The 72,089-nt window shown below is 41.6% G+C and overlaps 1 protein-coding gene across 2 annotated transcripts; it reads left to right on the forward strand.

Annotated features, from left to right (window-relative positions):
- The first annotated feature begins 1,122 nt into the window (after positions 1-1,122).
- Rab21 (RAB21, member RAS oncogene family) lies at positions 1,123-43,572 on the forward strand. 2 transcript variants are annotated; one of them, XM_059245297.1, is made up of 7 exons: positions 1,123-1,426; positions 25,593-25,652; positions 27,757-27,864; positions 28,939-29,002; positions 37,046-37,100; positions 37,788-37,876; positions 41,421-43,572. In XM_059245297.1, exons 1-7 carry the CDS (start codon positions 1,352-1,354, stop codon positions 41,561-41,563), a joined length of 594 nt encoding a protein of 197 aa, XP_059101280.1. In that variant the 5' UTR covers positions 1,123-1,351; the 3' UTR covers positions 41,564-43,572. The 2 variants fall into 2 exon arrangements, with proteins under 2 accessions (XP_059101280.1, XP_059101279.1); XM_059245296.1 differs by lacking the exon at positions 1,123-1,426 and adding an exon at positions 11,637-11,792.
- The last annotated feature ends 28,517 nt before the right edge of the window (positions 43,573-72,089 follow it).

The raw sequence follows: 72,089 nt of genomic DNA on the forward strand, positions 1-72,089 counted from the left end.
GTTAAATTCCTTCTTTGAGAAGAATACTTTAAATTTCTCGAACCGGGGTTGGGGATTTAGCTCAGTGGTAGAGTGCTTGCCTAGCAAGCGCAAGGCCCTGGGTTCGGTCCTCAGCTCTGGGAAAAAAAAAAAAAAAAAAAGAAAACAAATTTCTCGAACCATTTGTAGTGAACATCTTAGAGGTAAACGGCTTATGAACTATACTTTCTTCCTTCTTCTATGCCTATGTCTCTTAGAATATTCTTATTTCTAAAACTCAGAGGAAAATCTTTGGTGGTTTCCTTAATTTTACTGTTGAAGAACCGCGGAAGTGAGAACGTAGAATTCACGCTAACCTGGTAAATTTCATTGAGCTGCTGGTGCCCTCTTGTGGTCAGTCCTCACACTTGCAGCTTAATTATGTTGCTAGTTAAGCTGTGGTGGAAAAGGTCTCAGGTGGAGGAATTGAGGCTTTTGAAAGCCAGGAAGACCTTCAGGGAAGTGAAGGAAAAAAGAGACCTCTGCCTTGAAGTCAGTACAAGTAAAATATTGAATTCTGTAGAGTTCACATTCATCCACAACTATTATTGTCAATTGTTACTCTTTGTTTGTTTGTTTCGTTTTGTTTTTGTTTTTCAAGACAGGGTTTCTATGTGTAGCTTTGCTCCTTTCCTGGATCTCATTCTGTAGACCAGGCTGGCCTCGAACTCACAGAGATCCGCCTGCCTCTGCTTCCCGAGTGCTGGGATTAAAGGCGTGTGCCACCACTGCCCGGCATCAGTTGTCACTCTTTGAGAAGATTTTATGTCAAAACCCCATATGCCCAAGCCTGTTTCTGAAATTTCATGTCCAATACAGGGTCTTTTATAGACTGAGCGTTCATTCATTTGCTTCAATTAATCCACACTAATAGAGCCCTACATTACAGGACTCAAGGATGCAAATATTTGATAGACACAGTGCTAACACTGATTCGTAGCTATTTCCTCTTAAAATCCCTGCTAGGTGTGACGGTACATGCTTTTCATCCCAGCACTCAGGAGGCAAAGCAGGTGGACTGCGATGATTCTGAAGCCAGTGTGGTCGACGCAGATAGTTCCAGGCCAGCCAGGACCATACAATGAGAGCCTGTCACAAAGATAGGAAGAAAATTCTCTTTTGGAGGTGCGCCTCGTAAGACTGGGGCAGCCAATAAAAATTATGAAGTTTAGGAAACTTACAGGACACAGACTGTTCAGAAAGTTCCAAGAGCCATGAGGTCTCTTGAGCAGTTATATAAGCAATGAGTAATTGATGGAGTACATTTCACGGACCTGCTAACGACGAACTGGGAGAAAGCTTCAGGAATGCAGCTTCCACAAGGCCTCAGTCCATGCTGGAACCCATCAGGGATCCGTCTGCCTGTCAAATCACCACCCTCCTGCAAGTAACCCTCATCCATGCTGCCGTAAGTAACCACAGTAACCTCAGTGGCTCCCCAGCTAGACTTTGGTAGTAGACTCATTTCTTTAGTCTGCTGTTAGTGCCCTATATGGGGTGGAAAGACGTTTTTCATGGCTCCTGAGAAGTTATACAAGTTCTTAAAGGAAGATAAATTGGTTTATAGTCAGATTCCCTGCCTTTTTGGTAACCACTAAACTTCAGCGCCCCCTTCGGCAGTTGTAGGAATTGTTTTTTTTTTTTTTCAGGTTCCTTTTTCTCTTAATGTACTCCTGTTTTAATATTCCACTGTATTTCCTACTATTCAGTTTATTATTTTCCAAGTGGTTGCATATTACAGTTTGTTAGCCCAAACTTCTTGAATTTGTAGAAAACCTCCACAGAAACGGGGCATCTGTAAGTACTCTCTCTCTTAAGGAATTACAGAAAGGTTTTGAATTCTCCTGTGTTCCCTTAGGAAAAAGCCTAATTAGGATAAAATGTTTTTCCTGTAACATTGCTGAAAGGAACCAGTGTTCCATGGAGGATTAAAAATGCCATGAGAGGAGACTGAAATGGCAGACACAGATCCTGCGTGGGTCTGCTCCAGGTCCTCCGCGTATATGTTCTGGCTGTTAGCTGGGTGTTTTTGTGGGACTCCTGACAGTGGAAGCAGCTGTTTCTCTGACCCTTTTGCCTGCTCTTGGGACTCTTTTCCTCCTGTTGGGTTGCCTCGTCCAGCCTCGATTGAGGGCTTTGCCTTGTCTTACTGTATCTTGTTTTGTCGTGTTGGGCTGCCTTTGGAGGCCTGCTCTGTTCTGAAGAGGAAATGGGGGGGGGTGGATCTGGGGGAGGCAAGGGGTGGGTTGTGGTGCTAGGAGGAAGGGAAACTGTAGTCAAAATGTATAGTATGAGAGAAGAATCTATTTTCAATTTAAAAAAAATGCATGTGAGTAGAGGATGGTCCTACACAGAGAAAGAGAGCTGAGAAAGCATCCAGTACATGCACAAAAATTAACGCCAAAGTTGTAACTAGAGCCTTAAATTCTTGAATTCCCCATTCTCTCTACTATTTGTAGAATGGTAGAGTAGAATCTACTCTCTTCTGCTTGTCTCTAATATTTCCATGAGGTTTATAACTGTGTATGAACTGGGAAACATGCACACTTCATACTTCCTTGGGTAGAAGCAAGGGTTCTTTTTTAAAGATTTCTTATTTTTAATTGTAGGGGGGAGGAGGTATGTTCTCTTGAGTGCAGGTACCAGGAGAAGGTATCAGATCCTCTGGAGCTGAAGTTACAGGAGGCTGTGAGCTGCCCACATGGGTGCTGGGAACTGAACTCCAGTCCTCTGAAAGAGCAGTGCACCCTCTTAACCACTGAGCCTTCTCTGCAGCTGGAAGCAGGGTTTCTTAGGCTTGTCATCAACATTTTGGATTGGGTTGTTTGCTGGTTTGTGTTTTTGTTGTTGTTGTTGTTTTGTTGTTTTTGTTTTTGTTTTTTTTAATTCAGGAGTTAGAGGGACAGAGCGTCACTATGTAGCCTGGAACTTGTTATATAGACCAGATTGGGATCTTCACAGAGATCCGCCTGCTTTTACCTCCTGAGTGCTAGGATTAAAGGCATGTGCCACCATGCCTGGCTTTCCTTTTTCTATTCCTTGACACTAAATGCTAGTGGCCATGTCAGAGGAGCAGTAGATAGCAATTGACTTCAGGGGATCGGCCCATCAGGAAGCAAAGCTCTGATGGATGAATCTGAGATAGGCAAAGCTCCCTGAGAGCTTCGGGCCCAGGATGTCTCTTGCTACTGCTGTTTTTGCATGTTGGCTGCTGCCCCTTTTCTCTGTTATCTGACATGTGTGAATGGGTGTGGGGAGATCCCCACTGCCCTTATGCAGTATGATTATCTCACGGAAATATCCTGTTCTACTGGGCATTTTACCTGTGGATTATTATGAAGATGATTTCCTCCTATACTGCACTGTTTAACTGAAGCAATGATTTTATACAATAATAGTGTTAGCTTAAATAGGATTTTTATGCTTGAGGGTTTTTAAGAAATATAGTAAGGAATTATGATAGAGGTAAATTTAATGGAAAATTAACATAGGTAAAGGTAGGATAAAATGTTGCCCTTTACTGATACAGCAGAGGCTGTAGAGGATAAAAAATAAAACAAGAAAGTATCACACAGCTAGAACACACGGGTTTCTATAGAGAAGCGGTATGGACTGTGGCTTACATTAGTGATTAAGAGAAAGAACTAAGTCCCAGAAGCTAAGTTAGCTCAGGTTCTTTTCATCTTAATGTTGGGAGATGTGTTCACAGGTTTCGGTGTGCATCATAGCTAAAACAAAGCTTTAAATAATGGCTAGCCGGGCGGTGGTGGTGCATGCCCTTAATCCCAGCACTCAGGAGGCAGAGGCAGGTGGATCTCTGTGAGTTCAAGGACAGCCTGGGGTACAGAGTGAGTTCCAGGATAGGCACCAAAACTATGCAGAGAAACCCTATCTCGAAAAACAAAACAAAACAAACAAAAAAAATGGCTTAAGGTTAGATTAAGATGTTTTTGTTAATAACCTTAAGGTGAAAAACCCAAGGAAACCATCTAAAGTTTTAGAAAGTCACATAGTTGAGTGAGGGACTCGTTAAGGTGAGGGAACAAGAACAAAGCAATCTAATTATTACTAGCTGACATGCCTGTCTTGCTAGAATTGTTTGATGATCAAAGATGATGATTAATTCCTTGAACCCATTTCTGCCCTCAGCTTTCTGATATTAAAAAACGAAAAACTGTTGATGAGTGGGTATGCACCCTGAGGATTTAAAATGGAGCTGACTGGTTCTCTTTCATACATAAAAGTTTAGATTTGTGATTCTTCTACGATTTCTTTTAAGATTACCTTTTGAGATAAATAATAAAATGATTGGTCCTTTCTTTGTAACAGCAAAGTTCAGCCTGCCAGTAAAAGAACTGTCTAAGAAAAATACTTTGCTTGTGAGCCCTGCTGTGGTAGTGCATGGCTTTAATCCCAGCACTCGGGAGGCAGTGTGAATACAAGGCCAGCATAGTCTACGAATTGAGTTCCAAGACAGCTAAGAATGTTACACAGAGAAACCCTGTCTCGAAAAACAAAAACAAACAAAAAAACTAACACCTTGCTTGCTTACACTCTGTTAATCTATAACAAGTTGCTTGGGTATGAATGTACAAGGGTTCTTGGGAATAATTTGTTTTTCATCTGTAATACACAAAATGTTTAATCATGTAAGAGATATGGAAAACATGCTGTTTTTTACTTACTTGTATTCATTGTAATCATTGACTTGAAAAATAGAATGTAAAAAATGTTTTAAAAATTTAAAAAAAGAAAAATAAAGAGTGTAACCACGTTCTAATTTTTATGTCGCTTGAAAGATTGTCCTGGGATATATAAGCTATAAGGGAAAAAAAGAAAATCATGAGAAAAGGAAACACCAGGAAAGATGTAGAAGGGGATACATCTGGATAGAGGTGTGTGCGTGTGTCTTCCCCTTTTCCAGTGGCCCCAGAGAGTTAAATTTTACTCACTCACTCGCATAGAAAAGTCAAGTTGATTGATAGCCCCCCCCCCCACTCCGTAGACTCCCCCTCAACCCCTGAGCTGCTGGAGGCTGGTCCTCATGGCAGCAATAACTAACTTCTAGTTTTCCTTTGATCAGCATGGGCCCTTCTTCACAGCTCCTCGTCCTCTGCCTATTTCTAAAAGGTCCATGTTTTCAAGGGCCCTATCCTAGGCCCCTCTGAACCCCTCCCTTACAATACCATCTCTGTGTGACCACATCTCTTTTCTTTCCCCATGTTCCTGCGTGGTGGGCAGGGATGTCAGGAACCGTTCTCCATTGCTCCTCTACCTTATTCATTGAGGCAGGGTCCCTCAGTCAACCCCAGAGCTCACAGATACGGCTCGTTTGGCTAGCCAGCTTGTTCTGAGGAATCTTGTCTCTACCTTCCTATGCCGGGATTATAGGCAGGCCACTATCCCCACCAAAGCATTGACAAGGGATTCTGGGAATCTAAACTCCAATCCTCACACTTGGGAAACATGCACCTAAACTACTGAGCCATCTCCAAGCTTATCTCATCTGTTCTCTCTTTCTCCCTCCCTCCCTTCCTGCATTACAAATTGTTTCTGTAACTCTAAGAATATGAATTCAAGTGTTTCTTTTTTTTATTTCTATAGTAGAGAAAGGTAAAGCAGGAGAGGTTGACATGTTTGGACAACATACAGTACTTGCCATAGGGGTTGGCACTTAAGTACAGTCATATCAAAGTTTCTTAGCATGTGCAAACCTTGGTTTGATCTCTCAAACAAAAAGACATTGGCTGCATTTTATCTTTCATAAATGCACATACGATGGAACTATTACTAAGTTAAGAAAAGCCATGGGAGGAACAGCATTTAGAAATCTGAAGGTGCATTTTAAACATACATTTGAAATGTCTACTCAATATCTGGCCAGTGACTGACATCCATCCAGTGCTTAAGAGTGACATCAGGGGTAATGCATAAATGTGGACGTTGTTAACCTACAAGAGAGTATGTGAAGCCATGGGAGTGAACTGAATCACCAGGGAAAGTTACTTATTTGGAGACCTGAAACCTGAGTCTCAACAGTTAGGGGTTGACAATGGAGGAGAAATCAGAAGGGTTGAAAAGGAAGCTCAGGAAGCTGGAGAGAAGAACACGATGTTGATGGCTTGGAAGTCAGTAGACCATGTGACGAGCCTACGCTGCTGAAATGGTAAGAAGATTGGGAATAAAGAAGTGTATTCATTTTATCTGATGTATGTTTTCCTGGGATGGCTCCCATGATGTTTTAGACTTCCCATGTATGTGCTCTATGGTCTCATTTACCCAACTTTATTGTAACTATTTAATCACCTGTTATTATTTTTCTTTATTATTGTGGCTGCCTTTTAAGCCATGGCTGTCCTAATCAGCAACTGCAACTCTTCTACCAGCCGTGGTTTGGCCGCAAGGGCAGCAGCCTGAGGGAATTCTGTTTCCATGGGCACCGACTTTTTCAAAGCTACTAAGGGAACTTATCTAAATCTCTATCCCTCTAAAGAACTCAAGATTCAAAGGTTCAAACTGAATTATTCTTGCTCAGAGAGGCTGAATAGAAAGTAGCTGACTTTCTCCCTTTGCTGGCCTCTTCCAAAGAACCCTGAGTCCTTCTCTCAGTCCCCACTTAAAAGCCCTTTCCCCACCTGGTTCCTCCCCACTACTTCAGGTCAGCTGGTTGCTGACTCAGCCTCCTGACTGCAGGTTAATTTTATTTATTTATTTATTAAAAATATTTATTATGTATACAGTGCTCTGTCCGCATATATGCCTGCACACCAGGTGAGAGCACGTCGATCTCATTACAGATGGTTGTGAGCCACCATGTGGTTGCTGGGAATTGAACTCAGGACCTCTGGAAGAGCAATGAGTGCCCTTAACTGCTGAGCCATCTCTCCAGCCCCAGGTTAATTTTATTTAATCAAACAAATGTAACACACCTTTGTATCATTAAAGGTTAATGATGTAAAGACATCATTAATAAAAACAAATGCAACACATCAAGATAATATTCTACAACAATCTGTAGTTACCATTTATTGAGCTCCATGATGACAAAGACCGTATCTACTTGAGTCCCATTCATAGTACCGTCATTGGCAGAGAGTAACATCCAGATAAATATTTTTGAAATGGTGAATGAATGAACCAAAGATGTACAAAAGCCATTGGCAACCCTCCTTCCCCAAAGAAGAAACAGTAGTTATCTGACTCCTCAGCTCTAGCATTTCATCAAATTTCAACAGTCAAGGTCCTTGGACAGTCATGACAGAGACAAGTTTGGTCTTAATACATGAGAATAATGTATGTACAAGGAAAAAATAAGACAATTTAAAAAGCAGGGCTCGCCAGGCGGTGGTGGCGCTCGCCTTTAATCCCAGCACTCAGGAGGCAGAGCCAGGCGGATCTCTGTGAGTTCAAGGCCAGGCTGGTCTACAGAGCGAGATCCAGGACAGGCTGTCTCAAAAAAAAAAACAAAAACAAAACAAACAAACAAAAAAAGTGGTCCATAAACTCAGTCTTATTATCATCAGTTCTTCCCATGACAGAAACTATTGGAGCTGTATATTATCCATCTGTGGCAATTTTCTCGATTTGATATATTATGTTTGCCCAAACTTCTCTCCTCTTCCTACCCACCCTGTCCCTCTCCTTCCCTCCCTCTCCTTATTTCTGTGTGTGGGAAGAGCATCATTTGGTACAGAAGAGCTGCATGCATCTGTGCACTATTATGCCGCAACCCTCTCTAGTCAGGAATCCATTCCCAGTTATTATGGAGGAGCACTCACAGTTTTGCAGCTCTTCTTATTTAGGGGAGAGCTGGAGTTTCAATTCTTTATGGCATTCCTTACCAAGTTTATGTAGACCAATCATAGCTGACACCAAGGATGACTTAAATTCTTTACAGCACCCTGTTACAGATTTGTCTTGAATTTCTCTCATTGCTTGGACTAATGGAGGTTACTGATTTTCTCCAGTATTCTTTTTTTTTTTTTTTTTTTTTTTTTTGGTTTTTCAGAGACAGGGTTTCTCTGTATAGCTTTGCGCCTTTCCTGGAACTCACTTGGTAGCCCAGGCTAGCCTCGAACTCACAGAGATCCGTCTGCCTCTGCCTCCCGAGTGCTGGGATTAAAGGTGTGTGCCACCACTGCCTGGCTTCTCCAGTATTCTTATGTATTAGTGTTACAGCTCTGTAACGAATTATAAACATGGTAGCTTGAAGCAACATACATTAATTCTCTCCCAATCTAAAGATCAGGAGTCCCAAATCAGTTTGTTGGCAGGGCTGCACTCGCACGCAGGATCTAGGGTTAGACATGTCTTTTCCGGCTCTTGGTGGCTGTCAGCATTTTTAGTTTGTGGTGCTATTACTCCAATGTCTGTCTCTGGGGTCACATTGCCTTTCCTTCTGGGTGCATAGAATCTGCCTCTTATATTCCTGATTGTGTGTAGGCCCACTGCAAATACCAGGCAACCTCCCCAGTCAATGTCTTTAATTAACTCTAAAGAGGCTCTCACAGGCCCTAGGAACTAGGGTCTAATATCTTTGAGGTCAGTACCAAACAACAGCAGTTCACATCTATACTTGCCAGTGTGAATTCCAAAGTATGACAACCTACTTGTTGAAGTCCATGAAAATTTATACGCACTCCTTAAGACACACTGAAGCTAAATCAGAATGATTATCTTGACATTAAATTTTATTTTACAGTAGTGTTTAAATAATTTTGATGTGTTGGCAAATGCAAAGCGCTACATATGAAGTTTTAGGAAGTCCACACTGTTAAACCATCTGGGATACCTGACATTTGAATGGCTGTCCAAAGGAAGAGAGAAGAGAATGCTTCAAGAAAGATTATGTAGCTGGGCACTCGGGAGGCAGAGGCAGGTAGATCTCTGTGAGTTCGAGGCCAGCCTGGGCTACCAAGTGAGTTCCAGGAAAGCCAGGGTTACACAGAGAAACCCTGTCTGAAAAAAAAAAAAAAAAAAAAAAAGGAAAGAAAGTTCATGTAGCTTTCCTCATATGTATAAAGATGTGTCACAGAGAGTAGGGATTAAATGCATGCTGTATAACTTGACTCTAGAACAACAAATTGTAGGCTGAGAAATACAAATTTCAACACATTATGAGGAATAATTCAGAATGGACGGCAGAAGGGTCTCTTCCCAAAGAAAGGTTTGGTTGTTGTTTTTTTTTTTCTCCTAATTCTGGAAATGACTGTGGAAAGACCTAGTGGGAGGTAAGTAAAGGAGTGTCCTAGTCAGGGTTTCAGTTGCTGTGACGAAACACCATGACCACAAAGTAAGTTGGAGAGGAAAGGGTTTGACTCATACTTCCATATCGCTGTTCATCATCAAAGGAAGTCAGGACAGGAACTCAAACAGGGCAGGAACCTGGAGGCAGGAGCTGATGCAGAGGTCACGGAGGAGTGCTCCTTACTGGCTTGTTTGACATGGTTTGTTTATCCTGCTTTCTTATAGCACCCAGGACCACCAGCCCAGGGATGGCACTACCCACAATGGGCTGGTCCCTCCCCCATCAATCACTAATAAAGAAAATGCTGTACAGACCGGTCTTACGGAGGCCTTTTCTCAATTAAGGTTCCCTCCTTTCAGATGACTCTAGTGTGTGTGTCTGGTTGACATAGCCAGCACAAGAAGTAAGGTAGATAATATACTCTCAGATACAGCTATGAAAATAATTTACAAGACAATCTTGTAAATGGTTGGCTCTAGATAAATAATAAGTAATAATAAGTAATCCACTTTCCTAATTATAGCCAGAGTAATTTGTAAAAAGAAAGACCTGGTAACATTTTGCACCCGATGAAAGGCTGTTTTTGAATTGTCCCCTCAATTCCTTGGGTGTTTCATCCTAAGTTCTTTTCCTGATATTATTTTCATCATCCTCATCCTCATCCTCATTATTGAAACGGGATTTTGCTATGTAGCTCCAACTAGCTTGGAACTCACAATGCAAAACAGGCTGGCCTTGAACTTAAGGTGATGTTCCTGACTGTGGTTTCTTGTCTGATTTCTGGCTCAACGTTAGATGCTTCTTCCTTCTTCCCGCCTTTCTTTTTTGCCTAAGATATTCCTAACAAAAGGCAGCTTTCTCCAGGAAGCTTTTCTAGTATGTTAATTCAGCTAGCTTCCCATGTATATTTGCAAAATATTCTGAACTGCTTCAAGTTAGAAGTATTCACTGTATAATTGTCTTATTTCCTTGGGTAAAAAGCTGAAGACGGAAACATTGTATCTCATGCGACACAGAATGGCAAGTAGTAGCTGTATTCACATACTCCTTCAATGAATGAATAAAAAGGCTAATCTGCCTTTTATTTATTTATTTTTTTCGAGACAGGATTTCACTGTGTAACAGCCTCGGCTGTCTTAGAACTAGCTCTGTAGGCCAGGCTGGCCTCGAACTCAGTGATCCTTCTGCCTCTGCTTCACAAGTGTTGAGATTAAAGGCTTGCGCCACCACCTCCCGACCTGCCTTTTATTTTTTTTTAAGTGGAAGTGTAAAATAAGTCTGATGAAATAAAACAAATTTCTCTTCAATGACACCAAATTACAAAATTTCAGAAATACCAGGTTGCTTTCATGTAATAAAGTGGAGACACATGAAATAAAATAAGCAATCGTCAAATAGAAACCAGACCCATCAAAGTGGACTCAGCATAGAAGACAAAAATACTGGGGAGGCAGGACTTAATCCCTTAGGAAACATCATTCATTCTTAGCCTGGCTTTTACAGCTGGGAATAGAGGGAGGCTAAGTCTTCCGCAATCCTTGCCCTTAAACCTCCAGCCTAATCGGAATTCCACCGAGTGTGTGGTAAGCGCCGATAAAGAAGGCACACCATTGTTAGGAAATATCTTAGTGGGGAAGTTAAGTAGGAGGGATGGAAGGATGTGGGAAGGTCTGGGTGGTCAGGGAAGCCTTTCCGGTTTAAGCCGAGACCTGCAAGATGAGCAGAAGCAGCCTGGCCGTGTGGACAACTGAAACAAACGTGCAATAGCCCGGATCTGAGATCCCGGAGAGGAAAAAAAAAAAAAAAAAGGAGACTCAAGGGCACCTTGGCTGGACGTGGCTCGGGATGACCCCTGCTGGGAAGGAGGACCCCTGCTTGGTGAACCTTCCTCGGGGCGAGGCGCCCACGTCCTCCTCTCGCCTTCCATCCCACCGGAGTCGGGTCTGCTTCCAAAGATCAGCTCCTCCCCGCCGCCGCCGCCGCCGGCTTCCCCGGAGGAGCCCCGAACCCGCCTCGGTGGCGACGGACACCGGAACAAGGCCCCAGGCTGGACCCGCCGCCGCCGCCGCCGCCGCCGCCGGCCGGCCCGGCCCCGCCCCTCCGCGGTCACGTGACGCAGGGCGTGACGTAGGAGGAAGGAGACGCCATTAGAGGGAGGAGAGGGCTCGCTCCCGTAGCCTCGGGTGCCCGACGTGGTCGCCGGGGCCCATCATTGCTGGGACTTTTCTCCTCTCGGGCCTCTGAGGTCGGGGACGCGGGGGGCGGGGGACGCGGCGGGTCCCGGGCTCGGCGAAAGGGGGCGTGAAGAGCCGGGCCCCGGGCGGAGCGGGCGCCGCGGCGGTGCGGGGCTCGGCGGCGGGGCAGCGGCGGGATGGCTGCGGCCGGCGGCGGCGGCGGCGGGGCGGCGGCAGGGCGAGCCTACTCCTTCAAGGTGGTGCTGCTCGGGGAAGGCTGCGTGGGGAAGACGTCGCTGGTGCTGCGCTACTGCGAGAACAAGTTCAACGACAAGCACATCACCACCCTGCAGGTGCAGACCCCCGGGGGATGCCCGGCTTGGGGACCTGCGCCCGCTCCTCTGCCTTCTGGCCTGTCACCCCGCTTTCTCCCCCCCCTCCCCACCATGGCCTTCCCCCTCCTTCCCTCCCCCCCCCCCCGATTGCCTTGGGGAGGAGGCGGACAACGCGGGGTCCCGGCCGCCTGTAGATGTCAAGACCGACAGTGGGAAGGAGAAGGGAGGGAGGGGAAGGACCCGGAAAAGTCCCCCCCAGTTCCCGGTGGAGGCTGTGCAGGTCGGGGAGTTCCCGTCTGTGGGCTCGTTTTTCCCCTTCGAGTCGCTTCCGTTGGGGTACCAGGTGTTTTCACTCTCTGGTCTTGAGTGTCAGCTCCTTTTTTTTTTTTTTTTTTCTTTTCTTCTTTCCTTGAGAAGTAGGAACTTAGCTGCGGATTAGAATTTGCGAACGAGGTGGTTTGTAACTTCAGAGCGTCCTGATGACTAAGTGTTTATGCAAGTTCCATTTTGTCCTGTTTTCAAGCAAATGGAGTGGTTTAAAAAAAAACAACAAAGCAAAACACTGGTCTCTGGAAAGGGTTTTTGGAACGACCGCTTGCTGGTGCGGGTTACGCAGTTTCATGGCAGCCTTCTTGAGTCTGACCTGTGGGTCGCTTATTCTGTGAGGTTCATCTACCCACGTTGAAACATCATGTTGTATATTGGCCAGCGATTAGTCTTCAAACTAAAACCTGAAGGACTGCTGCTACACATTTTCTTTACGGTCATAAAAGGCTGGCTTTCTTTTACAGTTACATTGGAAGAGTGTTACAATGTAATTCAGAGTGAAACCAGGCGGTAGAAAGAGCTGCGGTCTCCCTGTTCTCTTAAAAAAAAAAAAAAAAAAAAAAAAAAAAAATCACCAGTTTGCACGTGTGAGAGGAAATTAATCTATCAATCTGGTTTGATCAGATTGTCCAGAGGCTGAAAAAGCTAGTGGACTTGAGTTTGGTCATCTGGATTCACATCCTCCCTCCATTTATTTCTATAACCAGACTGTGATCTTGGGTAAATTGCTTCACCTGTGTATCCCTAGGTTTCTCCTGCTACAGTAGCCATACTGATTATATCTAGCACACAGGGTTGTCAAGGTAGATATGGAGAAGCACTTAGGACCTGAAATGGGGTAAACACTCTTATTACTGCTCCAGTGTGTACAATAGATCTTAATTAGTAATTGTGAAGAACACGGATGCTACTGGAATGCATAATCTAATGGGTGTGACATTTGATGTTGGGTGCTATTATTAAACTACTGAGTGTAGAGTTCACAAAGATGCCCTGGTTCTGATCCATGTCTTATTTTTACTCTTCTGTTTTCAAGTCTATATAAAGCAAAACATCTGAAGAAGGGAATGTCAGGTGATAATGCCCAAGCTAGTGATTCAGTGGAGCCCTTGCACAGGCCTGACTTTAGATTTTGAGCAGTTGTGCACTGCCTCTGGAGATCCATAAACATTTTATTCTACACTTTCCTTTTTTCTCAATGTAAGAGAAAATGATCACAGTTGAAATCTTAAATGAAAAATTAATTTAGCTCTTCAACCTAAAAATTGCACTTTGGAGTCCAGTGTTGTGACACACTTCTTTAATCCCAGCACTGAGGAAGCAGAGCAAGCAAGTCTTTTCAAGTTGCAGGCCTGTTAGAGCTACCCAGTGAGACCTTGTCTCAAACGGATAAACAAGAAGTTGCACTTAGATTATGTATTTCTAAGATAGCTCAGAACTAGCAGTGATGAAAGATTTCTACATTGTGAAAGAAGCCACTGTGAGCTACACAGGAAAGGTGAAGCTGTGGTGGACCTCAGTACCAATAGCATCCCAGCTTAGATTTTTATGTAACTCATTGGAAACCGCGTCTGGACTTCATTACAGAATTGAAGGGCTTGTTGTGTGTATTAATGCAAGGAAACACCATTCTCATCCCTTCCTTCTGGGTAGCAATTCAACTCATCTTTCTCAATACTCTGTCCCAGAGAAGTTTGCCTTGTATCATCTGTAAAACACAACCTTGTGTTGTTTTAATTTCCAAATGGAGGAGATTATGCATAAGAAGGTAGGAGAGGAGTAACGTCACAAACTACTTATCCTCTTAAAGTACTTTGTGTTTAAAGTATAGTGTTTAAAGTATTCTTCAAAGTACTTCGTTTTCAAAACACTTTTGAAACATGTACAAGAAACATTAAAAAAAATTGCAAGACTGACAGGAACCATAGATAGTTGGTGGTTCACTGTTCAGTCATTTGTTGATCTGCACCCCCATCCCCGTTACAGACATCTTGAAGGTCACAGGCTGGGCAAACAACTGAGTGGTAGAGTGTTTGCTTAACACGCCCAAGGCCCTGGGTTCACTTGGAGGTAAAATGAACTGATACCATTGAAAACAGAAAGCTTACTATGCTTGGAGGTGTTCCATGCCCTTTTATGTCTCATGTCAAACAAGTTTTTCTCTCTGGAGAGCCAGAGTCTGTTTTGGTCTCAGTTCTGCCCCCTGAATCTTGGTCTCATATGACATTCCTTGAGGTAGTTAGAGATGGATGTCATGACCTCTTGCGTCTTGTCTAGTAAACAGCTCTAGTCCTTTAATTGGATTTCGAGTGGCATTTAAAATCCACCCTTCCCTATTGTGGCATCAATGCACTCTTCTTTTCCTTTCTTTCTTTCCCACTCCTCTTCCATTGTTGCTTAAGCTGACCTGAAACTCGTGATCCTCCTGCCTCAGTCTCCAGAGTAGCTGGGAGTACAGATGTCCGCCCTGGTGCCCGGTGATGTCCTCCTCTCCTTTGAGATGATTTGAGCTGTAGAAAACGGTTGTGCTTCCAGGCTGGCTTGGACTGAACAGAGAGGTAGGGACAGCTTGTCACTTCCCCTTCTTTTTCTAACGCCAGAGTCCACAGATTCTGTGAGTGAGTGGGGTAGTTCTGACATTGATAACACTGCGTTTGCGGTCAGCTAAGTATCTATCTTATGTCTCAAGAAAAGTGTATGTCCTTCAGATTCTCTATTCATTGACTTTATAATAAAGGTTTTTTTTCCCCCAATGTGCTTGGCCTGTTAAAAGTTGGCTTGGATTTGTACCAGTCCTTAAAGCTTGTCAGTTTTCATTTTATTTCACTGTTTTTTAAGGATGGAAAAGTTTCAGTTCATAGTTTGGTGGTATAGTTATGGCAGGGAGAATGGTGACGGGAACGTGCAGAAGCAGCTGCTCACATTGCACCTACGGTCAGGAAACAGACAGACGTGTTGTTAATGTCTATCCTTTTGGTCTTGATTTATCCCCCCCCCCCCCCCAACACCACCACCACGCACATTATTTTAAGCCAGTGTTCTGGACTGGGTTCTGCAAAGAAGAATAGAATGTAGAACCTACTGTCTAGATTAGCTGCTTTTTAAATTTTCTAACCTGGGGATTTGGTAAGATTACCTTCAGTGAGCCGGGCAGTGGTGGCGCGCCTTTAATCCCAGCGTTTGGGAGGCAGAGGCAGGTGGATCTCTGTGAGATCGAGGCCAACCTGGTCTACAGAGTGAGTTCCAGGACAGCCAGGACTATATAGAAAAAGCCTGTCTCAAAACAAACAAGCAAGCAGACAAACAAAAAATCCGTTCAATGTTCTCTTCAGTTCATAGAGTGAGGGGCACATGCAAAGCTTGGTAGCTAGCTCCAGTACACTCTGGTGATGCATGGCCAGAGAGGGGTTTTTCTTTAGCCATGCAGTGTCTTAGGATTGGATTTTTTTCCCCCCATAACATCCATGATCTTCCCTCCTCTTCTCCTTGAGTGGGAATGAGTTGTTAATGGAGTTTTCCTTTATGGGCTACTACATACAGTAGACTCACGTCCTTTAGTGAAGTTTCAACAGTTACTTCAGCACTGATGCTCTAACTTTTCGCCCTCCCTATGTTAGCCTTGCCCACAAGGCTTGTCACGGGATCTTTGTCAGATGTAGATAACAAAATAACAGTGTTTGAGCAGCACCCAGTTCTATCAGGGAGTCGTGTGATACAATGGAAAGAAATAATAGGACTTTGAAGTTAGACTGAATTATACAATGGTTGTGGCAATAAACTGTCCCACCTATAAAATGGGGATGCTTCCTTCGTAGGTCCTTTAACATGGATTACATGGCACACAGCCATCTCATATGGAGCTCTTAACACAGTGTCTTAAACACTGTTTGGTTCTGGGCTCAGTCCAGGGCTGTACTAGGCGGTTACTGAGTTACAGCCCCATCCCTGGTGCATGTTTGTTTAATAAATGTTGAATGTTACGTGCTGTTGAATGAATACCACAGTATTCATTCAGAATACCACTTAATCTCTGTTGCTTTAATGATAGTCAGAAAAGGTAATGGGAATCATTGGACTTGGATTATGTTGAGAACCCATATTGTCTTTGAGCAGTCACTACATTTATAGGGTCTGGGAAGGGGGTGTTAGTCAGGCATGAGTTCCTGAGTTTGGATCCTAACACCCTCCTGGCGCATGCCTATAATCCCAGTGCTGGGGAGTCAGACACAGGGGGGTCTCTGGGGCTTGTTGGACAGCTAGTCTAGCTAAATTGGTAATCTCCAGGCTCAGCGCGAGATCCTGCCTCAAAAAGTAAGGTAAAGGAGGCTAAAGAGATAGCTCAGGAGTTATGAGCACTTCCTGGCCTTGGAGAGGGTGGAGTTCAGTACACAGCATCCATGTTGGGTATCTCACAACTGCTTGTAACCCCAGCTCTAAGAGATCTGACACCCTTTTCTGGTCTTTTCCCTCTCTCTCTCTCTCTCTCTCTCTCTCTCTCTCTCTCTCTCTCTCACACACACACACACACACACACACACACACACACACACAGGTTAGGGTTATAGTTCAGCTGGTGTAAACTGATTGCTTTGCACACACAAGTTCCTGGGTTTCATCCCCACATAAACCAGACATATGCCACAGGGCTGTAATCCCAGCACTGGGAAGGGTGGAGATCAGAAATTCAAGACAATCCTCAACTGCATAGAGTTATTGAGGCCAACCTGGACTATAGACTGTTTCTCAACAACAACAATAATTGAAATTATTTGAATTCAAATAATTCAAATTAATTGAAAAGTTTATATATATATATTTAAACATATTTAAATATATATATTTAAATTTTAAATTATACCCTGTCTAAATTTTGGCTGGAATTGACATACTTAGAATTCATGGGTTTTTGTTTTTAATCATGGTATTTGCTGTGCTTTAGCGTTTTAGTACTGCTCTTTCCAGAGCTGCTCCTTGGTTACTTGTAGTTGTAGAGTAATTATATAGGTAAGTTCTCTGATCCAGCACTAGAGAGAGAGAGAGAGAGAGAGAGAGAGAGAGAGAGAGAGTTAGTTAATTGATTTGAATCAGGAAAGAAACTGGGTGAGAAAGTTAGAATTGTTTTCTATGGAGCATATTAAGATAATGCTATTGACTCTAAAGAATTAAATTCAAGCATTTACGTGTGTGTGTGTGTGTGTGTGTGTGCGCGCGCGCGCGCGCTTGCACATGTGTGTGGACATGCCTGTGCCCTTCTGGAGGTCAGAGCACAGCTTTCAGGAATCAGTTTCTCCTTCTACAGTGGGTTCTGGGAATCAAACTCAGGCCATCAGACTGGGCAGCACGTGCCTTTACCTTCTGAACCATCATGTCAGCTCAAGATATTCTTATTTGTACCTACTGTGTGTTAAACACTGTACTAGCTGGAGATAGATGAGAAGGTGCTGTACCATCAGGCAGCTTTCCCGCCATTGAAAGGATTTCGCCATTTCTGTGGTGATTACCCATCTCCGTGGTTATTACTTCTGCCTTTGTGTGGTCTTTGTATCTGCGCTCCTTGGTGACCATTTCCTTTCTTTAGCTGTGCCCTGTGTGTCCTCACTGAAGGTACTTATCAAAGGTTATGCACTGCAATTTAAGTGACTTCGATGGCTTTTAACTAATCTCTTTAAGAGGAGCAGTGTTTGTGTTTATAATCAGAGCCATCATCTTTCCTTTGGGGTGTGACTGTGGAAGGCCACCTGTCTACCCCTGCAGCCTGGGTTAGGTTCCTGGCTTTTGACTAGTAAGTTAATGCTGGTGGGTTGGCTGGTCAGAGACTGATCCTGGCAGTTCAGCACCTAAGACAACTAAGATTTAATTCGATTTCCAGTGTCCCACAAAGAGAAAACATGGTGTGCCACTTTTGTTAAGCCAAAGCTTGTTTCTCAATTGTATCTTCAGTAAACTGGCATTCAGGTTCTGCAGTTTTCTGCTTTGTATCATAGTCTCTCTTCTAAGAATCTTGCTTTTCTTGTTTCTGAGATTGTTTTGAATCCATGGAAGTTATTAAGTAGCTCTGAATACCATGTGGCTGTTTAGCCGATCTGTTGTATCTACACAATAGCTACAGTATTTAAAGTCATTACTTCCTTACTAGTTTACTACTAGCTCCAGGAAGGCCAGAGAAGATTGGGTGGGCATTCATTCATTTATTCATTTGTGAGGCACTGTCTCAAATAGTAACCCATAGAAGCCTCTGACTCGTGGTTGTCCTGGTTTGGCCTCCTGAATGCTGGGATTAAATGTGTGTGACCATGCTCAGGTTGATTTTTGTTTGTTTTCTTTTTAAAGAAAATAATTTCTAGAGCTAGAGAGATTAGAGCACTGGCTGCTGTTCAGAGTACTCTGCTTCGGTTCCCAGCACCCACACGATGGCTCACAACCATCCATAACGCATTCCAGGCTCTGACAGTCTCCAAGGCCACCACACACAAATGGAGTATGTGCATGTGTGCAGGCAAAACCTTCATACACATAAAGTGAAATATCTGTTTTTAAAAAGTTTCTTCTGACCTTTGGTCAGAAATTTGAAGCATGAAAGGGTTTCATATCTGTCATTTTCTTCTTGGTGCTTTAATCTGCTTCTTAGATGTTACTTTTTTTTTTTAAGTTGTTTTTAGATTCTTCTGTTGTTTTGAAACAGTCTTGCTGTGTAGTCAAGGCCCACCTCAGATGTGCAGACCTGCTTCAGCTTCCTCAGTGCTGGAGTTAGAGGCGTGTACCGTGATATCCCGCAGAAATGACCGACGTTCCCTGTGAAAGCCTGCTTGGTACTCTTAATTTGCTATATGTGATTTGTCCTGGGTTTCTGAAACCTAACAGGTACCAAAATCTCAATCACTATCCATTTCTCTCTCTCTCTGGAAAAAAAAAAAAAAGACTGTAAAAATACTAAAGAGCCCAGGTCACTTTTCTGATAAGTAATTTTTATCCTCTTGCTACAGAAGGGTAATTATATAAATTATAAAATTATATAAATTGAATTCTGTTCTGTCTCAAGTCTGGAAGTGGTAATAGATAGTTTATACTGAGGTCTACAGCTGTATTAGGGATTAGCAAAATAATGTGACTAGTTCTGTGTCTAGCATAGTCAGCAGATAGAAACAGGGTTGTGCTGGTTCGTAATTTAGTACCATGTTTTCACAGACTGTGTATGCTTACTGCAGGGCTCTCCAGAAGCCAGTGAACCTAGTAACGAACCGAACATTGATTGACAAGTCATAGAAAGATTTTCACTGGGCATTTTATTTGTTCTTCACTGCCCCCTCCCACCGCCAACCCCCCACACCCCCTACCACCCAACCCCTGCAATAGTCCATGTTTTTTTCTTCATTCACTAGGTTTTGGATAAGATGTGGGGTAATAGGCACCAGGTAAAAGTAGGCACCGAGCTAATAATAAGATTGTTAATTTTTAGTACTCCTAAAGTTTGGAAGATGAAATAGTTGGAACTAGAAGAGACTTGGAATATGGAGGAAGAGAGTGGAAAATATGCCGTTACTTTGGTCTTTGCTATGTTTTTCCTACCCTGAGAGGATTTGGGGAGGTGAATTGGTGTCCAGGAACATTACTGTCCAAATGGAGGACTGCCAGGTTAAGAGATGTATGTTTTCTTGGCTAGACAGCTTTGTGCAATGGGAAAGGCTGTGGAGTCAGACAGGGTTCCGCCTACTGCCTCATCCACCTTAATGATCTGACCTTGGCTGAGTCACTGTATTTCTGTAAATCTCCGATTTATAACTGTGAAATAGGCCTCATTATCTGCCTCCCAGGGTTGCTGCAAGCATTAATGAGAACTTGAACGTGCATAGCTTTATGCGTAGTCTGGAAGCCCCACCCCCAGGCTTGGAGCCTTCTGAATTACTACTGTTGACTGCTCCTCCCCATGCTGGTGCTGGCCGACGGTGCTGGACGGTGCTGCTGGCTCTGTGAGGAGGAGTTGCCAGTCATGTGTAATCCCCTGGAAATGTTGAAACTGTTTTCAGCATAGGCATGATTCTTAGATCCACGATTGTTGCCTCTTACCTTTCTTACCGTATAACAGAAGTAGGAAATATGCTGCCCCAGTATTTTACAGCCACAAAGGGTAGTTTAATAATCTGGCCAAATTAAGTGTATGCTTTTGTGGGGCTGATTTAAACAGACAAATGTCAGGCCTTTGATTATTTGCTGCTATTTTGATGTTACAGTAAGCCTATAATTGTATTTTAAAAAGTGTTTGCTCTTAAAAATACATATAAAATATTGAAAACTGAGAATGTGGTAAAATGAGATGACTTATATTACAGAAGGAATCTTTCCACAAATGAGGGCTAACCTGAAGGGAAAAAGGTTACTTTGGTAATATGCTTTACAAGTGCATCTCCTATTTGAAGTAAGATAATTTAGTTCATGGGTCAGTGAGGTGACTCAGAAGCTAAAGGCACTTGCTATACAAGCCTGGCAACCTGAATTTGATCCGAGAACCCTGAGGCCTTTATAGGAGGACCGTTTAAAGGTACTGAGGCCTGGCATGCCTGCCCACACACGTACATCATGTATACACACAGTAAAAATAAATTACAAAAAAACTTTTGAATTTGCCAGGCATGGTGGTCCATGTCTTAATCCCAGCACTTGGGAGGCAGAGGCAAGCAGATCTCTGTGAGTTTGAGGCCAGCCTGGGTTACAGAGCAAGTTCCAGGACATCTAGGACCACACAGAGAAACTCTGTCTCAAAAAATACAAAAATAACCAAAAGTTTTAAATTTTAAAAAAAACTTTAAATTTTGGTTTATAAAGAAACTTTTAGGAACACATTTCTTGTGTACATTGTGGTCTAGCTCCTCCAGTTTTCTGGGCATGTTTGCAGAGGTGTTTATCTCCGAGTGTGTGTTAAGAGCAGGGGTTAGATGTCTCCCTCCAACCATTGTACTGGAGCAGTGTCAGTTCAGATGGCAGCCCAGGAGGACCAAGGTCCGGGGGTTGTACGTCGTTCTTAGACTTCTGGACTATAGCTCCTACTTGGTACTTGTTGTGTGACCTTGGGCGAGACACTCTCCTTAAGTCTTAATTTCCATGTCTGTAATATTTGGGTAGTAATTATCTATGACTCACGGCGTGTTTTGAGAATTAAATAAGGTAATAATTTGGAGCACTATTAAAATGTTGCCTATTTTATTTTAGTCTAAAAAGACTGAATTGCTGTGGATATCGTTCTGTATAAATAAAACACTGATTGGCCAGTGGCCAGGCAGGAAGTAGGCGGGACAAGGAGAGAGGAGAATTCTGGGAAGCGGAAGGCTGAGTCAGGGAGACACTGCCAGCTGCCACCATGACAAACAGCATGTAAAGATGCTGGTAAGCCACAAGCCACGTGGCAAGGTATAGATTTAAAGAAATGGTTAATTTAAGATGTAAGAACTAGATAGCTAGAAGCCTGAGCCATTAGGCCATACAGTTTTTAAATAGTATAAGCGTCTGTGTCTTTATTTTTTTTTTTTTATTTTTTTATTTTTTTATTTTTTTTTGGTTTTTCGAGACAGTGTTTCTCTGTGTAGCTTTGTGCCTTTCCTGGGACTCACTTGGTAGCCCAGGCTGGCCTCGAACTCACAGAGATCCGCCTGCCTCTGCCTCCCGAGTGCTGGGATTAAAGACGTGCGCCACCACCGCCCGGCTGTGTCTTTATTTTATAAGTGGGCTGTCAGACTGCCGGAGCTTGGTGGGACCCGGAGAGAAAACTCTCCAGCTACACTGAATAAAAGATGTAACCTAGCTAGTAGAACTCTTATATCATAGAGATAAGTTGTGGTGCAAGACACTCTATTCCACGTGTCACAACTTAGGTTCCCAGAAAGTACAGAATAGAAGAATCCACTGTGAAATACGTGAATCATAAATGGAGACATGGGGAAGATAATTTTACATGCAGGGTAGTATCAGGTTATAAGGGGAGACCAAAGGACTTACTATGAGGCCAAGGTATCATAGAACTCCACAGAAAATAGGAAGACTAGACTTGAGAAGTTTGGGGGAGGGATATTGACTGGAAGGAAGATGATTCTAAGATTCTAAACCTTAGAGATAGCTAGGCACAGTGGTGTGAGCTTGTAGTCACTGCCTCTAAGGAAACTAAGGAGGAGCAGATAATGTCAGAACTAAGAACTAAGGATAATGTCAGAAATCAATACCAACCTGTGCAGTAGAGTAAGACCCTATCTTCAGACTTACACACATGTGTACTGGGGCTGGGTGCTGGGGAATTAGCCTTAGTGACTTGGAAAATGTGATCAAAATATTGAAGTTGGAAAGCCAAGTTTGCAGGGAAGATCAATTAATTTAGTTTTAGATATATTTGAAAACGAATAACAGAATTTGTCTAGAATTCAGAGTTGACATTTCTTCTACAAGGCACTGATAATTTAAACCATATTGGGAAGGATTGAATTCAAGTAAATTATATCGCTGGTAAGGAGCAAAGTGAGATTTAAAAAAAGTCATTTTCTTAGCATCTCTACTACAAAATGGGAGAAATCTTTTATTTGTTTTATTTTAATTTATGGTCTTCTCATGTTCCAAGTTTTGCTATTTTGCCATTTAAGTTATTTTTTTTTATTATTTTCAGTATAATCTCTGTTTCACTTAAACTCTCTGCAGTACCACAGCTTGTCTCTTGGAGGCAGCTATTCCTGTTTACCTCAGCTCTGCCATTTATCCTATCTGTGGACACACCAGTCACTGAATTCAAAGGCTTTTCTGCGTTCTGATCTTCCTCGGTGGGCCACAGCATACTTGGAATACATGTTTCTTCTTGCCAGAAATTTGCCGTGCTCCCCTGTTTGGCCTTCTGCATTTTCTTCTCTGTAGATAAACTTGCTTGTGATTGCTTTGCCACAGCTCTGAACACCGGTCTCTTCCCTTTATAAACATTTAATTGGACTCTGGGTATATTTCCTGTTTGAGACAGGCTCTCACTGACTGACTTTGAATCTATCCTCCTGCCTCAGCCTTGTCAAGAACCAAGGTTACAGGCCTGTGCTCCCACACCCTGTTCTTCATCATTTCTTCTTGATTCTGTCCTGTGCCTTCATTGTCTGAGTTCTGCTTGGTTTTGTCTTTAACTTTGTAGTAGAGTTCTGTTTTCCAGTCTGGTCCCATCCTTAATCCAACCTCCAATCGCACAGTCATTCTCTGAAAAGATAAATGTGTTTCCCAGGTCTTACATTCTTTAGTGGTTCTCCATGCGTTCGGGACTCTGTCTTAACAGGTGCTTCTTAGGATCGGTAGATACTTCCTAGGGAAGAAGATGTTTAGTTCTCTATAGAAGAAACTCGAGTGAGAGAAAGCCATTGACTTAGGGGAATGCTCGTGTGAATGCAGCCAGCCAGCCTTCCTTTTGACAGAATTGTAATATGCTCGTGTATATCAGGACTATTCAGAAAGCATTATGTACCATTTTCCAAATGTACCTGACGTGTGTGTGTTGGGGGGAGGTCTAGTATTTTGGGGACAGGTTTTACTAAGACCTACAAGGGGAGTTAGGATGTGGTTCATTTGGTAGAGTGCTTGACACCTGAGGTTTCATAATCAGCACTGCCTAAGCCAGGGTGATGGTTGCGTACATGTAATCTCAACACATGGGAGATAGAGGCGGGAGGATCAGGAGTTCACGGTCGTTCTTGTCTACATAGTGAGTTTGAGGCTAGCTTGCAATATGTGAGACTTTGTCTCAAAAGAGAAAAAGTGAAGGTTTACTAGGTAAAGTTCATACTCAGGATACTTAAAAAGTTTTTTTTTTTTTTTTTTTTTTAGATTTATTTATGTGTTTGGGTGTTTTACTCATATATGTATGTACCACATGCAATCCTGGTGCCCATGGAGGTCGGAAGAGGGTGTCATATCCCTTAGAATGGGAGTCACAGATGATTTTGAGCCACCATGTGGATGCTGGGAATTGAACTCAGGTCCTCTGCAAGAACAAAGTGCTCTTAACCACTAGCCATCTCTCCAGCCCCTTCATAGGTTCTTAAAAAAAAACTAACATGTGGTCTTGGAGATTGAATCAGGTTGTCCTTTGTTACTTTGATTTGCTGAGACTGCTCTGAGCCACGAGCCTAAGGTCTTTTGATTTAGCCCTTGTTCATGTATGTGGTCACACTCTGGCATTAACCATACCAACTTGAAGCTCCCCCAAGGGTGACTTCATTCGTTTTAGGTTTCAGTGGCTTTGTTTATGGTTAGGAAAAAATCTAACTACACCTAATGGAATGATCATTCATTACCTTAACTCTTCCAGGCAAGCACTGAACGTCCTTTCTCAGCATGCCCCTTAGAGTGTATTTACAGGATCCTCTGTTTCAGTCAGTATGACAAAAACTGTATGCTCTGTACATTCATTTCCTAGTAGACTAAGCTCCCCTGGAAAGCTTGGGGCCATGTCCTTTCATTTCTGTGACAGAGATGCATGTTAAACAGTTGAATTATAGGCACAGAACCATTTTGAGCAATGTTGAGTATCTCAGATATCTTCTAGATACTCTTTTTAATCAGTAAATAAGGAAGACTGCATTAAATTTAATGCTCTAGGAAAGATTGGTTGCATATATAGAAAGGAAAAAGCTTAAGGAAAAGCAGGCACCATTTTCTTGGTGTGTTTATGGGTGTTTTATTATTTTGTAAAATGTGTGTGTGTGTCTGGGTATGGTGGGTATGCCTTAAATTCAAGCATTTGAGAGGGAGAGGCAGGAGGATCTCTGTGAGTTAAAGGCTAGCCTGGTCCACATAGTGAGTTCTAGGTCAGCTAGGGCTATCCAACGAGATGCTATTTCAATTTTTTTTTTTTTTTTAGAATATGTGTTTGTTGTGTGCATGCATGTGTGTGTAGCACAATGTATGTGTGGAAGTCAGAGGACAAACTTAGACAAACTTGTCAGTCCTTGACTTCACCTGATTTTGAAATAGTATTTGTCAGTATTTACTGTGTAGGCCAGACCAGCTACACAGAGAAGCTGGGGTTTTCCTGTAGGTGCAGCCCGTCTTACCTTAGTGTGGTGCCTTGATTGTAGATCTGCATCTGCTGCTTGTGCATGCGTTTAAGTGGGTTCTGGGAAGGAGAATCCAGGTCATCATGCCAGGTTCTCACATTTGCATGAGAAGTGCTTTACCCACTGAGCCATCTCCCGGTGATTTTTACTGTTCATCTATCACCAGGCTACATCCTCAGCGTTTCTTATGGTCTCTTACAGTTTTAATAACTTGTGTTCATAAAACAAAATATGTTTTTCTTAGAATATGAATAATATTTTGTCTTTAATAGCAATAATAATTGGCCATAAATTAAAAATTCAGAAATTGTCTTTTTTTTTTCAACAACCTAACTTTGACATGAAGATGATTCCTTCATTCATGTGTGGTTAGAGTGAGGGGCATTATTTTATACGAAACACTATTTAACATGTACTTCTCTTATTTTAGGCATCTTTCTTAACAAAGAAGTTAAATATTGGTGGGAAAAGAGTAAACCTTGCCATATGGGTAAGTATTCAGAAATGTATGTTTGTTTGTTTGGAGACAGGGTCTCACTATGCAGCTCTGTCTGTCCTGAATTCACTCTGTAGACCAGGCTGGCCTCAAACTCACAGAAATCTATCTACCTCTGCCTCGAGAGTGCTGGGATTAAAAGTATGCACCACTATGCCTGGCTTCAGAATTAACTGACTAGAGGAATAGGAATTTGGACTTCAGAATTTGTTTTTTAGAAGTTACTGCCGCCTTGTGGGCCAGCCTCCAGCAGCACAGAGTCAGTGTGTACTAGACTTTTCTATCTGAAGGAGTTAGGGAAAAAGACACTCACACTCTCTCTTAATGGTTTCCTTCTTTATTCTTTACTTTTTCTTGTTCTTCTGTATTTTTTCTGTGTTTTTTTTTTTTTTTTTTTTTCTACTGTATACTTTTTTTCTACAGCTTACATACCCCAACAAAATTTTTCAGGCAATATAGGAATTGCAATGCAATGAAAAATATTTATTTATCAAATGGATGATTATAATGAGTACAGGTAAAAATATGGTTTTTTTTTAATCTCCATTATGTGATTAAAAACAAAGTCACCCTGATAACCCACATACATTTACATCTAAGTAACTTGTTACAGATTAACAGAACATGAGCAAGCAGAAAGTATTTTTTCCTAGCCAACTCTTTTGTTGGCAGGCTGCATATTGCAGTTACAAAGAAAGAATCATTTTATTATTTATCTTGAAAGATAATCTTATAAGGAAGCTTAAAGGAATCACAAACCTAAACTTTTTATACATAAAAACAGTCAGTCAGCTGTACTTTAAATCTTTATGGTGTATACCTACTCTTCAGTAGTTTCTTATATCAGGTGATTGAGGGCAGGAATGGGTACAAGGAATTAATCATCACCTTTGATCATCAACCAACCCTAGCAAGAAAGTATGTCAGCTAGTAACAGTTGGGCTGCTTCATACTTTAGACCTTGGCTTTGTGTCCTTGTAAGCTTTGATTGTTTTCTGGGGTTTTTCATCTTAAAGGTATTATCAAAGCATCTGATCTAACCTGAAGTTTTTTAAAGCTTTGTTTCAGCTAATGATGCACACCAAAACCTGTGACTGCATTAAGATTAAAGAAATCCGAGAGCCAGCCTGGCTTTTGAGACTCAGTTGTTTTTCTTAATCATTAACCTGAGCTATGATCTAATGCAGCTCCTTAGGTGAAACCCATAGGCCCTAACTATGTAACATTTCCTTGTATTTATTTTTATTCATCAAAACTCTGTATAGGCTAACATTATTATTATCAGTTAGACAGTACAATTTAGGGAGGAAGCATCTTCATAATAATCCACAGGTAATGATAATGCCCAATAGTCAGGATGTCTCCATGAGATAAACACACTACATCACAGGCAGTGGGGATCTCCCCACATCCATCCACATCATGCCAGATACCAGAGAAAGATGGCAGCGGCAAACTAAAGTCACAGCAGAAGCAATTCCGGAGTCCATGGTCTCAGGGCCTTACCTAACAGAGAGTCACCCATCAGGGAGTTTCCTCTTGGTGGGCTGACACCTTGAACTTCAATTCCCACCTGCTGCTCCTCCTGCCATTGGCATTGTAAATAAATTAACTAGTTAGCAAAAGCCATTTTCTTTATTAAAACCTTCCTAAAATCTAATTAAGAATTCTATTTGGAGTACAGCTTTCTAGCTAAATACTGCTGTTATAATTTTTTCAGTTGCAGAAGGGACAGGGTTGATTGGGCAATCTTTCCTGGAGGAGACCAGGCATGTAAAGGAGTCTGATATGTGCCCTCTTCTGTTCCTTCTGCATTGTGAACATACTCAGATTAGGGCGGGAACTGTTCCCACTGCCTTAATCCTGTAGCAACTGAGCTGATCTTTAATGGGGATGGGAGATTTCAAGAGGAAGAGTACAACAGTAAAGCATCACATGAACATTTGTTTCTTCTGTAACTTGTTTTGTTTCTTTTAATACTGTTTTTGGAGTTATCTGTGACTATATGCCCTGCTTTCCAATTAATTAAAGTTCACTGTAGTTAAAATAGCAGCCATATCTTTTTCCTTTGATCTGATAAGCATTTGTTCTTCTTTAGGATACAGCAGGTCAAGAGAGATTCCATGCATTGGGTCCAATTTATTACCGAGATTCGAACGGAGCTATTTTAGTTTATGATATAACGGATGAAGACTCTTTTCAGAAGGTATTCTTTGGGTAGATGACTGAATTAGAAGAACCATCCTGGGTTTTTTGTTTGTTTTGGGTCTCTATTAATGTGCTTGCATTCACTAATGACTAGTTTTTAAACAGTAAAGCATACATAAATGAGCATAAATGGTGACCATGATTTATCAAAATATTTAGTTCATATTGAAGATGTACATTTACCATTCTGTCATATATTTCTCATGTGAAATCAACTAAATTGAACTGTACTAAGAAAATTGTGGTTTATTATAAGATGAAAATAATTACCTTTGCTTTTATAAGGATTAATCAAGACAGTTCCTCTGCAATCTTGTAGAGAATAGCAGTGTAGAACATTCATTTCATAGGTCCAGATGCACAGTAAGTGCTTACCATGTACTAATGGAATTTGTCTAACTTACAAACATGTAGTTTTTATGGAGGGTATATATGCTTCGTGAGACTTGATTGCATATAAATTAAATTTCACTGTAAGAATTGAAAGCAGGTGTCCTGGTTTGCTCCTTATCATTTGTTTGATTGTGATCTCATTATTGTATTATAATACTTAAAAGATTAATATCATTAATTCCAGTTTATGTCCAACTATGTCCAGGGCTGAGCTTCTTCCTTAGTGGACAGTTATCCTATGCCAGAGGTTCTCACCATGGGATGACAAAATCTGGAGACATCTTTAGCTGACACCATACGAGAATGGTGCTGGCTTCACTTGGTAGAGGCCAGAGATTTGCTAAATGGTCATGTATTATGCATGGCCTCACAACAGAGACTGTTTTAATACCCATATACTTTTATTTTTTCTCCTTAAGTCTATAACATAGACTATTAGGAATCAATTAGGGCTGGATCAAAAAGAGTATGGCCATTCCTTCCTAAATCCAAAGTGACTCTGTTACAAGTATCTTAATACCAGATCGGGACTTGACAAAGTTTTGTTCTGGCAAATAGCTTTGCTTGGATATATGAAAAATTGATAAAAATGTGTAATTCAAGGTGTATTTTTATATCCCCATAGGTTTTAGGTGTTGTGGGACTAACTCCGATAATGTTTGCTCTTTTGTGTGTACAGGTCAAAAACTGGGTCAAAGAGCTACGGAAAATGTTGGGAAATGAAATCTGTTTGTGTATAGTTGGTAAGTATTAGTACTGGTTTATTTTAAAGTCCTTTCTCTGTCTCCTGGTTGCTAAAGACAAAATAAACAAGTACTTCTTTTTAAGAGAGAGAGCAGGAGGGGAGAATTATGACATTGTAGTACTGCTGTTTTAGACTTGGGGTTGACTTTCCAGAAGACACAAGCCCTGTATTTCAAGGGATACCCCTAGGAACCAGTGAGGGTCCCAGGCTTGCCTCAACTTTTGCCTTTTCACTAGAAGTTTTAGCTCTTTAAAAAGGAAAAACGGAAGAGTATAAGCACTGCCTTAAGTAAGCCAGTGTTCTTTTGTGTACACTTAACTGTACACATTTTTTTAGTTGAGAACAGTTTTGACTTCAAGGATACGGGTAGTTCATGACTCTGGGGTGGTAAAATAAAGACCTGTAAGACCAGTCACAGACTTCTAGACTTTCTCTTCAGGTCCCTTTTTTAAAAAGTGTATCTCTAATTTGACAGTTACTGAGCAGGAAATGTATACTAGAAATAGTGATGTGTACTCAGTAGACACCGTTATAAAATCCTTATAACCCTGCTGGCTGTGCAGGGAAGGAGAGTCCTGGGCATCACAGGGGAAGTGTGCAGGGAAGGAGAGTCCTGGACATCACAGGGGAAGTGTGCAGGGAAGGAGAGTCCTGGACATCACAGGGGAAGTGTGCAGGGAAGGAGAGTCCTGGACATCACAGGGGAAGTGCAGGGAAGGAGAGTCCTGGACATCACAGGGGAAGTGTGCAGGGAAGGAGAGTCCTGGACATCACAGGGAAATGCAGGGAAGGAGAGTCCTGGACATCACAGGGGAAGTGTGCAGGGAAGGAGAGTCCTGGGCATCACAGGGAAATGCAGGGAAGGAGAGTCCTGGACATCACAGGGCAAGTGCAGGGAAGGAGAGTCCTGGACATCACAGGGGAAGTGTGCAGGGAAGGAGAGTCCTGGACATCACAGGGGAAGTGTGCAGGGAAGGAGAGTCCTGGACATCACAGGGGAAGTGTGCAGGGAAGGAGAGTCCTGGACATCACAGGGGAAGTGCAGGGAAGGAGAGTCCTGGACATCACAGGGGAAGTGTGCAGGGAAGGAGAGTCCTGGACATCACAGGGGAAGTGTGCAGGGAAGGAGAGTCCTGGACATCACAGGGGAAGTGTGCAGGGAAGGAGAGTCCTGGGCATCACAGGGGAAGTGTGCAAGGAAGAGTCCTGGGCATCACAGGGAAGTGCAGGGAAGGAGATTCCTAGGCATACCTATGTTCTTACCTGGCATCAAACAGCTATCAGAGATGCTGCTGCCTGCTTTTGTGGCTGATAGTAAGACTAAGCTTGGAGAAAACCAGAATAGTTTGTTTTTGTTGTTTTTCTTATGTTTTTTTTTTTTAAGTGACAAGGCCAGGCACAGTGGCATAAACCTTTTTTTTCTTAACTCTTTCTTTTTGGTTTTTCGAGACAGGGTTCCTCTGTGTAGCTTTGGTGTCTTTCCTGGATCTCGCTCTGTAGACCAGGCTGGCCTCGAACTCACAAAGATCCGCCTGGCTCTGCCTCCCAAGTGCTGGGATTAAAGGCGTGTGCCACCACCACCCGGCCTATAGCGTGACTATTTCTTTTCTTTTCTTTTTTTTTTGGAGCTGAGGATCAAACCCAGGGCCTTGTGCTTGCAAGGCAAGCACTCTACCACTGAGCTAAATCCCCAACCCCTTAACTCTTTCTTTTTCAAAATGTATGTCTATGGGTGTTTGTTTGCCGGCATGTGTGCCTACACACTACATGTATGTCTGTGCACCACATGCATGCCTGGCACCCATGAAATAAGAACATGTCATAGGATCCCCTAGAACTGGAGTTACAGGTGGTTATGAGCCAGCACGTGGATGCTGGGAGTTGAACCCAGGTTCTCGGGAAGAAATGGCTCTTAACCACTGAGTCATCTTGCCATCCTGAAGGCATGGTAGGTTAGTGGAGGATGGAAGTGGTGATTGTTCGGGGGATTGAAGCAATGGAATGATGTGTGTGGGAAAACGCTGCTCTTAGCCCTGGGAATTTATTCATAACTGGAACTTACCATTCATGCATGTTACCATTAGATTGGTCTCATACCAAAGTATGAGTCTGAGGGAAGAGAGTAGGGAAATAATTTGCTCCTTTTTATTTTAGATATGAGGAATTAGTCCAGCACGGATATTTGAGACAGGAACGCTAGAGTAATAGATCACAAAGGAGGCCAAAGTTGCAGCTAGTTATTAATGAGATTTGTGTGGCTTTCTGTAGTATATGGAGCTTACCATGTTTAGAGTGACCACAGTAAGTAAGTAACTGAAGGTTAATTTTTTTTTTTGATATTTTGTTACCTCTCTGAAGAGCAAAATTATTTACATATACATTGAAGTTATGGAAGTCAAGTAACCTTTATATAATGTAGAAATTATTAATGTAGAGCATGAAATAGAAGTCTTCCTATCTGCTGCCAAGTTAGACATGAAATTTAGAACAATTTTAAGGACGCATTTCCCATTTTATTCCTGTGTTTTCTTGTCTGTAGGAGGAGAACATGAAAAGAGTGAAAGGGGGTTGGGAGGGTTACTTCCTCCAGTATATTAAATCAGATGCTCATGACAGTTCTTGGGTAACTGGTCCTCCATCCTTCTCCTTCCTTCCCGTCCCCAGATGTTTCCAGTGGTTTCTTGTGGCAGACCGTGCACTGCACTTCTCTAGTCTGAGGATGCTGTCCTTGCAGCACCGTCCGACCTGACACAGTGGCAGAATCCTTCCTCCATCATCTCCACTCTCCTGCAGACGCTGCTCTGTGTTCTTCCACTGTACCTCCTTATCCCTGTCACCCGTGCTTCCTGCTTGTTCAGGCTTTAGAGACCAAGTCTAGCTGCATAGCCCAGGCTTGCCTTGAACTTAACATGATCCTCCTGCCTTGGCCTGCTGACGGCCAGCTTTGCAGGTGTGCGCCTCCACTTCTTTTTACAGGAACTTTGTTTTCAAGTTTGTGTTTGTTTTGAAGGCTAGCATACACAGTAGTGGGGTTCATTGTGGTGTTGTCCTGTGTATGTGTTACTGCACTGTATTCCTGTTCATCCCTCTCCTTCATGGCCTTACCCGTTTCTCCCTCTCCCCGCTGCTGCTCATCTCCTTGTTGCTCCCCCATGTGCAAGTCCCCACTTGTGCTTTTATGTCATATATAATTACTTTCTCGTTTTTCTCCTGGTCCTCTGACTGGAGAGCTTCTTCCCGCTCATTGTCTTTTAACTCTTTCATTGCCTTGTCTATTTGGGGTTCTCAGTACTTCTTGAATTTGGAAGTCCATTTCTTAAGATTTTTGAAGTCGTCTTCTGTAATGGTAGCGGTAGTTCCTCTTCCTGTGGTTTCTATCTCACTGCTTTTCTACCCTGTGTGCCCCTAGCTTTGGTTTTTTGATCATACTGTGATGATGCTTGTTTCCTCTTCTCTGGCTGGTGTGTGATCGTCACACTTCTTTGTCGTTGTCGTCACCTCGGACACTCCTTCATATGCGTGGTTGAATCTCTTGGTGGTCTTCCCTGGTGGTTTTCATTTGATACAGTTTCATTTCTCTTCTTCTCTGTTTACTTGTGCTGTCTTTCTTCCATGTCGGAGCCTTTTCATCTTTATCGATAAATTTAACTCTGTCCTCGGTGTTGCTGATTTTCTTCTCAAATCCTGGATTGAATTATTGTATCCTCTGAGGTCATTGATGGTGTTTACTAGTAAACTTTACAACCTTTGTCCAGTGCTCACTTGCTTCAGTATTTTGTAGAAGTCATGTAGAAGGTCAGTATTCTGTAGGAGTCATGTCTTATTGTCTGTGTTCTGTGATGCAGTTTGCATGTCATTTGCTTTGGGATCTTACTGAGCAGCCTGTCCGTAAGGGTTCAATTCTAAGGACCACTATTTGATGAAACAAATTATTATAACCACAGCATCAAACTGTGCAAGATATTAAAATATATATAAAAGTCCACTAGCATTTCAACAGTGATCATAAACCAGAAAATAAGAAAATTAATGTAAGAGTGTGCTAATATAAAAGTGAAAGGAGCCGGGCGGTGGTGGCGCACACCTTTAATCTCAGCACTCGGGAGGCAGAGGCAGGCGGATCTCTGTGAGTTCGAGGCCAGCCTGGTCTACAGAGAGAGATCCAGGAAAGGCGCAAAGCTACACAGAGAAACCCTGTCTCAAAACAAAACAAAACAAAACAAAAAAGTGAAAGGAAAAGGAGAAAAATGTAGTGTCAGGGAAGAGAAAAGTGCAAGAAAGATAAGAACAGCAAAAAGCTTCCCAATAATGAAAAAGTGTGGAAGAAAATTTGAATAATGTGAGAAGGGGAATAAAAAGTGAAAACATGGCCTAGTGAGATGGCTTAGCAGATAAAAGTGTTTGCCACACAATCCTCGCAACCTAAGTTCAACCCTGGAACCCATGTTCAACTGCACAACATTGTCCTCTGGCCTCCACATGTGTGCTGGAGCATGTACATTTCCTCACACACATGCGTTATACACACATGATAGGAAAATTTTGTTTAATTAGGTAAAAGCATTAGTTTTTCTGTAAAGCAAAAACCAACAATAAAATAAAGTAAAACCATAAAATGCCCAATAAGATGAAGCCAAAATACTGCTAAAAGTATAGTAGAGAGAAAAAGTGTGTGTTGGGGGAGAGTAGGGTGGTATGGAGCAGAAAGGGGTGGAGCAATATTGCCAATAATGATAAATGAATGAATCAAAATAGATGACATGTGTAGAAGAGAATAAAATGTAAAAGTTTTTAGAAATATGACAGTAAAAACACTGCTTATGATGTAGTAATAAAAAGAGGACCTGGAGAGATGGCTCAGTGGTTAAGAGTACTTAACAGCTCTTGCAGAGAATGCAGGTTTGGTTCCAGCATCCATCTCAGTAGCTCAAAGCCACCTGTAACTCCAGTTCCAGAGGTCCCAATGGCCTCCGTGGGCATCTGCCACCTACACACACGCTGCACATAAGCTAATACAGGCACGTCTATATATACATAATAAATAATTAAATCTTTTCAAAAGCTGTCATAAAACAAGGTATGAATGGCAACAAAATGTTGGAGCAGCTTCTGTGTTGGTTCTCGAAAAGTAAATAATTCCATTTCTAAAGGAGGGGGGACTTGAGTCGAGCTTGTTGTCTCTGGTCTTTCCTGCTGTTTAGGTTGGTGTTGAGCCTGAACTGGACAAGTGTCTGATGTTCACTGGTGCTGATGTCAACCTGCCGGTCTCTGTGTATGATGGCCCTCAGCTAACAACACTTAGCTTTGCATTCTGTGCATTGGTCAGGATCTCTTGGCTCTCCAACACGAAGTCCCCAGGGTGGCTGTCTTAGCCGAGGACTGTCCCCCAAGTGTGTTGGGATCATAGGAAGCAGCTACAACACTGAGATCTGCAAAGTCTGAGCACCCGTGTGTCCACTCTTAAGCATCACTGATGGGCTGGCAGGATGCAGCATGGGTGTCAAGCAGCCCAGCGGAGCTCCCGTTTCAGACTGTGGCCGTGCTGCAGATTGGTGGCTCCAGAGGCTGGGCTGCCCACCACCCTTGGGCTCCTTAGGCTCTGTGAAACTGAGGCCTTGTTCTCGGCACATGAGATCTGTTCTGGCCACTGAGGGTGGGTTGCTTTTTCCTGTGAACTTTCCTTCCTGGACTGAGCCTCCTGCCTTGGGTACTGGTCAGCATCTGGCACTTCTTTCTGCAGTACCCTCTAGGGCTCTCTTGCCATGGGCGATCGCAGAGTCAGTTTAGCTTCTTACTTGTGGATGTTTCCCATTCTCGGTTGGTTCTCAGACAGGTTCTCTCAAAATGGTGCCTGCCCTTGCACTCTGAGTCCTGCATTGTGATAAGTGGGGTACTTCTCCACTGCTCTCCACTTCTCCGGAGGAATCACTGTCTCACGAAAATCCACAACCGTTCTTGAGGCTTTCAAAGGCTGTAGGTTCATCATGAGGTACAACGCTAGACGCCCACAAATGCTGGAATTATAGAGATTATAGTCCTAAATGTGTCCAGCTCAAGGTTTACATATTTTAACAGTCTTGTTAACTCATCACTTTTTTATATAGTTAACTTATTGATCAGTCATGTCTTCCCAAGTTTTTTTTTTTTTTTAAGAATTTATTTTTATTTTATGTGCAATAGTGTATGTACGTCTGTGTGAGGGTGTTGGGTGCCCTGGAACTGGAGTTGCAGACAGTTGTGAGCTGCCATGTGGGTGCTGGGAATTGAACCCAGGTCCTCTGGAAGAACACTCAGTGCTCTTAACTGCTGAGCCATCTCTCCAGCCCCCAAGTTTGTTTTGATATAATGAAGTTAGTTAAATATGCATGTATACATATATAATATTTAAAATACATGCACATATATGTATTATATATGTTACATAATGTAATATATAAAACATGTGCTATATTACTATACCACATATAAAATATGTATAACACATATGATATATCACACCATATATGTATATGATATATACACATATGTAGAGCGAGAGAGACAGAGAGACAAATAACACTCATTATGTAGCTTTGGCTAGCCTGGAACTCAGAAGAGATCTGCCTGCTTCTGCCTTCTGAGTTCTGGGATTAAAGGCATGTGCTACCACATCTGGCTAGATTTATTTTTATTATTTTTAATTCTCTGTGTGTGTACATGTGAGTGCAGGTACCTATGAGAGCACGAGGCCCTTTACCTTCTGGAGGTGGAGTTAAATGTGGGTGCAAGAACTGAACTGAGGTGCTCTGGGAGAGCAGTATGCTGCCCTCTTAACCTGGGCTATCTCTGCAGCCCTGTAATGAAGTTTTATAGGAGACACCTGACACCAGGTGGTGGTGCTTGTATTTGTAGAATAAAGCATCTTGCTTTATCTGATTACTGCTCAGTGTACCGGCTATAATATTTACTGGATTGAATTTATATTGGCAGGCGATAATGTAGAAAGTGAGATTAATGTAGTACTTGGAGCATGTCTGTTGAGCTAATAAGGCTCCTTGCTGCATTGGTCGGAGCTCACTGACTTAGTGTTGCCTCTCACACCCTCCCCCTTGGGCAGTGCGGGCAGATAGTTTGCCGCAGCTGCCGCCAATTAAGGGCTCAGATTATTTTTGAGTCTTCAATATATAGCGCCTCTTGACTTGTACTTCTTGGTGATAAACATTTCACCTTTCATTGGATGCTTTGCTTTATTCTGTCTGAAAGATAAAATGGAAGAAATTAAACCATTTGTTTCTACCTCCCCACCTCCACCCCTAATCCGTTTGTTGTTTCTCTGACCTTTACCCTGGATCTCCCCAGGTCATCTTAACTCCTGTCCAGTACTCAAGAAGGAGTCTGTTTGTGGAGTAGTTTGATTTTGGTTCTGCTTGCTTTTTAGGGAAATCTTGGCTTAACTACATTTTTTAAAGAAGACTAAACTTATTTCCGGTAATTTTAAATCTACATGACATGTATAAAGTTCTGAAAGATCATTAAAGTTGCTTCATAAACAGAATACTTGGTCTCTCTGTGGTGGAGGAGTACTTAAAAATTCGAAATTAAAATTCCCTTTTAGTGCCCAAGACACAAGCTTGCTATATTTTAGTAAATCAATAATTACACTTACTTATTGATTGTTTTTAAGTTGATTGGGGAATAGAGCCTTTTTTGCTTTTTAAAACCATGCATATATACTTCAATAAAACATCACTATACTTCCTAGTGAATCTCAGCCCCTGCTGTGCCCTATATACAAGACTTAACACCCTTCTCTTTGGAAGAGAGATTTCTTTGCCTCTGACAGGTTGAAAGTTCAAGCGTGTCTACACTGACCTGTTGCAGGAGGGTGAAACATAGGCCCAGTGATCATGAACAGCCCTCACATCTTTGTGATTAAGACATTTAGAAATCTGATGGGGATTCCTGTTATTTTTTCAAATAATCACAGTTATATATTTAGAATTGTCTAATTTTATTAAAAATAAATCAATATTAAGATCACTGTTTACTTTTTTCACATTAGGTAATAAAATAGACTTGGAAAAGGAGAGACATGTTTCCATCCAAGAAGCAGAATCGTAAGTGTCATGCTCCCCACCTCCCATTGCTCCACAGTGACGGCAGCCGCTTACTGTAGGCTTTGACAAGTTAGCTGGTATAACCTCCTCAGGATGTGTACACAAACCTCTTGCAGTCCACTCTTGTTCTCAGGAAGCATGTTTGCACTGTGATGTGCTGGACATCTGTCAAGAGTAAGATAGTTCACTTTCCATTTCTTTTTTGATTTCACTAAAAAGGAAAGAATGCTATCAAGATTAAATGTCAGGAGATCACAAAACCTTTTAAAGTATTTCAGACCAAATTAGTGTATAAAAATTTCAAACCTGGCCAGGTGGTGGTGGCGGCGGCGGCGGCGGCGGCGGCGGCGCATGCCTTTAATCCCAGCACTCGGGAGGCAGAGCCAGGCGGATCTCCATGAGTTCAAGGCCAGCCTGGTCTAGAGAGCGAGATCCAGGACAGGCACCAAAACTACACAGAGAAACCCTGTCTCAACATTAAAAAAAAAAAAAAAAATTCAAATCTTGTGTTTTTTTTTCTAAGTTTGGTTCTATCTAAATATAGAGAAATTAAATATCTAAATAATCTTGATGTAATGAAAACTGGGTAAGTTAGTAAGTTAATAAAGGTAAATTTAGTCACTAAAATTGCTGTTGTAGAAAGCTTGAAGGACTTTGTCAGTGACTGATATTTTTTTCTTTTTTAAGGTATGCAGATTCTGTGGGAGCAAAACATTATCATACTTCTGCTAAACAAAACAAAGGAATAGAGGAACTCTTCCTTGACCTTTGTAAAAGTACGTATACTCACATTAGTACGTTTACAATGGCTTTTACAAACCGTTGTTACTGTTTCCAGCCAGGAGTAGTGGTACACGTCTTTAATCCCAGCATTCCAAAGGCTGAGGCAGCTGGGTCTCTGAGTTTGAGGTTAGCCTGGTCCACAAAATGAGCTCCAGACCCTGCCTCAAAAAAAAAAAAAAAAAAAAATTGTTAATTTTTCTAAAGTGATATTTTGCCAATTTCTGTAATATAAACAGGACGTTTTTAGATCTATATGTACTATTTTTACCTGGTATTTGTTCAGTTCATGTTTTAAAATCTTAGGTACTTTTATCTGTTTTAAGCAATAACTAATGGTGTTGAAATCACTTGTTTGATGTATGCTAAATGTATTTAAAATATGTGTGTGTGTGATTATTTTTTAAAAAGAAAGGAGAATATATGTATTAAAACACATTCAAGGGACTGAGGCGATAGCTCAGCTGTAAGGTTTGATTCCCAACACCCACAGACATAGTAGCACGTGTTTCTAAGCCCTCCCCACCCCAAGCTGTGGAGTTGGATCCTTGGGGCTCATTGGCCAGTTAGCTTAACCAAATCAGCAAGCTCAGAACCTAGTGAAAAACCTTTCTCAAAGGGTAAGGTAGATGGCATCTGAGGTTGATCTCTGTTCTACATACTTTTTTTTTAATGAAAAAGAATAACCCACATTTAACATCCATAACAATTTGTTGTAGTGGTGGGCCATATTTGGATCTTAATTGACAGATTAGTGAAGAAAAACATTTTGAAAACAATCAGTCCGTGAATGTGCACTGAAGTTTGTTATTAAAATATAAAGGTTAGTCTTTTTAGGTGTCACTAGGATGTGGTTGAGCTTTAAAAAGGTCTCTTTTAGAGATACATATTAAAGGAATCCATGAATAAAATATGTCTGGGACTTGATTCAAAATAGTGGTAGAGACACATAGATAGAATGTGGGTAAAATGAGGGGATGGGTTTTTATTAGGCTCTTTTGCTCTATTTTTACATGCTTGAAATTTTCATGTTGAAATGTTTTCCTAGAGAAAGAAAAACAAGATTGGTTTTTCGGGACAGGGTTTCTCTGTGTAGCTTTGCACCTTTCCTGGAACTCACTTGGTAGTCCAGGCTGGCCTGGAACTCACAGAGATCCGCCTGCCTCTACCTCCCAAGTGCTGGGATTAAAGGCGTGCGCCACCACCGCCTGGCGAGTTTCTTTATAAATATAGCCTAAAGTTCATTTCTTATGTTGCCACTACAATGCTTATATTTAGGAGAATGCTGGCCTATGGAGTAATGGTGAAGGATTGTCAAATTGCAGTCTTTAAACCTGTGGACCCCATTCTCTTGAGGATTTGATGAAACTGGTTTTGCTCTCTAGAAAAAAAATAAGTGTACACAAACTGGGGTAGATTTTATTCAAGACTCTGAAGTCATTTATAATTCCTTTAGAATAATGAGGTCTCCTACTAGTCAGCAGCGTTAGCATTGCTTGAGGTTACTAGAAATGCAGCTTCCGGTCCCAAACCTACTGGATGAGAACGTCTAGAGCAGGCAGTCTGTGCTGTAGGAAGCCCACCATGTGACTCGGCTGCACACTCGGCCTGAGAACCAGCAAACTGTGTAACAGTTGCTGTATACAACCACGGGGATCTGCGTAAATCAACACGTTTGGTGGAGGTTTGTCATGTCCTGAAGTTCCCATTCTACAAGCACACGAGTGGTGATGCTTGCAGTTCTCAGATCATACTTCAGACAGAAGATGGGATAAACCTCATGCCTTAGGGATATCTATTCTCCATGTGTTCATTTAAAAGTCCTGTAACATAGGACTACTAACATAAGTCCATTTCATACATTGTGAAACATACCTAGAAATAAAAAACTTTAAAAGGCTGAATAAATAAGTAGAAACAGAATCTGTGCTGTATGTCTTATCACTACAATGTCTGGCACACCCCACCTGAGAACTGTTCTTCATGGGCTGCCCCGGACACAGGCTTTAGAACTCTTTCTGTTTTAAGGACTCCCCTCTCTTCCTTCATCTTGTTGACTAAGTATTCTGCAGAAGTTTCCTCCCATCAGTGTCTTTTCATTCTTGTAACTGTTTCTCAAAAAGGAGATGTTTTACTTTTCAATAAGGTTCAATTTGTCAGGTTCTTAAAAATTATTTTATGAGTTTGTGACTCTTGTCTTAAATAGGAAATACCTGTCTAAGCCAAATCACAAAAATTCCTCCCCTCCACCTTGGTCCCCTTCTGTGAGATAAAATCTCACTTAGATCAGCCTTGAATTCTATGTAGCAGAGACTGTCATTGAATTCCTGATCCTATTGCCGGAACCTCCCAAGTAATGGGATTACAGGCACATGCTACCAGCATCCAGCTGTTCACCATTAGGACTCGTGGGTTTTGATGTGTTGTTTTGTTTTTTTCTCACCTTGTAACTCTGGCTGGCCTAGGACTCACAGAAACCTTCCTGCCTTTGTCTCCTGCTGGAATTCAAGGCTTGTACCACTACGCAGTTCATGTAGTTTTATACTAAGTATCATGCACATGAGTATTTTTCTCTTACATATATACATATATGTATATAAATTACTTCAACGGTCTGTGAAGCTCATTCATCTTTTTCTTTTTAAAGGTTCGTTTGTGTGTGTGTGTCTGTGTCGGTATGTGTATGCACAAGGAGACCAGAAGAGGGCAATGGCTGTGCTCTCTCCTACCATTCTCTACCCTTTTCTTTGTAGTCACGAGTCTCTCTCTGAACCTGAAACTGCATTTTCTTGGCTAGGGTGGAAACCAGCAAGGCCGAGCCATCCTCCTCTTGTCTCTGTCCCCCTCAAAGGCCGTAGGCTTCTGTTGGGACACCCACCTCCTCCATGGGTGCTGGGATCCAAACCCCAGTCCTCAGGACTTTGGAACAAGCACTCTTAACTGCTGAACCTCTCTCCACCCCCTAAGTTCTTTTTACTCTTTCAGATATCCTTTACTTTACTATATATTTTTATTACACATGTGTTTGAATGTGTGTTCGTGTGTGGGTATGTGCACATGGGTGTTGGAGGAAGTCAGAGGAGTTGTGAGCTTCCAGATGTGGGACCTGGTTTTTCTTCAAGAGCAGTATGCTCTATTAACCACTGGGCCATCTCTCCAGCCCCTCAGATTCCATTTTCTTAAATAAGTCCTGTGCCCTAATTTTAATCTCTTGTGCTAGGAATAACTTGAACTTTAACCTGTTTCTGATACATTTGAAAAAATCTCGACATTATACTTACTGTACACAGTATATTATTCAAACATAAAAATAGCTGTTTTCCTCTGTTATGTACTTTGTGGCCATTGTAATACCAGCTGTTACACTTTCCACATGCTAGTTTTTAAAGTGCTGTCTGGAGTTGACGTAGTAGTCGCTGTGTACCATGTCTGTTGCTGGAAATAGTTATCGGGAATAGTTATCACAGCAGACTATTGAAGTTGCAGAAAGAGGAAACTCCATAGACCGGGCTGTGCTCACGTCTGCTCCTCTGCTTTCAGGAATGATAGAGACGGCGCAGGTGGATGAGAGAGCGAAAGGCAATGGCTCTAGTCAGGCCGGGGCTGCCAGGCGAGGCGTGCAGATCATTGACGACGAACCTCAAGCTCAGAGCGGCAGTGGAGGGTGCTGTTCTTCGGGATAACTGCTCGCGCCTGTGAAACTCGAAACAAAACAGAACTGTGGATCATTGCCCTCAACATGAAGACTGCCATATTCCAAGTCACGTCATTTTACCAATGGAGTTCTAGAATTAACAGTATTTTAAATTACGTTTATAACACTGCAGAGACCTTAAGTGCTAAACTTAGTGGAGTTTGTGACCAGAGAATTGGCATTTTCTACAAATGTTAACAAAGCAATTACCAATGGCCTTTTTACATATTTTTTTCTTTAATGAGGAATAATATGCATGTAGAAAAGACCTACTTAAAGGCTTCATTTATATTCTTTTAAATCAGATCTTTATTTAATAACTTATATATGATGTTGGAATGGTATACATTTTTGCAGTCCTTTGTATTTTGTGGTAGTTTGAATTGTATCACTTCTAAACAGCATACTGTTTTTGTTTTTGTTTTTGATTAGCAGATACCTGAAGTTCTATTTTTGCAGGGTTTGCACAGGCCCCTAACTGTCTACTACTTTGATATAATCTATAAACATCCTGTATGCTGAGCTGGTAAAATACATTGTAAATTACATATTAAATATTTTATCTGCTTTTACAAGCGCAAGGTGCAAAAATATATACAATTGTCTTATTGGTGACTGTAAAGTGAATTAACCGTTGGTGATAATACCTAGGCTTTTTGACTCTGTTATAACGATCCTCACCCTCCTTCACTTTGTCTTAACGTGAAAGTGGCGTGTTTCGATTTACACATACTTTACTTGAATTATTACTCTTGTCACTTTTTTCCTTTTTATTTTTTTTTTTGCCTCTGTAAGATCAAAAAGCAGCATTTGCCTTTTTATTATTATTATTATTATTATTATTAAACAAGATCTGCCAATTTTGTTTTAGAATAGTTACCTTAGAAGGATCTGAGTGGAACATGCCAAGTTCACTTCTGCAGCATTGGTTTTCTATAGGGCTTTCCATGAGATGGTTACTGGCCTGAGAAGAGGGGTCCCAGGTAGTAGCCACTGACGAAGGCTTATTTATATAGGATGGTGAGTGGTAATTTATGCTCCTGAGGCAGCACTTCTGGATCCCTCACGAGGATGTTTAATTAGTCATTGCTTGTCAGAAATGAATATAGAAAGTTGTTTTTCATTTTAGAAGAGTTATCTGAGTTTCTGTGGGAAGAAGCATTTTGTAATGCAGTTAGAGCAACACTGGAAAGATTTATTATGAAATCATATTCTTGTTTATTTTGTAATTAGTCCCACATTGGATTTCTTTTTCTTTAGCATTGGACTGAAATTTGTTCATTTAAAAAAGAATCAGGCACTGCTCACAGAAGAACGAGATTGTGGAAATTAACATAAATTGTTCTTGTTCTAATATATATATATATTTTTTTTTTTCCCATTTCTGTCATGCTTGGAAAACTAGTAAATGTTGTGTGTAAGATAAGATGGAATGGTCCCTGGATTTACTTCTAGGAATTAGAATATAGTAACGCAGTTAGTAAGCATTTCTGAAGATACAAGGAGGTGGTGGTCACTGAGCGAATACTACCATATTCTTAAGAATAGCTTAAACCTTCCCAAATAGGCTGAAAGTTGAAAGACTTGACACCTTACCATCTAAATAATAGGACTTTAACTTAGCATTGTGTTCTGAGCCCTCTCTTTAGATTATTTACTTAGTGACATTACTAGACTCAAAACACTGACTCTGCTGTGGGCCTGAAGATGGCGAGAATGGGAAGATCCAGAGAATGAGCTCCAGCTGTGTCCCACTGCAGGGTGCCTGTGCTGTGCCCGCCTGCCATCCCGGGTTTCCTGGGGAGTTGGTGTTTGTGCAGGAGCAGAAGGGACTGCAGAAACTATGGGTCACTGGAGAATTTGTTCCCACGCTCTGGCTTTTCAATAGTAAAGACTGCTGCCAATCCTGCTGCTGTTGTAGATAGGAAATAGACTTTCTTCATTGGAGTAGAATACTGTTTTTTAACTAGAGATGAAATTAAAATAAGTTCAACTTGATCATTGGAAAGCTGTGCTTGAGTTTTTCCCTCTGAGGTGTATCAATTCCGTACAGGAGTCTCTGCTCTGGAGTTGCAGGTAATTATTCCTGGAGTCGAAACTACCTTCTGTATTGTCCTTTGCCATCTCACACATTTCATTCTCTCTCTCTAAGCCTGTTATCCATGCTAATTCAATAGCAGAGGTAGGTAATACGGTCTACCTGCTGTGCTCTGAAGCAGGAAAGACTAAGTTGAACGAGGTGAACGAAGAGTGGACAGGATCTGTCAGCTGCATGTGTATGAGGGAAAGATAAAGTGATGACGGACTGAGGCCAGCAAGGATTTCCTGGTACTGTCTCCTTCCTGTTCTGTGTTCCTACCCTAATAATTGTGCTGTTGGGAGCAGGCACAAGGCGTGGTGGTGTGTATTGAAAGCAGATGCTAGATGGGACTCTCCACAAGTGTATACATGTCACATACCCTAAAGTTGGCGTAAGACAGTCATTTCATTATTATGTTAAAGGATACAGTCACCATTTCTGTATTGAGTAACTTGCTGCTTGTTTTGCTTTATGACTATGGAAGAATGTTTTTAAAAATGTATTCCGCAACAGTTGGGAATAAGCAGTAATCTGAAAAGAAAAGAGTATCATGCTATATGAAGTGTACATGCTTGTGTCTCCTAAGAATACCCTAAGGTTATGATTGTTACTATATTGAAGTCTTTTTTACATATTAGCTCTAAATTATTGTTTTTCTTTGGTGTTAGAGAACAATGATTTTTTTTTTTTTTGGTTTCCAGTAATAAAAGATAAAGTTGAGGAAATAGGAGATAGAAGAGAAGTTACATAAATATAAAACTCGATAACCCAAGAATGTTCGTCATCACTTTGACAAATACATTGCTTTTTATCATCGAATAGTTTCTAAATAAGGCAAGATACACATTACGTACCAAATAATTAGAGCATTTAAAATAGACTGTGATACTGTTTATTTCTTTTAGTATATAGTTTAAAATTTTCTGTTTTATAAATGCTGTCAGACTTCTACACCATGGACCTTCAATATTTATTTGAAGATAGTGTAGGTGGCATTTGCAAAGATAAATTATATTATCTCTTGATATGGTTTAATTTGTTCCTTTTAACTTCCAGATTATCTTTTGACATCTTTATGACCATTTTGAATCTCAAGATTTTCCAGGAAAGGGTGTAGACACCAATAGGAAGTAGGTGTAGTGACCAATAGGAAGCTCACAATCATGTATAGAGAGAGACTTTACATACTTTCCTAAATTACAAAATTTATTGCCCAGCTTTTCATAATTCAAGCTGATACTCCCTGGGCTTCATCATAGGCTACTATGTTGCTGTTGTTCATTAACACCTAGAACAGAGTAATACATTTTGTATTATGGACCACAGTTCATGATACATTTATGTCTTGACTTTGATGGCCTTTCTCTTTTCAAGAAAACCAGTTCATTTCAATTTTAGCATAATTTTCCAATTACATTTCAGCATTATAATATTGAAGGAAAAAAAAAAAGGCTGGCCTTCAACTTGCTATGTAGCTGAAGATGACCTTGAATTCCTCCTGATCCTCCTGCCTCAACCTTTTGATGCTGTGCACCACACACTGTTTGTGGAGTCCTGGGGTGTCAGACCTGGAGCTCTCTGCATGCTAGGCTAACACTTCAACTGAGCTTCCTCCCTAACCCCCAAATTGAGTTCTTTCAAGAGGTTCCTGTTTCGAGCAGAAATGCTTCTTATCTAAAGAGATACTCTTCCATTGATAGACCCTGACTACTGCTTTTGTTTACCCAGGACGTGAGTATCATCCTTGCTGAAAGCCTGGGTGATCGTACATCATTTTCTCTTCTGGAGAGACCACAAGTTAATACCATACCTCACACCTTTGAAGCGGTTCTTTTCTCGTACTTTTTGCATTTCTTTACTTTGTATATGTCTATGTGGATGCCTGTGAGCCACACAGCACATGCATGGGAGTCAGTTGTCTCTTTGCACCATGGTGGTTCATCACTTGGTGCCTAGGGTTTACGTGGAATGCAGTTTTATTGGGGGAGGGCAGTGTAAAGGAAAGTGTAGCTGATGGGGGAAACGTAGAGGGTAAAGAAAAACAAGTGTGTGATTCTTAGTACTCATGAAATAGGACTTCATGCTACCCCACATTTCAACTTCTGTTTGACGTTCACCTTTAAAGGACAGAAGCCTCCCTCTTTAGATTTCCCCTTCCCACTGTCCCCTCTTACCTCTCAGAAGTAACTGAAGTTTGGTTTGTTTGTCTCACCTACCAAACTGTGTACTTTGTGTACTGGAGTTTATGCTGAGTGCGGTTTCTACCTTACATCCAGCTCCATTCCCACCCTACCAGCTTCCCGAAGACAAACTAGAGTCACGCTTTTGGAAGAAAGTTATTCGTGGTGACGTTAAGGAATTCGAAGTTTACTTACCAATTCTCAGGCTGGTGGTTTTTTTGTTTGTTTTTTTTTTGTTGTTGTTGTTGTTGTTGTTTTAAATTTTTTTCGAGACAGGGTTTCTCTGTGTAGCTTTGCGCCTTTCCTGGAACTCACTCTGTAGACCAGGCTGGCCTCGAACTCACAGAGATCCGCCTGCCTCTGCCTCCCGAGTGCTGGGATTAAAGGTGTGCGCCGCCACCGCCCGGCTCTCAGGCTGTTTTACGTAAGAGTTTTTAAAAGAAGTATTCTGGGAAAACAACGTCAGACTTGGCATCATTCCCGGTAGAAACGGGTGGGTAAGAAGAGTGTACGTCTTTGAGCTTATACCTGTGTCAGTCTGGGCTAGGCTCGCTTTTCCTTCCTGGGGAGTGCTGCCTTGTCCCGTGATCTCTTGGCAGGTGCCTCTCTGCGTTGTCACGGCTGTTGCTCACACAAGTGTTAGACACAATGCGTGTGCTGGAGAGTAAGCAAATGGATTATTGTTTCAGTGGAAATTCCAGGAGCAGGTATGTGTCAGTGACAGTTTCCTTGTATTCTTGTAAAGATGTTGAAAGATCCAGCTCATCTGACTTCTGTCCCTTCCATTTGAATGCCTGCCCTGTGGGCAAGTACATACAACAAGGGGATCAGATGGCCACAGTGCTTTTTCTTTCTAGTAGTTTTAGATGGGAACTAAGAACCATTGTTCACGATCTGAGATGTACAAGTATGTGGATATGAGGTCATCCATGCACCTGTAGGCACCTTCTGTGTGGTGAAAATGTACCAGATTTTGGGGGATGGTAGTAAATAGAATGATAGTAAATCATTCTGAGTCAAAGATAGACAGGTTTTGTTTTGTTTTACATTGTTTTTGTTTTTTTGATAAGGTCTCTGTATAGCCCAAGTTGTACTCACACCTGTGATCCCCTTCCTCAGTGCTGGGATTACAGGTGTACACCCCAACACTCAGCTCTGGGAAAAATGTTAAAGTCCTACACCTCTCAAGACAGATTAAAAAATAAAGTTATTTTCTAGACTCAAGAGGGTGCTTACCCTCAGTTCAAATTGCGTTTCCAAATTTTGTCGTTACAGTAAGGAAACAGGTATTTTTTTGCTTGTTTAAAAATGTTTTAAGTTTATGGGTTCTTTTTAAGCCTAGAAGAAACACTTAAAAACCCAGCCAGGCATAGTGCTACACACATGAAATCGCAGCAGGATAGGGGAGGACTGCTGTTAGTCCAAGACCAGCCTGTCTCCAAAGACAAAGTGGGGTTGTGTGGAAGGAGAAAACACGCGGTTCAGTTGAGTAGTTCAGTAGAGCACTTATCATACACCAAACCCTGGATTTGATCCCCAGAGTTATTTAAACTAGGCGTGGTGGTCCACATCCTAGCACACTTGTGGTGGCAGGAAGATCAGAATTTGTGTATTTTGTGCAAGTGTGCACACGTACATCTGCACACCACAGTGCCCATGTGGAGGTCAGAGAATGACCTGCAGCAGTCAGTTCTCTCCATTCACTGTGTGAGTTCTGGGGATTGAACTCAGGTCATCAGACTTGGCAGCCAGTGTCAATCACCCAGAATCACCTTGCCAGACAGGATGGGAATTTCAGTCATTCTTGGCTATTTAGTGTTCAAGGCCAATTTGGACTGCATGAGACCATGTTTCAACAACAAAAGCAATCTTGGGTTTTGTTTTTTATTTCTATTTTAAGAGATGTTTCCTTGTTATTTCCACACAGTAACCAAGAACACAACACAATCCGCTCCTAAATCCAGTAGACCTTTTTGGAGATTGCAACATGGGAGAGTTTTACTCTAAATTTATTCTCTAATTTAAAATGTGGATATCTTTCTTTTCTACCAAAATGGAAGGTATAGTCAGAAATAGTTTAGCAAATCTTTGGGTTTTTCTGTTCATTTTTTAAAATGATTTTTGTGTCTATGCATGTTTACACGTGTGTGGACATGTGTGTGGGTGGGTATGTGGAGACCTGAGGTCAACATTGCATACTTTCCACAATCACTCCTCACACATGACAGAGTATCTCTCTTACCCAGAACTTACCCATTCAGCACCTTCTATGATTTAACTTTATTATACTGTAACATAAAAAATACCCTTAAGGAGCCAGGGAGATAGCTCAGTGCATAAAATACTTGCCACAAGAATGCAAGTGTTTGCTCTTTGGGGAAGGAACTACAGTAAAACTTTTTGTTTTGTTTTTAAGTGCTTTCTAGGAGGTAGTTATTGAGAAGTTGTTATCTTCATTCTTACTAGTTGGCAAAAGGTAAATATAATGATCTCATCAAGTACTTGAAAATAGAGCCTTTGGAAGACCTGTGGCTATCTCCTGGGCTAGGAAATGTTGTGTCTTGTCAAAAGCTGGACTACACCTCTATATTGAATCCATATTGCTTGTTTACAACCTGAATATGTTCCTTAACTGGAAATTTAGTATGAATAATTCCTCAGCATTAGAAGATTTTATCCAATAGTAAAGGCACGACATTTAGGAAGGACATGAGAAGCCGGGCGGTGGTGGCACGTGCCTTTAATCCCAACATTTGAGAGGCAGAGGCAGGTGGATCTCTGTGAGTTCAAGGCCAACCTGGGCTACAGAGTGAGTTCCATGAAAGGCTCCAAAGCTACACAGAGAAACCCTGTCTCGAAAAACCAAAAAAAAAAAAAAAAAGGAAGGACATGAGCTTTACTGAAAGCTGTCAATTATGGCATTGTTAAAGGACACAGGGCATGTTCTGTTTCTAAGTTCTAGGCTAAGGAAGGTTAGATTGTTTATCTTTGGTATGCTGCTTAAGGCTGATTTTATTGTTTTTATTTTTATTTTTTATTTAATTTGGGTTTTGGCTATATAGCAAGTTTAAAGCTAGTGCCAGGTGTGAGCTGTTCAACATCTGTTCAAGTTGTTGGTCAATGAGGTCTCAGACCCCCTCCCCAAACATTACAGACTATTGTCACTGCTTTTGGTTACTCTCCGGAACTTGATGGTAAGTACCTATTGCTGAAGACCACACAGGAAAGATAGAACATGGAAAAGTCAAGCTGGTACTCACCTGCAATCTTCATCTTCACTAGCTAGCTTTCATAGTGCTGGAATGTTCTGTGCATGCTACCGGGGAGAAGAGTAATCAACAACCATACCCAGTTGTGACCCTGTGAGGCACATAATGAGTGCCCTGGCAAGATGTGCCCAGCGGTGCAATTGTGGCACAAATGACAAGGGTGTAACCAACTACTCTTCTGGTTGGATTTAAGACCTGCTACACATGATGGAACTCATGCCTGCTGTTGTTAACGGGGCCACGACCTGTGGTCGGCTAAGTCGTAAGTCATGAGAGAACCTAATACTATTATTCTGCTAAATAGACATCAGTAAACTGCCCCTCGGTGGTGTTTCCTTTTCTGAGATAGGTTCTCTCACTGTGTAGCCCTGCCTGGCCTGGAACTCAGGATGTAGACCAGGCTAGCCTTGAGCTCGCAGAGTTCTTCCTGCCTCTGCCTCCCAGGACATTAAAGGTGTATGCCATCATGCCTAGTCTCCCCACTAAGTTTTTTTTTTTTTATACCCACAGATTAGTCCATCACTCAACTCACACCAGAGAAACTTCTTTTTGCAGTAGATGATGAATACCAAGATCCACAACGGGTCAATGGCAGTGAGTAACAGACTGGAGAACTCAGCTCTAAATGGGACATCTATAATTTGACGCTTTTAATAGGATACTTAAGGCAAGTCATAATACATGTAAACTCAAATGAACTGTTAAGACATCTCAACATACACACAGAAATGCTCAAAAGAACCTCAGGTTAAACAGAACCTGCAAGAAAACGGGCTTAGCAAAATCACATTGAGTCATAATCCCAGATACCGAATGCTGTGGGTAGACATGTACTTTAAACAGCTGAGACTTTTGCTACATGTTTTGCTTCAGACCACATTGACAGTTATGAACTCATCAGTCAGTCCTCCAAATCTCAGTTGTCTCTCCTGGATGGGATGGTTTTAATCTTCAAATCAGTGCATTTGGAAATGCATGCCTCTTTTAAGAGTTGGAAGTGAGGCCCAATGTAGTGGCACACGCCTCTAATCCCAGCCCTCGAGGGGCAGAGGCAGGCGGATCTCTGAGTTCAATCCAGCCTGGTCTACAGACAGAGTTCGGGGACAGCCAGTATGGTTACACAGAGGAACCCTGTCTCTTGGGGTGGGGTGGGGGAAGGAGTTGAAAGAGGCACAGAGTCAATAGGAAGTTCAAGGACCATAAGGGGCAGGGAAGAGTGAACTGCTGGTGTTAGAAAAAGGGAAGGACATGAACAGTGAAGCTTGAGGGCCGGTTTACGTTGCCCTGGAGGATGGTGCCTCCCAGTGTGGGGGACGGGTGGCAGCAGAATCTACACATAGCCATTCTTCTAGACACTTTGAACAGTTGCTTTTTGTCTGTACTGCCTTGAATTTCCATCCAGCTTTTACTCATTGTTTGAAAAAAGTGTAGATGTTAGAACTTTGATGACACTTGAAGATGACTAGGAGGATAAGCATCCGATTTCTCAAAGTAGAACTTAAGAGTCTTACTTAGGTTTTTAAAGATGGATGCCTTAAGTCTGGTTATAGGTCTAGAAGCAACTGTTGGTGGGCCCTGAGGGGGGCATCAGTATTGTATTGCCCTGCATCTCCTTCAGAGAAAGTCACTGATGGCTTAATAGACAACAAAGGGTTAATATCCTGATTCAAAGGCGGAAAAGGCAATATTTCAGAGGGTGGAGAGACCCCTTCCTCAAGTGAGGTAAACCCTTGAGAAGTTCTCAGCATATCCCCATCCCGAGTTACAGGATCCCATTCTTTAGCAATGAATGCCCTTATTTTTAACTGCCAACACCCTCCGAGGTGGGGACTTGAATTTTTGCTGTAATTCAGCCAACCTCATAACGAGGGCTTCAGTTTGATTTTCTGCAACTTCAGCTCTATGGCTGCAAGAGAGAAGATTCTCTTCCGGGGCACACTTAGAAACCTGAGTCTGTGTATGCACATCTGGAGCTGGTCATTTTTTACACTAGGTTCGTTGTCCTTCACTGTGTTATGAGTTGCTGGAAGTTGCTTCATTTCGTCATGGAGCCAGTCCTTTCCTTTGTCCACTTACCTAGAGATGCTAGGAGCAAGCAGTTCGTGCCATCGTTCTTATTTTTCTACAAACTGTCAAGGGTTTTACTTACAGAATTGCCAAATCTGTTGCCTCTCGCAATTGGTCAGTTAGGGTAATCAAATGTATTTGTCTCCTTAAGTTTGGAAAATAGTTCACACCATGGGCTTCCAATACTCTCCAAGCTCCTAGGAGAGGCTTCAGTAACTGTAGGTGTTGACAAATTGGAAAGCCTATTCCAGATACTAAAAAATAAAACCGGAAAAAAAGAAAGAAAGAAAGAAAATTCATCCTTGTATTTCTGTCGCTCTAGAACCACTTCTGGTACAAACTGTCTGTATTTAGTCTGGGTTCTCTAGAGAAATAGAACTTGTAGAATGAATATTATGTATGTGATTTATTAGCGCTTACAGGCTGTGGTCCAGCTAGTCCAACAATGGTTGTCTACCAACAGAAGATCTAAGAATCCAGTAGTTGTTCAATCCACAAGGCTGGATATCTCAGCTGGTCTTCAGTATATGTTGGAATCCTGAAGAAGTAGGCTTTAGTGCTGGTGAAGGAATGGACTTGCTATCGAGAGTGAGAGCAAGCAGGCAAAAAGAGAGCAAGGTTCCTTTTTCTGTATCCTTTACATAGGCGGTCAGCCCAGATTAGAGGTGGATCTTCCCACTCCAAAAGATCTGATTAAACGTGGATCTTCCCACCTCAAAGATCCAGACTAGAAGTGGATCTTCCCATGTCAAATGATTTCATTAAGAAAAAAACCCTTGCCGGGTGGTGGTGGCACACACCTTTAATCCCAGCACTCGGGAGGCAGAGGCAGGTGGATCTCTGTGAGTTGGAGGCCAGCCTGGGCTACAGAGTGAGTTCTAGGAAAGGCGCAAAGCTACACAGAGAAACCCTGTCTCGAAAAACCAAAAAAAAAAAAAAAAAAAAAAAAAAAACAAAGAAATTGGGTAGGCTACATTATAAAACAGAAGCAAATCTGGTGAGGGAAGTGAGCATCCCAGATAATTGGCAAAGGCTCTCTGTAGTAGTGTGGGGCCACTGACAGCCTCTGTTGCTGGGTTTTCTGTAGCCATAACCAGTAATTGGATCAAGACACTTGAAGGGACCTGAGGGGAAGACCTACATACTTAATGGTTAGTTTATGGGGCTCGAATAACAGCTAAAACAATCAAAGAAACATCCTTCTTCCTTGAAGTTCTCTAAAAGGTTAATTATCAACCCGTTCTCTCAACCCTTAAATTGCTTTCTGAGAGTAAATTAGAAAGAGGGCATGAATTCCATTAGGAGATTGCAGTACCACTGTAGATGAATTCTCCTTATTAAATGGCACCCCATTGTTCATTTTTCACCACCAAAAGGCTAACCTAATCCTCCTCCTGCGCTTGCATATTGGGCAGTTTTGGATAATTGCATGTAGAATGATAGCCTTTATAAGAGCCACAAACCAATGCAGAGAAAAATTCATTCTTGAAATTCATAAAGTTTGGTACCTTAGAAGAGAGTATATGAGTTTCATGGTATCATATTATGTTTCCCAAAGGATACCTCCAATATTCTCTGATTCCATAATGATTCAGGATAAATACATACTTACTATTGATACTACCTGAGGCATATGAACAAATGTACCTTTATTTTGCCTGCTAAAAGATAAGTATGGTTAATTGAAGATTATATAATTTTGGTCATAGGCACTTCATTTGTTTTTAATATTCTCTTTATGAAGAATACATTTCAAGTACAAAAACTCATATAGAGAAGGACATGCTTTTTTGTTTTTGTTTTCTTTTTTATTATTAAGAAAGTTTCACGCAGTGGTGGTGGAGCACACCTTTAATCCCAGCACTCGGGAGGAAGAGGTAGGTGGATCTCTGTGAGTTCAAGGCCAGCCTGGGCTACAGAGTAAGTTCCAGGAAAGGCACCAAAGCTTCATAGAGAAACTCTGTCTCAAGAAAAAAAAAGTTTCTATTCATTTTACATACCAATCACAGATCCCCTTCTCCTCCCTCTTCCCCCCTCCCCAGCCTTCCCCCCAACTCAACCCACATCCCCACCTCCTCTAAGGCAGAGCTTCCCATGGGGAGTCAGCAGAGCCTGGTACATTCAGGTGAGGCAGGTCCAAGCCCCTCCGCCTGAACCAGGGCTGTGTAAGGTGTCCCACCATAGGCACTGGGCTGCAAAAAGCCAGCTCATGTGCCAGGGATGGATCTTGATCCCACTGCCAGGGGGCCCTTAAGCAGATCAAACTACACAACTATCTCACCTATGCAGAGGGCCTAGTCCAGTCCCATGGAGGATTCATAGCTATTGGTCCACAGTTCATAAGTTCCACTAGTTTGGTTTGGTTGTCTCTGTATGGTTCGCCATCATGATCTTTATACCCCTTACTCATATAATCCCTCTTCTCTCTCTTCGACTGGACTCCTGAAGCTCGGCCTGTTGCTTGGTTGTGGATCTCTGCATCTGCTTCCATCAGTTACTGGATAAAGGCTCTATGATGACAATTAGGGTATTCAGTAATCTGATTACCAGGGTAGGCTAGTTCAGGCACACTCTCCACTATTGCTAGTGTTCTAAGGTGGGGTCATCCTTGTGGATGTCCTGGGAACTTCCCTAGCACCCCGTTTCCCCCTATCCCCATGATGTCTCCCTCTACTATGATATCTCTTTCATTGCTCTCCCACTCTGTCCCTGTTCCAGCTGGACCATCCCGTTCCCTTATGTTCTCATTCCCCATCCCCACCCTCCATTGCCCCCCTCTCACCCCTTGTTTACTCATGGAGATCTCATCTATTTCCCCTTCCTAGGGCGATCCATGTGTCCCTCTTAGGGTTCTCCTTGTTAACTAGCTTCTCTAGAGCTGTGGGTTGTAGTCTGGTTATCCTTTGTTTTACATCTAGTATCCACTTATGAGTGAGTACATACCATGTTTGTCCAAGAAGGACATATTTTAAGCTTGTTCCTTGTAAATAGTAGTACTGTCTTCATAGACTTTATGGCAATTGTTCCCTTCAAATTAACAGGTTCCATGTAAATAAATTGATGAAATAATGTGCTACAAGAATTGCCTTTGAGCCGGGTGGTGGTGGTGCACGCCTTTAATCCCAGCACTCGGGAGGCAGAGCCAGGCGGGTCTCTGTGAGTTCAAGGCCAGCCTGGGCTACCAAGTGAGTTCCAGGAAAGGCGCAAAGCTACACAGAGAAACCCTGTCTCGAAAAAAACCAAAAAAACCCAAACAAACAAACAAAAAAAACAAACAAAAAAACAAAACAAAACAAAAACCAAAAAAGAAAAAAAGAAAAAAGAAAAAAAAGAATTGCATTTGAAATTCCCAAACAAAAGGATGAAATGAAAGTCGGTTTGAGCAGAAATGGATGTTGCGTTTCTTCCACAAGTGCCTGCATGTTCTGCCAGGATCTGTGTTCCTCGATGTGCTTCCTCTCACGCTTCCCTGAAGACGAGTGCGAAGAAGGTTTGAACGTGTCCGCTGCTGGCAAGTTAGCATGAATTGTGAGATACTCTGTATCCAAACTGCAATCTGTCATCTCCAGTCAAATGGAGATGCATTGCAGTTGTGGTTTGCAGTTCTGTTGCTATTGATCATAGCTACCTCATTTGTGTGTTAATATACCGTGACGAATTTGAGAATGGAAACACGGTCTTGTAACAAGCCAAGAGACAAGTATTATTCTTGTCTGTAATAGCGGCAGAAAATTATTTCCTAACAGATGAATAGGAGAGATGGTAAAATGGTCAAAGAAGGTTCGTTTAAGGGTGTAAAAGCCACAAAAAAAGATTTCAGTTTTATAGAATGCAAAAACTAAGTTAACCAGGGTATTTTTTTCCTGTTTGTTTTTAATCTTTGGAGAACAATTAAAAGATTTGTTTATATTTGTGCCAGACAGCAGTGGTGCACACCTTCAATCCCACACTCGGGAGGCAGAGCCAGGTGGATCTCTGTGAGTTTGAGGCCAGCCTGGTCTCCAGAGCGAGATCCAGGACAGGCACCAAAACTACACAGAGAAATCCTCTGTCTCGAAAAACCAAAAAAAAAAAAAAAAAAATTGTTTATTTATTGGCATGGAGTGGGCAGTGCATGATCAAATTTCTGGGTCTGATGACATCTTAATTGTCTCTCTTCTTTGACCATTTGTATTTTGGAGCCAGAACTCAGGCAGTTAGTCTTGCTGGCCAGCATCTTCAACAGTTGCTCCATCTTGCCTGCCTGACATTTTCTGGGGGGGTCTTTTGAGACATGGCTTTTCTCTGTAATCCTGGCTGTCCCAGAACTCACTCTGTAGACCAGGCTGACCTTGAACTCACAGAGATCCATCTGCCTCTGCCTCCCGAGTGCTGAGATTAAAGGCATACACCACCACTACTAGGCCTGACAACAATTTTTAAGGATGTATTTGTTTTTATTGTATGTGTCTGGATGTTTTGCCTGCATGCAGGTCTATGCACCATGTACATGCAGTGTCTGTAGAGACCAGAAGAGGACTTCAGATCCCCTGAAACTGGAGTTATAGATGATTATCAGCCACCACTTGGGTGCTGGGAATTGAACCCAGGTCCTATAAGGAGTAGTCAGTATTCTTAACTTTTGAGTAATCTCTACAGGCTCTAAAAACATTTTAAAAAAAAGCATTACAAAATACTTTATAGATTACTATTATCTTTAAAGCTTTTAAGAATTATTTTTAATTATGTCTAGGTGTGTGTCTGCACATGGGTAGATGCACACAAGTGCAATGTGCCCATGGAAACCAAAGGTATCCAAATTCTTGGAGCTAGAGTTCAGACAATTACAAGGCACCTGACATGGGGGCTGGGAACCAAACTTTGGTCTCCTGGAAGAGCACCAAATGCTCTTAACCATTGAGCCACCTTTCCAGCCCCAATGAATATTATTTTTAAAATCTATCCGGACCCTTACAAATTGCTCTAGTTTATTCATTTGAATTGCAGCTTATTTATCCAGTTCTTTCTTGTGTGATAATTCAGTTGCTTATATGTTATTGCTACTACAAATAATATTGTAGGGTTGTGATGCTAAAACATGCTTGGAAATCCAGAGAACTGACTAACAGGGTTCAGAAAGAAATGAAGAGAAATGACCATTCCAATGTCATGTTAGTTTAATGGCTCAACTTCCTTTTGGGAAATGAACAAGATATAAGAAGGATATCAGATTAAGGTCAATACTCTCATATTGCAAACACAAAAGCTTGATGAAGCTCTGGGTTCAATATCTAGCACTGTGGTGGGTTGAATAGGAATGGCCCCCATAGACTCATGTGTTTGAATGCTTGGCCCATAGGGAGTGGCACTATTAGGAGGTGGGGCCTTGTTGGAGTGGGTGTGGCCTTGTTGGAGGAAGTGTGTCACTGTGGGGGGTGGGCTTTGAGGTTTTATATGCACAAGCTACACCCAATGTGGCACACAGTCTCCTGCTGTTGCCTGCGGATCAAGATGTAGAACTGTCAGCCACCTCTCCAGCACTATGTCTGCCTATTTGCCGCCATGCTTTCTGCCATGATAATAATGGACTAAACCTCTGAACTGTAAGCCAGCCCCAATTAAATGTTTTCCTTTGTAAGAGTTTCTATGGTTATGGTGTCTCTTCACAGCAATAGAATGCAAACTAAGACAAGCACTGAATAAACAAAGAATGGGGGTGCACACCAGTAAACCCAGCACAGTGGATATGAGGGCAGGAAGATCAGAAGCTCAAGGTAATCTTTGACTCCACAGTGAGTTCAAGGTTAACCTGTGGTACTTAAAGCCCTGTTTCTAAGAAAGAAGGGTGAAGGAGAGAGAGAGGGGAGGAAATTAGAAGAAGAGGAGGAAGATATGGAGGAGAAGTAATAGTAGAAGAAGAGGAGGAGGAAGAAGAAGAAGAAGGAAGAAGAGAAGGAGGAAGAGGAAGAAGAAGGAAGAAGAAGGAAGAAGGAGGAGGAGGAGAAGGAAGAGATCTAAATAGTCAGCAAGGCGAGTTTTATTTTGAAGAGTTTGGCTATTGGGGTTGGGGATTTAGCTCAGTGGTAGAGCGCTTGCCTAGCAAGCCCAAGGCCCTGGGTTCAGTCCTCAGCTCTGAAAAAAAGAGTTTGGCTATCAAGTGATGAAGAAAGAACAAGTAAAATGACAATCAATGATGATGTAATTTTTCTGGGAGAGAAGGGTGAAGGGGAGGGAGAGAGGAGAGGAAATTAGAAGACAAAGCTAGCTCTGGCATAATTTTGCTCCAAATTAAAACCATTATAAGCAAGCCTCTTTCTGTTTTCTATCGATAGTACAATACTCTGACAAATTGTAAGTGTGCAAATATTCTGGATCATAAGAGAGGGTTCCCCTGATGAGACAGACTAAATTAGAAGGAGCAAGATCCTGTCATCCTACTCAGCCATGAGCTAGTCACACACAATTCTTTAAGTGGAATGAACTTTCTACAGTGTGTGGGCTGAAGACCAACTGTCCAAGGCTCTTGATACAGCAATGGCAAACTTTTACTCAAATGAAAGCTTATCCACTGTGGTGGTTTAAGAGAAAATGCCCCCCAAAGGGAGTGGCACTATTAGAAGGCGTGGACTTGTTGGAGTAGTTGTGGCCTTGTTGGAAGTAGTTGTGGCCTTGTTGGAAGTGTATCACTGTGGAGGCAGGCTTTGAGGATTCATATATGCTCAAGCAACACCCAGTGAGGCAGGCTACTTCCTGTTGCTTTCTGATAAAGATGGGTATGTCTGCCTGCATACTACCATGCTCCCTGCCATGATGATAATGGACTAAACCTCTGAAACTAAGCCACCACCTCAAATGTTTTATAAGAGTTGTCATGGTCATGGTGTCTCTTCACAGCATTAGAGGCCCTAAGACAGAAGTTGGTAGCAAGGACTGGGGTATTGCTGTGATAGGTCTGACCATGTTTTGGAGGAATTTGGACTTTGGTACTTTGGCTTAAGAAAGCAGTGGAGGGGCTGGAGAGATGGCTCAGCGGTTAAGAGCAGTGATTGTTCTTCCAAAGGTCCTGAGTTCAATTCCCAGTAACCACATGGTGGCTCACAGCCATCTGTATTGAGATCTGGCGCCCTCTTCTGGCCTGCAGACATACATGCAGACAGAGCACTGTATACATAATAAATAAATCTTTAGAAAAAAAAAAAAAAGAAAGCAGTGGAATGCTTTAAGCACTGCTTAATGAGCATGGAAGACAAAGGTACTAAGAGTGATTTGAGCTGTAGGGGAATGGTTCAAGAGGCTTCAGACGAGAAGAATTTTAATATGTTGCATAGAGATTGTTCTTGTGATATTTTGGTGAAGAATGTGGCTGCTTTTTGCCCTTGTCTGAAGAGTCTGCCTGAGGCTAAAGTAAAGAAATTTGGATTAATTCTGTTGGCAGAGGGAACATCAAAACAGCCTAGCATAGACTCTGTTGTGTGGGTTATTAATGGTAACTCTGATGAAGATTTATAAAGAAAAGCAGCAAGAAAATGTAAAATTTGAGGAGAAAAGGAGCACCAGGAAGTGAAATGGAACTAAGTCCTGTGTTCAAGGAGATAAAGGATTAAGGAATGGAATAAAGGGAGTGGTGATGTCAGGGCAAGATCCCACCCAGCTGAGTTTCCAATTTGTGAAAAGGGATTCAAGAAAAGTTTAGAGCTGAGTGTGGTGGTGCATGCCTTTAATCTTAGCACTTTGAAGGTAGAGGCTCACAGGTCTCTGAGTTTGAAGATCTACAGAGCAAGTTCTAGAACAGCCAAGTTTAGACAATAAAGGTAACCATCAAAAACAGAAAGCTGGTGAAGATGTAGTTGAACAAGGGGCCGTGTTCCAGCCCCAGCAAGCAGCAGAGCTTGGCAGCTTCAGCCAGGTGGTTCTGCCTTTAGAGTTAAGTATAGAAGAAGTGAGCTATGGAATTTGCCCCCGAGACCAAGGAAAGCTGCTGAGGGAGGTACGTTTCAGGGATGTCCCTGAATGGAGGCCTAGAGAGGCCCTTGTGTGAAGCTGTGAAGTTGAATCCTGGATTGCCTTGGAGAACCCAAGATGTTGGAGATGCCAGAGTCACGAGATACCTGCTGAGGAGAGCTGCTAACAGAGAGTGGAACCAGCCCAAGAGAAAGAGGTGTATTGCAGTCAACAAAGCTGAAATGAGTTGGAGATCTGAAGAGCATTTTGACATCAGACATGGAATTTGCCCAGCTGGTTTTTGGTCTTGCTCCTTCTGATTTAGTCTGTCTCATCAGGGGAACCCTTTCTTATGATCCAGAATATTTGCATACTTACAATTTGTCAGAATATTGTACTATAGGTAGAAAACATAAAGAGGCTTTAGGTTTTAATCTGGAGCAAAGTTATGCCAGAGCTAGATTGTCTTCTTGGATCTATCACAGCAATACCCCAGTCCTTGCTACCAACTTCTGTCTTAGGGCCTCTAATGCTGTGAAGAGACACCATGACCATGACAACTCTTATAAAACATTTAATTGAGGTGGTGGTTTAGTTTTAGAGGTTTAGTCCATTATCATCATGGCAGGGAGCATGGCAGTATGCAGGCAGACATACCCATCTTTATCAGAAAGCAACAGGAAGTGATCTGCCTCACTGAGTGTGGCTTGAACATATATGAATCCTCAAAGCCTGCCTCCACAGTGATACACTTCCAACAAGGTCACAACTATTCCAACAACCTGCTTTGGTCCAGTATTTCCTCACCATTCTTGCTTCCCTATGTTTTAGAATGGTAATGTACATTTTGTGCCATTATATGTCGAAAGTATATGATCCGTTTTTTGTTTTTATTTTTTATTTTATAGGGGATTACATTTAAGATATTGCATGAATCTCAGAAGAGACTTTGGACTTTTAAACATTGTTGAGACTATTATAGACTATGGAGACTTTTGAAGTTGTACTAAATACATATTGCATTATGATATTGTTACAAGCTTATGGGGGCCAGGGAGTGGAGTGTGGTAGTTTGAATAAAACTACCCCTCCCTTAATCTTACAGGGAGTGGCACTATTAAGAGATGTGGCTTTGTTAGAGTAGGTGTGGCCGCCTTGGAGGAAGTGTGTCACTGTGGAGGCGGGCTTTGAGGTCTCTTTTGCTCAAGCTTCCCTCAGTGTGGCATAGAGTCCACTTCCTGTTGCCCACAAGATGTAGCATTTTTAGCTCCAGCACCATGTCTGCCTGCATGTTGCCATGCTTCCCACCATAATGATAGTTGACTGAACCTCTGAACTATAAGCAACCACCTCAATTAAATGTTTTCCTTTATAAGAGTTACCACGGTCATGGTGTCTCTTCACAGCAATAGAAACCTTAAGACACCAACCATAAGTTCTCTCAACTATATATCATCTGAGTGCTTGTACCCAAACTTGCTTATCTCTTAATCCTACAACACAAAGCCGTATTCTTTTATTTTACTATAGATCTCTTTTCAAATTGTATTAGTTAATTAATTATTTTTAAATCTTGTGTATGTATTTCCTGCATGTATGTCTGTGTACCAACTGCGTGTCTGGTTTCTTCAAAGTCCAAAAGAGGGAGTCAGATCCCCTGGAACTAGAGTTATGGATAGTTGTGAGCCATCATGTGGGTGCTGGGAATCAAACCTGGGTCCTCTGGAAGAATTGCTAATGTTCTTAACCACTGAGCCATCTCTTCATCCTCAGTTTTACTATAGAAATTATATATCCATCAAAACTGTCAGGCTCACCTCCACCTCATTTTCAGGATAGCTGGTAGACTAAGCAAAGCCAAGTCAATTGCCTAGTTCAGTAAGGAAGGTAACCTTGAAGGAGTAATGATCTGACTTTGGCATGGAGTGGCTACAGGTGCATGTTATTAATTTGACAGGCTTATCAGAGTCCTGAATAGGATTGAGCAAAATTCATGTTGTAATAGCTTATTATTGGTGGATACAGCATAGGAAGAAGCTAAGTCTTAAAAAGCTGGCAAATAAGAGGTTTGCCCATTCAAGCAACCCTTTGTCCTGAGATATGGCTGGCTGAGAGGCCTGTTGTCCCATTTTAGTCCTTAATCCTATTAAGAAGTAGGTCAGAGACAACTGTTTCCAGTCCAGACCTTTAGAAATCATAAATACAGGTTCTTCTCTCTCCAAGGCAGGGAGGACTTCAAATCTTCCTTGGAGAGAAGAAATGCTTACATTTTGGTGTGTGTGCATAAGGAGGTCTTTTCTTAGCAAATGGAGGAGAATACAATTTCAAAGTCAAAAGTGGAAGACAGGTTGAATTAATGTCAACTATTGTAATGAGGTATAATAATACACGACTTTAGTAATCACCATCTTAATATTGTTCATCTCTGGGTGATTTTACTTCCTTTGCATTCATTTCTACATTTTTCAAATTTTCTATCATCAATATGTGTTACTCTAGGAATAGAAACAAATGACCCACAGAGAAATTCTATTTCTCTCCATAGTTAATTTGCTCCCAATGTTTCACAAAGATTGACTTCTTTTCCTTTTGTAATTACGTTTTCTGAGTGTTTACATGTTTTAACTTTGAAGACATTTAGATAATGGAGTAGAGAAGAAATTAACTTTCAAAACTGATGGCAACACATCTGCTTTTCTTGTCATTCTTACTACTCTCACTACAAAGCACAGTATATAACATATATTAACTGAGTACTAAAAGAGGTTGATTTAACATACAAGTCGGTAAATACAGACAAACAAAACCCCACTACGACTTTACTATTGGACTGTTCTAGAGACGGTAGTGAAGGAATGAGATCAGGTCATGGAAAAATGAGACTTCATTTAAATAAGATTAGGTCAAAATCTTTTTTTGTTAAACAGCTTATTTTAATTGTTTCCTTATCAGATCATTAATTCATTAGAGCCAAGGCAGATTATTCTTAGTGTCTTCTACATGGGAGCAACATTCCCTGATGGAGTGAGAAAAAAAAAATCAAACCACAGTAACTGAAAAGAATATTGTGCTTCATTTGTGTAATGTTTACATTTGGGACAAATCTTTTAAAAAATGGTGTCTGTATTTTATCAGTTGAAAGTAATGTATCTAATGAGGCTTTAAAAGACACACACGCACACACACACACACACACACACACATGCACACACATTCACACATGTGCACACACACACATACACTTTTTTTTATTGAATTCAATGATCGGATCTGAAAACAAGTAGCCTCCCGATGCTCCCCCTCCTTTATACTGTCTGTGCCGCTTCGCTCACGTGAGAACAGCTGCTAAGTTGCTAACTTGTGCCACTCAATGTTTCTTCCAGATGTTTGTGATTTCCAACATGGCCATCACAGTGTACTAACACAGTAGGCACTAATAAATACAGGGCTAATGAATAACTTTGTGTCTATGTATATGTCTCTATATGTATTTATATAGAATATTTTAAATTTGTTTGTTGATAATTTCATACATGTATACAATGTACTTGGATCATATTCACTCCCAACCCACCCCCTACTCCTCTTGGACATTCTCTACATTTCTTTCCCCCAAAACTTCATGTCCTTTTTCTTCTTTTCTAACTTTCTGAGTTCAATTAGTGCTGCCTGCATAAGCATGGGTTGGGGTCATCCATTGGAACACAGTATTCTACCAGTGACCACACCCCTGAAGAGGAAACGACTCCTTCAACATCCAATAGCTTCTAAGCTAGGGGTGGGGCCTCATGACCTTCTATCCAGGCTGGGATGTTGACTGGCTTGACTTGGTGTAAGTCTTGTTCAGGTAACCACAACTGCTGTGAGTTTATGAGTCCCAGCACCCATGTCATGTTCCAAAGACAGCATTTCACAGGACTCCTCCCTATCCTCTGGCTATTACAGTCTTTCCATATCTGATCTTCCCTGGGCCTTGCTGATATGGATGTCTCTCTTAAGGCTGAGGACTCAAAAGTCACTTCTTCTAAGCACTTTGACCAGTTCTAAGTTTTTCTTACTGCAAAAATTAAGCTTCTCTAACCAAGGCTTAGCGTAGCACTAATCTGTGGGTATAAACACAAATGTATAGATAGCAGTTTGATAACATATCCATTTAGCAAAACAATGGTAGTTAGTTCTCCTATGGAGTCTATGATCTTTGCAGTCATGAGCTTTTTTTTTTTTTTTTTTTTTTTTTTTTGGTTTTTCGAGACAGGGTTTCTCTGTGTAGCTTTGCGCCTTTCCTGGAACTCACTTGGTAGCCCAGGCTGGCCTCGAACTCACAGAGATCCGCCTGGCTCTGCCTCCCGAGTGCTGGGATTAAAGGCGTGCGCCACCACCGCCCAGCTACAGTCATGAGCTTTTGACTAGATTTACAGTAGCAGGCCTGGGACCCCTCCAGTAGAGCAGACCTCAAATTAAAGTAGGAAGTGGGTGGTTATCCCCCTAATGGTCATGCCACTATTACACAAGGAGTAACTATTTCAGTGACACAGAGATAAATAAATTGTAATAGATTACTGTGCATTCCTACTTTCTGAGTAAGATACTGAGAGCTATCCTGTCAAATGTTGGCTGGAATAAGTGGTCTAAGCGTTTGGGTACTTCAGACTCTACATATGCCTCATAAAAAAGACCGGCAAAACCACTGAACATAATGTTTTAAATATGTGCTATTGCTTGATGACTTTGAAAGTAATGCAATATATTAAGCCTATTTGAAAATTCTTTCCAATTTATAATGCTAGAGGATATGTGTAGCACCCACACTACTAACCATTCACCATGTCCGAGCGAGGGGCTGAGGATTAAAACAGAGACAAGACAGCGGGTCATTCGTCTCAGTAGAATGCCGTTTATTGAAGAAGGGAAGAGGCCTTAAATACAGACTTACAGCACAGTGGGAGAACCCCGGAGGGCAGAAGTTTGCTACAGATGTTTTACATTCTTACATCCTAGCTGTTTACACCAATATGCAGAATACTCAAACAAGGAACCTCTGGTCAGCTGTTTAGGAGGAAGGAAACCGGCAGGGAATTAGCATAGGGAGGACATCTGATCAAGGTCAGCAAGCAAGGCAACAGACACCCAAGGAACGGGGGTCAGGGCCCAACAGATATGGTGGTTTTCTTGTAGGAAAACCATAAGGGTTAGCATAAAAATCTCCACTACGGCCATAGCCGTTAGGAGTGGTACAGTAGCACACAACATGCCTGCTTCCCAGGGATTCATCAAGGCTTCTGGTTGGCACTTCTTAATGGTACCACCTTATGATGAATTAGACTGCTGGCCTACTGACTCCTAGGAACACATGTTTGGAAGAAAAATGCCACCTTGAATTCACGTGTCATGAAAGTAAGTCACGTATCCATAGTTTTACTTGTAGTAAGATTCACCCAAGATTTCCTAGATACTGTTCTTGGCCACCCTACCACTATTAACAAGAAATATGGTATCAGTATAATACAAGGAAGAACTTTCTAGCAAGAAGTAGGACTGGGGGAAGCAATACCAATTGCATTAAAGTTTCAAATAATATAAATTGCTAAAAGTAGCAATGGAATTCCTTTAGTCCTATAAGTTTGGAGTTTGGTATAGTCTACACTGTAGATCCTTGGGCTTTCCACCTATACCTCTATTACATTATTTTGCCTTTCCCACATAAGAAAATCTGGTAGGTAGGAAAATAAACTGTTTCACTCAAATGGTTGGTTCCAAAGCATTCCTAAACTCTAGTAACAGAATGAAAAGGTGTGATTGCTCTATCTATCAAATAACTATGGATTGGGTTCTTATATGCTGTGTATCCTATCGGCTAATGGAATGGGTTTGTGTGTGTATTGTACCTCCTTTCTTAATGCGTAATATTGACTCAAGGTTAAATAGGTGATTAGGGAGAACCACATTAATTATGTATGCAGTCTTTGGTGGGTAGAGAGTGTTCACATATCATGCATAAAACAGCTTCTGTAGGGAAACAAAAGCTGCCAAATGTTGGAGGGAGTGATTAGATCGGAACTGCAGTAGTTTTCAAGGATTCAGTTTATGCAAATATTTTCATTTTATCTTCCACCAGGGCAAAAATGCTATAAGATCATGCCAATGTACTTTTAAAGTATTTACATAGATATTTCCTTTGGACTTTGAATAGCTTATATATTTCTTTTTTTCTTTGCTTATAAAAAGTTTAAAAAGGCACTTAGAATAGAGCTTGATGGCATTGGAGGAGAGAAAAATGTGAGTAGGTTAACAATAAAGATCAAAAGGAATTAGCTGACACTAGGGATCTCTACACTTGGTGGTGAAAAATAAAATACCTCCATTTCTCAACAGTTATATATGCTGTGATTCAGAAAGAAGTGGAAATATTTCATGAATAATTAACTGTTTTTTTGTGATTTCCCAATAGACTTTTATCTCTAAATATACAGCATCAGAGAAAAATACTGTATATGAAGGCTGTCATTAAAAATATTTCCATTCAACCTGTATACATTCTAACCACACAAACATCCCAGCACTGAGAAGGGGAAGTGGACACAAAGTCTCAGTGCTAACCAAGAAGCTATTTGCAATTGATACCTGCTGGGAAGGGAGAATTAGTGTTCTCCAGTGTGGTGACATTGGGTATGTCAACTACACTCCAGGGCGGACTCCATGCTCAGGAGTCGTTGGCCAACATAAAACAGAACCCACAGGGGTGTGTGTGTGTGTGTGTGTGTGTGTGTGTGTGTGTGTATTTGTGTGTGTGTGTGGTGTGTTTCAGTTTGGTTTGGCATTTTGTCTTGTTTTTTATTTGTTTTCACCTTTGGAGAAAGAACATGAAGTTGGCTTGGGAGGGAGGTGGGGAGGATCTGGGAGAAGCTGGGGGGAGGGAAAGACTATGATCAAAATATATTGTATGAAAACTTTTAAATAAAAAAGTATTTTCTCAAAATTCCCTACATAATAACCATGACAAGTTTTTCTGACTAGGATCTCTCTTGCTCTCTAGACCAGGCTGGCCTTGAACTCACAAAGATCTTCCTGGCTCTGCCTCCCGAGTGCTGGAATTAAAGGCCTTTGCCACCACTGCCTGGCAAGTTTGAATTTTTAAAACGATCCAATAGTATGTTGTTTATTTTGTTTTATGTCATACAGTTCTGTCAGTAGAGATTCTTGTGTGTCATTGTTATATTGGAAGGATTGTGTAGAATGAACTTCTTTTTAAAGAAAAGGAATGGAGATGTGCAGAGATTTATGTCCCCCAAACCGTATTCTTAATGGCACACCTTATTCTAATCCATTCATTTTCTGTATTGCAATCTACTAGAATCATCTCATTCTCATTTGAAGAGATAATTTTTGAAAAACAGTGGTTTTATTTCAGAGTCATTTGTAAGGTCAGGAAACTCTAGCCGTTGAGAAAATAAATAATTTGATTAAGAAATACGCAAAGGAATGTAATAAATATTTCCCCAAACAAGATGAGAAATGCTTGACAGCATGCATGCTACCCTGGGTTGAATTTGCAGTACCACCAAAAAAAAAAAAAATCAACATTACTAATCATTAAGAGAGGCAAGTTGCCCAGCATGGTGGTGCACACCTTTAATCCCAGCACTTGGGAGGCAGAGGCAGGTGGATCCCTGTGAGTTCGAGGCCAGCCTGGTCTACAGAAAGAGTTTCAGGATGGCTAGGACTATACAGAGAAATCCTCTCTCAACTGCCCCCACCCCACCAGAAGAGCAGGGAGGGGAGTTTAAAACACAATGAAATGTTATTTCATATCGGCTTAAACAAATTTTTATTAAAAAAAAAGATAAAAGGCTAGGGCTGGAGCTCAGTGGTGGAACGCTTGCCTGGCATGAACAAAATGGTAAATTCAATCCTAGAGTTGTCAGAAAAAGGGGGAAAAATGATTGAAGAAGCCAGGCATGCCTATAACCTCAGCTCTTGGTAGGTGAAGGCAGGAGGATCAGGAGTTCAAGGTCATCCTCCACTGCATAGTGAGTTTGAGGTCAGCTTGGGTTTTACGACAAGCTGTCTCCAAAAACAAAAGTTAAAAAGTGAAGGTTAATGAAGATACAGAAGAGGAGGAAAGAAAGAACTCTTGTTTACTATTGGTGACAACATAAACTAGTACAGGAATAGAAATGACACTTTCTTTAGAAAGCTATGACAGTTCTTCAGAAACCTCAAAATAGAATTACAATGGAGTGCAGCAACCTCATTCTGGAGATTCACATCCTTGTACTGCAGGGGGGAGTCCCATTTGTTACAGTGCATAATCCATGCCTTTTGTTGCCGAGGTCAATTTGTTAGCAGTCTGTGCAGTTTTGCCTCAAAGTGCACAGATGTTGCTGGCCTACAGTTTATAATAAAACTCTCTCTGGCTTTGGTGTCAGGGTAGTGTTGACTTTGTGGGATGAGCTGGGAGGCGCAAATCCTCTTTCGGGTTTCTTGTTTCTTTTAAGATTTTGAGAATGGGTGTCAGTTCTTCTTTTGGTGTTTGGTAGCACTCACCAGAGATGACATCTGGCTCTGGGGCTTTCCACTCTTGGTCCCCCCACCCCCACCTTCAGATGCAATCTCTCCATTAGTTATGTCTATTTAGATATTTTTACTTCTGTATTTAGAACTGGCAATTTGTGTTTATCTAAGAATTTGGCCATTTTATCTACGCAAACCAACATTTGGGCATGTAGTTATTCATATTGCTCTTGGATAATCCTTTTTGTTTCTGTGAAATCAATAATATTCCTCCATTTATGTTTAACTTCTATTATATTGATCTTCTCTGTTTTGTTTCTTAACCAAGCTTAGGAATGTGTCCTGGTTAGCTTTTATTGCCAATTTGACAAAAGGAATAATCACCTGGGAGGGAGTTTCAATTGAGAGATTGCCTAGATCAGCTTTGCCTCTAGCCACGTCTGTGAGGGGTTGTCTTGACAGCTAATTGATGTGGGAGAGCCAGGTTTACTATGGGTGTTACCACCCCTTGGAGGTGGCCCTGGACTATATAAGAAAGCTAGTGGGGCACAGGTCAGACAGCCAACCAGAGAGTAAGTCAGAAGTCTTTGGTTTCTGCTTCAGTTCCCATTTGGACACCGGCCTTGACTTTCCTTAGTGATGGACTACGACCTAGACATATAAGCTGAATATACCCCCTTCTATTGTTTTTGGTCATTGTGCTTGTGGTGGTTTGAAAGAAAATGGCCCCCAACGGGAGTGGCACTATTAGAAGGTGTGGTCATGTTAGAGGAAGTATGTCACTGTGGGGCAGGCTTTGAGGTCTCTTTTGCTCAAGCTTTCCTCAGTGTGACTCCCTCAGTATGGCTGTCTCCTGTCTTCTGGTCAAGATGTAGCCAGCACCACATCTGGCTAAATACCACCATGCTTCCCACCAGGATGATAATGGACTGAACCTCTGAAACTGTGAGTCCCCTCAATTAAATGTTTCCCTTTGTAAGAATTGCTGTGGTCACGGTGTCTCTTCACAGCAATAAAAACACTAAGACAGTGCTTATCACAGCAATAGAAATCAAATTAGAACCACATGTTAATTAAAAAAAATTTTTTTTTAAAAGCCAACTTCTGGTTTCATTGATTTTTCTATTTTTCACTGTTTTAATCTCTATTTATTTCATTCTAATATCTTTGGGTTTAGTTTGACTTAAAATGGAATAATAGTTGATTGAATCAGCTTCTTTCTAAATTAAATTTTGATCTTTATCAATGTGTGTGAGTGTATACATTTTAATAATACATTTTCACATTATTACCTTTGAAGCTAGAATGTGTTTTATAGTTAAAATGAAAATGTTTTTACTTAATTGTTAGAATATTCTTTCTTAGTGGTATACAATAATGTAACTTCTGGGGCTGGAGACATGGCTCAACAGTTAAGAGCACTTATTCTTGCAGAGGACTCAGGTTTGGTTCTTAGCATACAGATGGTGGCCCACAACCATCTCTAACTCCAGTTCTGGGGTATCTGATTGTCTCTTCTGACCTCTGTGGGAACCACGCATGCACATGGTACACAGACATCCATGAAGACAGAATACTCATACCCATAAAATAAACAAATCCTAAATTTAAAGAAATGCAGCTTCCTATTGATGGTATCTTATATTTGATAAGTTGTAGGTGGAAGTTTCTGTCCTGCCAGCAAGTCTCAAATACCCAGCAGCCGTTTCCAAATAATTGACTCTGAGGCTTAATATTACTTATAAATGCTTGGTTGGTAGCTCAGGCTTATTACTAACTAGCTTTTACACTTAAATGAACACATAATTCTTATCTATGTTTAGCCACGTGGCTTGGTACCTTTTCCCAGTATGACATTCTCATCTTGCTTCCTCTGTGTCTGGCTGGTGACTCCTGACTCCACTCTTCCTCTTTCCAGCATTCTTAGTTTGGTTGACTGCCTATATTTCCTGCCTAGCTACTAGCCAATCAGCATTTTATTAAACCAATCAAGTGACAAATCTTTACAGTGCACAAGAGGATTATTTCACAGCAGTAAGTCAATGTTACAAAGACAGTCTCCAGCTCTCACTGATTTTTAGTCTTTATTCTTGCTCTTCAAATGCAACCATTTTCAAATTTTCATGTTACTTTTATTTAGATTTCTAAGTTACATCACTGAATACATGTACAAAGATATACCGATGTAATTTCTCACTTTGTAGCTCAGGCTCCCCTCAAGTTTGTGATCTTCAGCCTCCCCAAAGCTGGGGTTACATGTGAGTATTGCAACTCCAGGATTTAAAAAGAGCCACCCAAGTCAGTATTTTCTCCTGGTAATACCTTTCTTGGAGTCCTTCACATTGGTTTCAGTTCAGCTTGGCTTTCATTGGTGGCTGCAGAACTGTCACTTAGACAATACTTTTCAATTCATAAAATCCACTTTCCCCTCTGATTTCCACATCTTTGTCTTCTGGCTTTAGGTTCTGCATCATCTCCTCAGTTTACAACCTACTTTTTGATATTTTTTTTTTCATTTTTAAGTCCTGAGAGCTCAGTTTGGTTTCCTGAATATTCTTGTATCATAGATGCAAAAGCTCTTTTCTGTAGTTGAATAGTTTTTTTTTTTTTTAACTCTTTGGGGGCCTGCCACTCAGCTTCCAAATAAATACCCAGAAACTTATTCTGTGGTGATATTTTATTTGTGCATTAATAAATAAAGCTTGCCTGGAGATCAGGGTGGAAAGGCCAGTTATTTTAAGTAAACAAAGAAGTCAGGCAGCACACACCCTTAATCCCTTAGCCGACAGGGTCTCTGTGTGTTCAAGGCCACACTAGGGAATAGAGCCAAGCGTGGTGACACATACCTTTAATCCTAGTACCATAGAGACCTGGAGGTCTATACGGACAGACAGTGACAGAGCTGTGTAGGAAGAGGAAGTGAGGTAGCTGGGCTAAGAGCCAATGAGAGGGCAGAAAAGCAAGGCATATAAGCCTGGGTAGACAGGAAATCATTCTCTTTGGAAGCTGTGGAGTTGGTGAGGTGAGGTGAGGTTAGCTCGTGGCTTTCCGTATTTCCCTGATTTCTCTAAGGCTTTAACCCAAATTTCTGGCTCCATGTTTTTTATTTAACAAGACCATTTAGAAATTTATCTACATTATTCTTACTTATGAATGCCCAGCCTTAACTTGGCTTAACTTTAAATTATCCCCATGTACCTTTTGCCTTTGGGCTTTTACCTTTTTCTACTTCTGTGTATCTTTCTGACTTAGTTGCTGGTTGTGTAGCTGGGTGGCTAGCTCCTTGATCTCACCCCCAGATTTTTCCTTCTATATATTCTCTCTGCATGCTAGCCCTGCCTATTCTTTTTCCTGCCTTGCTATTGGCCAGTTCTTTATTAGACCATCAGGTGTTTTAGACAGGCACAGTAACTAACACAGCTCCACAGAGTTAAATGCAACATAAACAAAAGTAACACACCTTACAATAATATTCCCCAACAGTGAGGTCTCGGAGAAGAGTTCAGGACCCAGCACCCAAGAAAGACAACATAGTGTTGTCTCTGAGGACAGAAATCAGAACCCATGAGGCAGATGTGGGTTCTGTTCTTCCAGTTTTCTTAGGATTCGGGAGGTTTCACAGTACAAGCCTGCACTCAGGCCCTCTGGTCCCCAGGTGGGAGGCAGGGAGAGGAGTCTGGAGCAGGGTTTGTGGCCACAAATCCTCTTTGATGTTAACTCACTTCCCAGGTAAGAGCTCTGGGATATCTGTCAGCTAGAGACTCGTAGACAATGTCTCAGTAGCGTGCAAGCGTACATTGCTGCAGACGTTGCAGCCTGAGCAGAGGCTAGATTCTGACATTCCATTCTTACAGTGGGAGGAGAGACCCGAATCTAGGAGGTTGTCCTCTGATATGTGCACACATGCTGTGGATGCTGCTTTTGTGCACATGTACATAAACACTAAATAAATGTTTGTGGGTTTTTTTTTATTGTTTTTTAAGCTGGTTAGCATTCTAAAAATGGAGGATGGCTTGTTGATCTTTGGTCTTTACTGTGAGAGGATTTAATTGGGTCATGTCAATCAGTACTGATCCTAGTAACACTTAGAGGTCTGATTCCTCGATCAATTTCTCAGAGAGGAATCCTGTAATCTTTGGTTTGTCAGCAAAATCCATGTTCTCCCTGTGGTCCTCCATTGATTAAGCCCTAAGAAAAATGTGTATGTAATGGAGTTTGTTGTTAAGGGTTCGGGAAATGAAGTGCTCAGTGGAAAGGCTGGTGGGCTCTTGATAGAAGAAACATGGGACAAGTTCTGAGGTCCATGGTCCAACCAGAAATTAAGGTGTGAGAGACTGGAATGGTAATTAAAGGGCAAGGTTTGGCCCAGTTAGTCATCACTTTGGCACAACTGACTAAGATATGTATCTGGAATTACATTTCTACTCAGCCATAAAGTAGCTTGTGACTTTTGCAGGTCATTAACCTCTAGGAGATTTAATCTCTTCA

This window comes from Peromyscus eremicus, chromosome 18 (genome assembly GCF_949786415.1).
Source record: "Peromyscus eremicus chromosome 18, PerEre_H2_v1, whole genome shotgun sequence".
Lineage (NCBI taxonomy): Eukaryota > Metazoa > Chordata > Mammalia > Rodentia > Cricetidae > Peromyscus > Peromyscus eremicus.

Coding starts and splice junctions, on each gene's coding strand:
- Rab21 (XM_059245296.1), top strand. CDS start 11,637: ATGGCTGCGGCCGGCGGCGGCGGCGGCGGGGCGGCGGCAGGGCGAGCC. Junction 27,865..28,938: donor ATGAAGACTCTTTTCAGAAG/GTATTCTTTGGG, acceptor TTGTGTGTACAG/GTCAAAAACTGGGTCAAAGA. Junction 29,003..37,045: donor AATCTGTTTGTGTATAGTTG/GTAAGTATTAGT, acceptor TTTTCACATTAG/GTAATAAAATAGACTTGGAA.